General features: G+C 36.5%; 2 protein-coding genes and 1 long non-coding RNA gene across 5 annotated transcripts; all 3 read left to right on the forward strand.

Moving 5' to 3' along the window:
- Positions 1 to 19,276: 19,276 nt before the first annotated feature.
- LOC120126323 lies at positions 19,277 to 33,515 on the forward strand. Its single transcript, XM_039144542.1, is given in 20 exon segments — positions 19,277 to 20,299; positions 20,302 to 20,878; positions 23,099 to 23,184; positions 23,294 to 23,629; positions 23,722 to 23,805; positions 23,932 to 24,309; positions 28,585 to 28,645; positions 29,795 to 29,927; positions 30,053 to 30,189; positions 30,277 to 30,519; positions 30,600 to 30,847; positions 30,928 to 31,155; positions 31,250 to 31,471; positions 31,601 to 31,654; positions 31,740 to 31,805; positions 31,929 to 32,069; positions 32,162 to 32,215; positions 32,344 to 32,403; positions 32,508 to 32,906; positions 32,986 to 33,515. Coding segments are annotated over 20 exon segments (4,392 nt in total). The 5' UTR covers positions 19,277 to 19,582; the 3' UTR covers positions 33,154 to 33,515.
- A 4,828-nt stretch (positions 33,516 to 38,343) lies between these two features.
- Positions 38,344 to 40,825, forward strand: LOC120126333 (probable eukaryotic translation initiation factor 5-1). The gene is made up of 2 exons (XM_039144552.1): positions 38,344 to 38,429; positions 39,201 to 40,825. Exon 2 carries the CDS (start codon positions 39,481 to 39,483, stop codon positions 40,822 to 40,824), a length of 1,344 nt encoding a protein of 447 aa, XP_039000483.1. The 5' UTR covers positions 38,344 to 38,429; positions 39,201 to 39,480; the 3' UTR covers position 40,825.
- Positions 40,826 to 42,067: 1,242 nt separating this feature from the next.
- On the forward strand, positions 42,068 to 47,016 carry LOC120126303. Of its 3 annotated transcripts, none has more exons than XR_005516450.1 (3): positions 42,068 to 42,595; positions 42,700 to 42,825; positions 46,977 to 47,016. It is a non-coding gene; the product is annotated as an uncharacterized LOC120126303 (long non-coding RNA). The 3 variants fall into 3 exon arrangements; XR_005516451.1 differs by lacking the exon at positions 46,977 to 47,016 and adding an exon at positions 45,351 to 45,560; XR_005516449.1 differs by lacking the exon at positions 46,977 to 47,016 and having other exon boundaries at positions 42,700 to 42,833.
- Positions 47,017 to 61,536: the final 14,520 nt, after the last annotated feature.

Below are 61,536 nucleotides of genomic sequence, written 5' to 3' on the forward strand. Positions count from 1 at the left end.
TTTCCTCTCGAAGATCACCGTAGCCTTGACCACCAAGTCAAATTCCTTTTGGATTCAGCTTCTTAGACAGAAATATGAAATCACTTATATGCTCCTACAATCCATCCGACGCTCATCTTGTTTATCCCTCTGGCACTCACTCTCAAACATTTTGAATGAATCTTGATCAAATATGATGTGGTGTATTGATAATGGCTACAGAACATTACTCGTTATTTACAGATATTATAACTGACAGTGGTTCTTAGAATCTATCTTTAATCTCTATTTTGTTCAACTCAGATGTCCTCCCTCACATTGCCAGAATTTGCTGCCCTGCAATCGATGATGTTGCGGATTCTTGTAAATGGCGTTGGAATGATGTTTTCACTATTAACAAAGCTTATGGTGAATAATTGGGATCCATGTGCCCCCACTGAAAAATGATATGGTAGCTTTTCATTCCTTAGAGAATTCGAACCTTTATATGGTTGGCTTTTATAGAGAAACTCTTCAAGAATTCAGAACGCAATCGTCACTCTCTATCCAATTCAGAAATGTGTACCCTCTGTAAAGGAGCTAATGAGTCGGTGCTCCACACCTTTCGAGACTGTAGTTTGGCCCGTGATATATGGCAGCATGTTAAGAAGCTAGTTAGCAAGATTGGTTAGGAAGTTAGTTAAGTTAGTTAAGCTGTTAGAAGCAGTTTAGTTGTTAATCAAAGTGTATAAATGCATTAATAGCCTATACATAGAACACGCGCAATAAAGGAAGTATTACTCAATATTGCTCTCTTTCATCTTCTTTGCTCGAAGAAATGTTAACATGGTATCTGAGGTCATTACCAGTGGTTATTTTCGGTTAATTTCTTACCGGTGAGCTGGTTTAGTTGTTATCTTTCTGTTCTTTGTTTCTGCACAAGCATGGTCCAGCCGGAGACAACTATAATATGTGGAGCAGATCCATGCGCATTGCTTTACTGGCCAAGAACAAGATTAGATTCGTAAATGGGACTTGTTCTCGTGAAGGTCTTTCTCTATATATTTCAGCACAGTGGGAGCGTTGCAACACTATTGTTTTTTCATGGATCTTGAACACGGTCAGTCAAGAACTTTCTACGGGAATAGTTTTTGCTTCAAATTCATTACGTGTTTGGGAAGATCTTAAAGAACGTTTTGACAAGATTGATGGATCACGTGTTTATTTACTGTATCGAGAAATTGTTTCTCATTCTCAAGGTATGTCCTCTATTTCGGTGTATTACACACACTTACGGTTGCTCTGGGATGAATATGATGGTATTACCCCCTTCGCTATGTGCAACTGTGAAGTTTCTCGGCAGAATACGGAGTATGTCAATCAACAGCGACTTTTTCATTTTCTCATGGGATTGAATGATTCCTACTCTATGGTACGTAGTCAAATATTACTAAAAAAACCTTTACCTTCTGCAAATCAAGTATATTCCATGCTTGTTTAAGAGGAAGATCAGCATTAAAATGCAGGAAGACTAGCTAGTGTTTTAGAACCTACTGCGTTCTATTCTAGCACTCAGTCAAAAAAAAATTCAATGGAGTGTGCGACTATTTTCACATCAAAGGACACAAAAAGGAAAAGTGCTATAAGCTGGTTGGTTATCCAGTTGATCACAAGTTCACTAAGCGTAAGGGATCTACTGCTAACAATGTTATCTTGCACAATGAAGGAGAATTGACCTCCTCTATGGCTGAAAATTTTGTTTCTGCTAAGGTTCCTACTTTTACACATGAACAATATCAACAAATTCTTGAGTTGCTAGGGAAATATATGCATATGTAAGTTACAGAACATATGGCAGGTACTCGTTTTGTTCCCTTGCATCACGACTGGATTCTAGATACTAGTGCCACGAATCACATGACCTTTAACATTGAGAAGTTGAGTTCTTATGTGGCTTGTGACTCCTATTCGTTTGTTCAGCTGCCAAATGGTAAAACCGCCCATATAGCCCACAAAGGAACCTATGCCTTTTCTCCTAATCACATATTAACCAATATTTTACATGTACCAAACTTTCATTACAGTTTACTATCTGTATCCCAATTAACCAAAGAACTTAAGTGTTAATTAACATTTTTTTCAACAATTTTGCCTTATACAGGACCTTTGCAGTGGAGAGATGAAGGGTATTGGTAGATCTTATGATGGTCTTTACATTTTAAAGTCATCACTCAGTCCATGGGTTTGTCATTTTTTTCTGTAAAAATTCTTGTTTGTCTTCCACTTTGTTAAAATCAGATAATGGTGTATTATGGCATGCACGACTTAGCCATACTTATTTAAGTACCTTGAATAAAATGTCTCAATTACATAGTAGTTTTTCTAATATTGATCATGTTAAAAGTTGTGGTGTTTGTCCATTTGCTAAACAAACTCGTTTACCATTTCCTAAGAGTGATTCTTGTGAGTCAATCGCATTCTCTCTTATTCATATTGATCTTTGGGGAGCGTATCGTGTCTCAAAGCATAGTGGACATAGGTACTTTTTAACTGTTGTTGATGATCATATGCGTATGACATGGGTATTTTTACTTAGACTCAAAAGCGATGCATTTGTCACCCTTAAACAATTTTTTGATTATGTTGGCAATCATTTTTCTGCTAAAATCAAAATAGTGAGAAGTGATCATGGTTGGGAATTCTTTAGCAATGAAGGCAACACTTTCTTTTCTTCTTAAGGGATAGTCCATCAAAGTTCTTGTGTTCATACGGCCCAACAAAATGGGGTTGTTGAACGAAAACACCAACATCTACTTAATGTTACTCGTGCTATTAAATTTCAGTCTTTTGTTCCAACTAAGTTTTGGGGTGAGTGCATTCAAACTGTCTGCTACATAATTAACAGGTTGCCAACCAAGGTTCTTCAATGGAAAACACCATTTCAAATATTATATGTGAAGGTGTCTAATCTTTCACACCTTAGAGTATTCGGATGTCTTTACTATGCTACTATCCCTAACAATCATGAAAAATTCTCCTTTAGATCAATTCATTCAGTTTTTATGGGATATTCATTGGTTCAAAAGGGTTATGTTCTTTTTAACTTAAGTTCAAAGTTCTTTTTTGTTAATCGGGATGTGGTATTTCATGAGTTTATATTTCATTTTCAGTTTCCAGGTAAAATCTATCCTTTGTTTCCTATCTCAACCTTGCCTAGTGACCTTGACCGAGAATTTTTATATATTTCAGTTATGACACCAAATAACTCACGTAATGAGCATTTAATCATGCATGAACTTACAAGCGATCTCAGAACTAGAAATAATGACAATGTAGTTTTTGGTTCAGCATGTCCAGCCTCTGACAATTTATGTCATTCATCCTCTTGGTTATCAAGTCATCCAATTGTCTCTAGTTTTTCTCCTTTGCGACGTTCTACTCGAGTCACTAAACCACCTTCCTAGTTATCCAACTTTGTTTATCATTCTCAATCCTCTTCTACTTTACTACAAGTAGATACGCTTTCATCCTCCAATCATACCTCTTCTTCTCCTTTATCTTTACAATCACCACCTTGTGTTGCTTCTTCCTTATCTCTAGTTGAACCTAAAACCTACCATGAGGTAGCTTGTGATGAACGTTGGGTAGAAGCTATGCAACATGAGATTCATGCTCTAGAGGCAAATGGTACTTGGGTAGTGGTTGATCTACCACCAAATAAATGACCCATTGGTTACAAATGGGTATATCGAATCAAGTACAACTCTGATGATTCGGTTGAAAGGTTCAAAGCCCGATTAGTTGCTAAGGGTTATAGTCAATGTGAAGGTATTAACTTTCATGATACTTTTTTCACTTGTGGCAAAACAAGTTACTGTTCGTACTGTCATTGCCATGGTTACTATGTTTGGTTGGGAGCTGTATCAAATGGATGTCTTCAATGCTTTCCTACAAGGAGATCTTCATGAAAAAGTCTACATGATGCTGCCATATGGTTTTCTCAACCAGGGGGAGTTTAGAGTATGCATGTTGCTCAAGTCACTATATGGCTTGAAGCAGGCGTTCGTCAATGGAACTTAAAATTGACTGAGGCCCTTACTGCAAATGGTTATGTGCAGAGTCTTGATGATTACTCGTTGTTCACAAAACGAGAGGGTGAAAAATTGGTAATAATATTGATCTATGTGGATGATCCCTTGATTATAGGCAATGATAGTGGAATGATAGAAGAGTTAAAAACATCCTTCACAGGAATTTTAAGATGAAAGATTTAGGGTAGCTCAAATATTTCTTAGGCATTGAAGTTGTACGAAATGCATAATGAATTGTTCTAAGCCAATGGAAATATGCCTTGGAACTCATTGCAGATTCTAGTTTGGGGAATGCACATAGTGTTTCTACTCCTCTTGAGCAGAATCAAAAACTCACATCATCTGAGTATGATATGTACATTGAGCATCGGTCTGATGAGCTCTTAGAAGATACTGGAATATATCAAAGACTGATTGGAAGGCTCATTTTTTTAACACATACTCACCCGGACATAATGTATGATGTTCAACTTTTAAGTCAGTTCATGCAAACTCCAAAGAAAGTCCATTATGAAGCAGCTATGCGTGTTGTGAGGTATATACGAAAAATTTCAGGAGAAGGTATTCTGTTTTCAAACAAAAATAAACCTAACTTGGTAGCATTTTGTGATTATGACTGGGTTGATTGTCCAATGCCAAGGCGTTCTATTACTGGTTATTGTGTTAAGTTAGGAGATTCTCTCATTTTCTAGAAGTCTAAGAAGCATAATACCATCTCACGGTCATCGATTGAGGCTGAATACAGGTGTATGGCATCTACTGTAGCGGAATTAGTTTGGTTGAGAGGATTAACTAAGGAACTGGGAATTGAGCACCACGAGCCAACAACGTTGTATTGTGATAATCAGGTTGCACTCCACATTACAGCAAATCCAGCCTACCATGAGAGAACGAAGCATATAGAAATCGACTGTCGCTTTATGTGTGAACAGATATAAAAGGGAGTTGTTTGTACCAAGCATGTTTTAACTAAAAAACAACAGGCTGATATCTTTACAAAAGGCTTAGGAACAAACCAACATGAGCGTTTGAAGATCAAGTTGGGAATGAAAGACATGAATCATTCTCCAACTTGAGGGGGAGTGTTAACAAGCTAGTTAGCAAGATTGGTTAGGGAGTTAGTTAAGCTGTTAGAAGTAGTTTAGTTGTTAATCAAAGTGTATAAATGTATTAATAGCATGTACATAAAACACGCGTAATAAAGGAAGTATTACTCAATACTACTCTATTTCATATTCTTTGCTCGAAGAGATGTTAACACGCGCAATTCTCCCTGAATTCTTCAATCAAGATCACGTCGACTGGTTATTGAACAATATCCAGTCATCTGCTCACTGCCCAACAACTGATACAAGTTGGAATATCTCTTTCGTTTCTTTCTGCTGGCACATATAGAAACCCCGGAATCACCAAATCTTCTCCAACATTCACCATAGTTCCTTGGCTGTAGCTCATCATGGTAGTTTCTGGGCTAAAGATTATGCTTCTTGCAGGAACAAACGAGATGGATGATCTTCAAAGCCACAAATCCAAGCATCCATGCAATAAAAACCAACCGTTTATGTTCCAGACATTGAAGGCCCTCCTTTTGTAAAAACCAACCTTTTCTAGTTTATCTAATTTCCTATTTACAAAAAAAAAACCAAATCATATCAAATTTAGAATGTTGGATTTTATGCTCAAACTTGATTTAATAAAGTCTAATTTTAGGTCAAAATTAACGGATTTATTACAACTATTCAAACTTGGGATGACTACATAAAAAATCCTTAAACCTTAAATTTATAATGATTCAAATATGTGAAACAATCATAATTTGAATAGAAAAATTCATTTAAATAGAAAAATTAATAAATCGAACTAATTTAATATGTACTAATATGATGATTCAAGAAGAAAAATCTAAATATACTAATCCAAATAATTTATATAAATAGTTAAACTAATAATATTCAATTAAAAAATAAATTGTATATTTTTTACGTGAAGTGGGTTGCCAACCTATCATACTTTCCATGACAACTTGTTGCATTTTTTGTTCTATTCGAAGAATTAGAAGAAGCTTTAATTAAATAATAGGGTAAAGTATACCAATGGTCCCTAGGGGTCGCAATCGGGTGGGAAAAATTGAAAATCGTGGGGATCCGAACCGACGGGGATGGAGAATAAACGAAACCTTCACCCTTGGGAATGGGGATGAGGAAAGTTTTATCCTCGAAGCTCAAATGGAGATGAGGATGGGGATTGCTATATCCGAACCGTACCCGTGTGAATAACTGTGGGGATCCCCGAAAAATATTTGTAGGGATCCCTAATATTTTACAAAATTTTAAAAAATATATTTATAATTATTTACCTATATACCTTTAATATATATTTTTAATAAAAATTATATATGGTAAGATTGTGAAATTACGTATTGTCACTGTTATATATTAAAGGAACTAAAATTGAAGTTTAGATCTTTTCTCATTTAATATACATTGATTTGTTGAGATTGAAAATGGTTAAGATTGTACATATACATTGGGTGTTAGATGAATATTGACGTTTGAAATTTTCATATTATAAATAGAGATCAATTTGAGACAATCTGCAATATCTTACAAGTTTAGGTGTTGTATTGATTTCAAAATTGTTTGTTTATTTTTGGGGATAGGGATTAATTGACCCACTGGGATCTATAAGGGATGGGTATGGAGATAAAAAAATCTTTGAAACATATAATGGGGATTCCCCAAAATTGTACTCGTAAATTTTGGGGACGGAATGGGTAATGCAAAAATATCTCCGCCCTGACCCGTTGCCACCCCTAATGGTCCCTAATTATATGGTATTGCTTTACTAAGTCCCTCGACTATTAAAAGTTATAAAATGTTCACATAGCTATTTATTATGTTCCAAACTCGTCCTTTTTCGTTAAAAGATTGGTGGTTGTTTAAGTTGGAGTTAACATGTTCACTAAGATACCATAGTCGTTTGAGATTCTGTGATCATATTTTATCATATCAAAGTTAATGGGTTAAGGTTCAACTTAGAATATCATCTATTTGTTAACGAAAATGACGAGTTTGAAACATAATAAATTGTTGAGTGGCCATTTTGTAACTTTTTATAGTCAGTAGACTCAACAGAGTAATAATCTATAGTCAAAGAACTATTTTGTAATTTTTGACACTCGAGAGGAATTTTCAAATTTAAATATACTTAAGGGACAAAAATTATAATTTGACATAGTAGGTCTAATTATGATTTTCATGTTAACATTTATTTGGTTTAATAGCAAGATTGAGGTTCTGAGAATTTTAAAATCTTATTTTTGATATCTACAAATGTATAAATTATCTATATCTTTTCTCTTCAGATTTATTATGAATAATCCTTGTTTAAATTTATTGTGTCATCATGTATGGTCGTTGTTAAACTGTCGTTTTTTTTTTTAAATTATCTGTGGATTACTTATTAAAAATCCAGGTTAAATTCTAATTCTATTATGTTAAATTAGGGTTGAATCAAGTTAAATCATATTAAAATTGAAATCAGATCAAGATCAAATATAAATTCTTAAATTTTAGGTTAAAATTAAAAACAAACTATTAAATTTTTAGTCGAAATCTGGATTATAAAAGGTTATTAAATTTCTTTTCCTCTTTTATTCTTTATTTTGAATTAAGATTCGAATAAGTATCAAATGTAGATTATATATTCGATATCTATTCAAATAATTATATCTTCATATCCATGATAAGATAACTGAAAGAGAAATAGGTAAATAAAATACGAGTTAGGTAATTTGACTTAGATGGTTAATTTTAATTAACCAATTAAATGTTTTTCTTCATGAAGGAAAAATAAATTAATGAATAAGAAGGGGACTGGATATATGAAACTTTCTGGTGAAATAATATATTGGATATAGGCTAAATTGAATGCAGTCCTCTTGACCAAGGACGGAGTTATGTGTAATTTTGGTAGGGTTATAATATTTAAAAATATATATTTAATTTTTTTGAACTTTTGAGGTCCTTATACTATGTCTCGCAATAGTTCGGATCGTTGTTTTTGTGGTATTATTGTATTTATTTTTTAAAAATATTTTAACATTTTAAATTTAAATATATTTATTTTAAAAAATCAAATAAATTCTTAAAATTTTTCAAAAAATTAATTTGGCCCTTGAACTTGAACAAAAGATTAGGACGCGTGATTTTAAGTTAGGGGCGAACTTAAACTTATAAAATTTCAAGGGACAAACTTAAACTTATAAAATTTCAAGAGACGAACTTAAACTTATAAAATTTTAGAGGATACGAAAACATATTTTCCAACAAAAAAATATACATAAAAAATCTAAAATATATGATAATTTTAGATTTTTAGGGGGCGACCCCGCCTAGGTTCATGTCTGTTACCAACCATCGTAGATTGCCACGTCAGTACATAGATTGTCACGTCAACACCGTAAAATATCATGTGAGCATCATAATAATCAATAATGAAAACGGTTAGTCAAAGAACTACATTGAATTATTTTTCTAAGTTCAAGGACCACATTAATTTTTTTAAAATGTATAAGAGCTTCAAGTATCATTTTCCTAAAAAGCGACTCGTCGATTTAATTGGTTAATACATTTTATATTTATTTATCTATTTAAAAAATATTTATATTTATTAGCGGTAAATGGTGTCCGTAAATAACAAGATCATGAACACATGAAGGATGGTTGGAGACAAATGATAACGAAGTAGACATGAAGAAGGCAGAATAGGCAAGAGTAGGGGTGAGCAACACCAGGTACTCGCTTATTTTTTGGAACCGGAACCTGTTGCATCGGTTCCTAAAAAATGGGAACTGGAATCGAAACCTGTTCAATCAGTTCCTAAAATTGGGATCCGGAATCGAAACCTATAGGTACCAGTACCGGTATCAATTCCGGGTACCTGTTATTTTGACAGCTTTCTCATTCAACTTGTTAATTGTTACACATTAAGTGGGATGGTATGCCGCCTCCACGTTAAAATTAACCCTTTTATAACCTATTAATTTATTAAACTAAAATGATACTACTTATTTTGGCTCTATGTTTTTAACATTTTACGTTCAAAGTATTTTTTTTAGTATGAGCTCAGTTTATTTGGGGTCAATTTATTTGGACTCTAATATTTTAGACAATATAATGTTATGCGATTTCGGTTCCAGTTTCAAGGTACTCGGTATTGGAATCACTTTTAGTAGGGTACCCAACCGATTCTGGTTCCAAAATTTTGGGAACTGGAACCGGAAATGATGTCAACAAGGTCTTTATTTTGCTATCCGAAACCAGAACCGCTGGGACCGATTTCAGTTCCGGAACAAGGTTCCGTTCTTTTTCTCACCCCTAGGCAAGAGCATATGAGATAAGAAAACACCAACGGCACGCGTCCCTGGACCTATAGGGAAAGCCTTATTAACGTTGCTCGTGATGGACCCTAGAGCAAGCTTCAACCAACAGGTAGAGGTGCGAGCGACGAAAGAGACCCGGGTGTAGTCGTAGATATGAGATAAGACGATTGGAGGACAGAATCAGAAATCAAGTACCACCCTGTTAGCATATGATCATCATGGAACAATACGTTATGGCGAGGCCATAACTGATACATGAGCATAAAGAGATTAATGAAGCGTGCTACATCTAAGAAATCTATAACACACCTAAAATTGATCTAGTAATTTTTAACTTCCAATGATGAAAAATTACTTTTCGATATTCGAATCAAACTTCTGATGAAAAATTGGTAATTCTTCCATAACTTTTAAGGTTTTGATGCATCAAAGCTTAATTTCTTTTAAACTTTTAAGGTTATCAATATTATGTCAAGAGAAAAAAATTTCCATGCAGAAATGATTGATCGAAGCGGTATCAACAACGATCAACTAGATGTCCGTTTTTGACACATAACTAGCATTGAAATCTATTGCGCCCTTTACCACGCCCACTAAAAGCATGCGAAGATGTCCCAGATCGTTGAACAGCCGATGAGACTACTCGATCAAAAAAAATAACCCCTAACCAGAAACTAGAACAACATTAACACTAATACTCATATTATCAAAGTGTTCAAAGTTCTATTGAGTTTTGACATCAACCAGAACTGAAATGATTCCTTCAAGACTAAACGGTTCCTTGCCGACAATTATAACAACAATGAAAGGTCGATATTTTGGGGGTAAACCATTGAGGAGGATGGCTATTTTCTCAAAATTCGAAATTGGAATGTCACATGCTGCCAAAGCATCACATATTTCCTTCCTTTACCTGAGAAATATATGCTCCATCCCTAGCTCTCATTTCTTGATTTTATTCAACTTACAAAGCAAATTCATCAGCGTAGTAGTAGACTTACAAAAAAAGTGTTGAATGTGAACCATATTTCTATTGATGTTGCTGCACCAACCAGTTAAGGAAGGAGAGACACACATAGTGGATAGCAACCATGAGGTCAATGCACTGTCATGTGCGACGTAAATCTCATATTATTCGTTCTCCACAACACAATTACTACTAAGAGTCACTGTAGCAAGCGGTGGCGTGGCGTGATTGAACCCATAAGCAATTTCTTCAACCGATGATTACGCACCACTAAAAGAATTTATTGCTTCCAAAGTAAGAAATTGAACTCGTCAAGAATCACACTAACTTTCTTGTTTGTGAAAACTTTCACGTTCAATGAGGAAAATTCTGAACCAATGAAAACATCACATCGACCCGCCATTCATGAAAAATTAAAAGGGTGTAAAACTCTTTCTTCGATCAAATTTTGAATCAAATGACTCACAAACATACATAAGTAGAAAACATAAGCAAACATTGAAAGAAACACAATGACATTAATAATTCATGTTCATATTCACAATTTTAGTTGATCTTACTTACATTTCAATTTACATGTTGAACCGCTAATTCTAAATTCATGTTCAAATTCTAGCTTACCAAAATGAATTTGAAGCATAAAATATATATATATATAAAAGAATCCTTAAATTCTAAATTACTCCTTTCTTAACCCAACATAACCAAGTTAAAAAAAATCTCCAAACAAACCACCTAAATCACTCATTCAAACCTTCTTCCTCTCTCCATGGGTCTCATTTTCCTTTGAAAAACCATCAATATAAAAGTACGTGAACATGGATTTAATAGGGTATCATACCAAATAAAAAATTACAATTTCTTCTAAATATACGCCAATGGTTAACGCACCCAAAGAACTTCCTTCCAACATTATTATTCGTCTAAAATGTGCATAGAGTAGTTGACATTCCACAAAAACATGTTGGGATTATAGTTGGCATCTCTATTGCTAGCTTCGATTGTCGATAAAGAGAATAATGGAAAGAAAATTTTTATTTTTAGGGTTTCAGTCAAAATTGGGTGATGAAAATTTTGTATTAAGATGAAATGGGTTAAAAGGATTATTTTATTGAGCTAAAAATAATAATAACATGTCACACCAAATAAAACTAACGGGAGGTAATGTCAGAGACCTTACTGAAAACGAACTAAAAGTGTGGTAACTATATTATAAGTTTTAAAAGTTGAGTGACCGAAATGCAAACTTTCTAAAAGTATGCACTAATAAAAAGGGATCGAGTAATTGATTGAATCTTATCAATTCAATCCAATAGAGAATCAACACGTGGTGAACGGTGCAAGTGCACAGATATATATGTATGGTGAGACTACATGTTATGTAAACCCCACTTAAAAACAGCATTTTTCCTGAAAAATCACCGGTGACCGGTATATTTACCGATCTAACACCGGTCAGACTATATTTCCCGATCTAACACTCTTAGCAGTAAAGTGCACCCCCTGAACCGCGCTATATGTAGGGATGGCAAAAAAACTCGAACCCGACAGGAAAAATCGAAAACCGAATTAAACGGGTTGGATTCGGGGATGATAAACGGGGACAGGGATGGGGAAAACCCATTTATTTTAAATAGGGATGGGGACGGGTTTGGTAATCCCCGCCCCGATTACCCGATTACCCGCCCCGATACCCGACCCGATAAATATTAAAAATAATTAATTATATATATATATATATATATATATATATAATATTAATAAATTTAATTTAAATAAAAAATATATATTTAATTTAAATATATATATATATACCCGGCTCGATTCCCGGCCCAATACCGACCCAATACCCGACCCAATACCCGGCCCAATACCCGTTTAAATAACCGTTTATGCTAAACGGGGATACTCATTTCCCCGCGGTTTTCCCCGATTACCCGACGGGGATCCCCGTTTAAATCCCCGCGGTTTTTTAAACGGGGACGGGTACCGGTTTTTTAAACGGGGACGGGGACGGGGGGACTAATACCCGGCCCGAACCCGGCCCGTTGCCATCCCTAGCTATATGTTGATTTGGCGCCACGTGGGGTAAGGCGTGCCCCCTGCACTGCGCTATATGCTGACATGGGATATACGTGAGTATAGCGCGGATCAGGGGCCACGCCTTACCTGTGTATCTGCCACGCATCATAAATGCGCGCCCCCTGCCCCACGCTATATGTTTAATTACCCCCATACCCCGACGCTTCACTCCCTAATCCTCCCTATAAATACTCTCATCCTCAATCACTTTCATCACACCAAATTCTCTCAATTTCTCTCAACTTCTCTCAAATACTCTTATATTCTCTGTTTAATGTATATTTTATTATATTTTTAATATTTTGTATTTAACTTATTTAAGTATTTTAATTTATTTAATATTTTACTTATATAATTTTTTTTGCAGATATATAATGGAAGGTGATCTACTTCGCTTGGATGGAAATCATATATCTCGACACTTTGATGATACGGTAACATTTTAACGTTTTACTTTAATTTAAATTATTAGTAATAATTTGTTGATTTATTTAATGCATGATTATTAGATTAAGAATTAATTTTTGTAATTATTTATTTTTAGGAGAATGACCGTGTATTAGATCATTTTATTAGGAACCTTAAGTTAGTGATACCTAGCCGTGTCTTGCCATATTTAGTAGAGGCTGGATTTGGTTACATAGGTAGATATCAGGGTCACTGTAAGATAGAACCAGACCTTATCTCTGCCTTAGTATAGCGGTGGAGGCCGGAGACCCACACGTTCCATCTTCCGTACGGAGAGTGCACGATTACACTTGAGGATGTTGTTATGAACCTGGGGCTTCCAGTGGATGGGGATGTTATATCAGGGATCGTGTAGGGTTCCTGGACTACTTTGTGCAGGGAAAATCTAGGATATGTCCCAGAAAGTTTTAACGGTGGTCAGTAAATTGGTTAGATGCCAATTTTCGGGAGTTGAGCGAAGACGCGTCTGAGGATAAAGTTAAAATGTATGCACGGGCATGCATACTGCAGCTAATAGGAGGGTTGCTGATGCCGGAAAAATCGCGCAACCAAGTTTATTGCATGTGGTTGTGACATATGAGCGACTTTCATCTGGTCGGATCATTCAGTTGGGGCTCGACAGTTTTGGCTTTGCTGTACAGGGAGATGTGTCGAGCCATTGACCACAGGCGTAATGCTATCGGCGGATGTCTCATGCTGCTACAGTCTTGGGCATTGTATCGATTGCCCTTTTTATGTCCCGTTGTGAAGAACCCATTCGTATTTCCACTACTCCTGGGTAATTATAAAGCTGATTTCGTATATTAATAATTTTATAAAGCGTATAATAAATTTTTTTTCCTTGAATAGGTGGTCTACTGATAGGAAAAATCATCAAGAGCTACCTGATGATTTATAAAAAATTAGGGTGTTAATCGATCAGAAGGCTGGTACACAAGTATGAATTTTAATGTTTAAAAATTGATTTTAGATTATAGTTATATAATTAGATTATTCTTTTGATAAAAATTATATACATTTGTTTTAGTTTGAATGGGTGTCATATTCTACTGATGATGTGAGGGCGGTGATCCCACCTGAGTTGAGGGGCCCTTTAGATGTTTGGATGGCGATGGTCCCCTTGATCTGTTATGCGACCGTCGAGTGGCACTCCACTGATCGCGTGCTCTGGCAATTTGGTTGTTTTCAACCAATTCCAGAAGCACCTCGCAATATGAACGAGTTGCATAGCACAGATAGACGCGGCAAGACAGATACAAATTGGCTGGTGAGGCATCATGAGTGGGTCGTGTTGTGGGAGGATCGACATCGGCGCCTTCCTCGTAGAGAGTCCATGTTTGATGACCTCTTGATGGTTGCTGACGGTTTTTATGAGTGATTCAACAGTAACGGGAAACCATTTCTGCTTCCCGAGGATGCATGAAGGCAGACCTTTCTGCGACATCGACAGAGACGTTCACCGACACAATACCATCGTCCCCCGACTAGTGGACGGAGAGTAGGTGCTTCCGATTCATCTTCAGCTGCACCAATAGGACCTTCACAGCAGCCACCGTATCCAGCAACTTACGTATCGCAACCATGTATGATGTCGCTACCGCCTTTCCATTACCATATACCGCCGTCGCTGCCTTCACATGGTTTTATGACCCCGCCGCCGCCACGGTCACAGATGACCCCTCCTGGAGGCTATTATGGGTCTATGTTTGTAGATCCGACTTGGGGTTTATATACTAGATAATTGGCGGGTTCAGCCTCATCACCCATGACCGCAACACAGACATCTCATGTACAGTTTTCACACTCAGCGATGTCTGGGTTTTATGAGTTTTCCCAGTTTTCGCAGGCCAGTGGGATAGTCAGTCATACACCTCCAGGGTCCTTATTCTATGGAGGTGTTTCATCGTCATCAGCTCCTCATCAACCTAATGTACCTACTCAGGACGACGACGATGACGACAACGATGATGATGTTGATGACGATGACAGCGAGGAGTCACAACCAGTGATACGAAGAAATCCTCATCGAGGCCGACAGCCACCGCCCTGAGAAACACATTCGCGTCGCAGGCATCAATAGATTTTGTTTTTTATTATATTTGTATTTAGTTTATTGGACTTTTTAATTGTAATTTTTTATTATTTCTCATTTAATACTTACTTTATTTTGTTAAATTTGTTGAACTTTTTTTTAATGTATTTCAGTTAATTTTGTTTATTACCATTTAATATCAGTTATTGTAATTTGGTTATCATTTACCATTTAATACTTATTGTAAGTTTGTTGTATTTAAAATTATTTTGAAATACCAAATTGTTATTAGTTTGATAAAATTTAATGATTGTGTTCGATAACTTTCTTAAGTTTGTCACTTATTATCTCTTTTATTATAATCACATATAACGCAAACGTCTAATCTCGTATTATTGTATCATTTTTTAATCTTCATCAACGATTATCGAATGACATTAACTTGAAGTAAATGCAAATTAAAGTACAAGAATTATTATTTGATAAACAAATACATCATTTCCTCATCAATTGTTACTTGATGACAACAGAAGTGGACATGTTTTTCTAGTGTGTTATGGGTTTCTACAATGCCTACATCTTCTGTCTTGTCTAGATCTTTCTCGAATATCCATATCACAATGAATTCGATTGGATTTTGGACGACCACGCTCCCTCAATAAACTCGGATTTGGTACAATCGGAAGCCAATCTTGAACCTCATCAGGGTCTTTGTCATTACCTATGGGGGGAACTCAAATTCGTATACCTTAAAAACTTCAGATAGTAGGTATACAGGATCCAAAAAATGGTTATAGTCTTAACGTGTATACGAGCAAGTTGCTATCACATGAGAGCATGAATACTTCAGAGCTTGAAAAAACCCGCATTCGCATATTCTGTCCCTTAGATTTACTCTTAACGACACAGCTTCAATCCCTTGAAAAGGTCGCGACAACTTTGTGACACGAAACATTTCATGCCTTTTAAAGAAGCTTGTTACAGCTATTCCATTTTATGCAGAAATTTTTTTCTGTAAATCTGTAACTAATCTAGGGTGATAGACATGACCGCCTTGCATCCAAGTTTGAGCTTGTCCCCCGAGCTTCGCAAAAAGTGCCCCCAAACGAAAATATATAGTCTTTACCAAAGCCGCTACTGGTAAGTGACTTGCACCCTTTAAGGTTGAATTGATTGCCTCTGCCAAGTTGATCGTCATGTGTCCATATCGATATCCACCATCATATGCGTTCGTCCACATTTCTTTATCGATGAGGCTGATGTAATTGTATCATTCCTCGTTCTTCGCCCGCAAATCTTGAAGCATTGATTCAAACGTTCGAGGAAGTAGTTCGTAACCTGATCAAAAAATGTATAACTTACTAACTTGCTTTCTTTGCAAAATTAAAACGATCGAAAGAAAACAAACTATATCAGTTTCACTTACCCATGCGCACAATTAATTGACGCTCATCATTCTTCTTGTACCTTCCATGGTAGTTCGCAGCAATGTGTCGGAGACAATACCTATATTGGACAAAGGGTGGTTGCTACATTGGACCCAAAGACTCCATTGCTGCTTTGATCCCAGCTCCGCGATCTGAAATAACACATATGTTTTCCCTCGTGATAACATGTGCACGTAAATTTCTGAGGAAAAAAGCCCAAGAATATGTATCTTCTCCTTCGACAAGAGCAAAAGCAACTGGAAGAATATTGCGATTGCCATCTTGTACAACTGCCAATAATAAAACTTGCTTGTATTTTCCATACAAGAAATTCTCGTCGATCTGGACCACAGGCTTGCAGTATTTGACAGCATTAACGCACTATGGGTAACTCCAAAAAACCCGGTAGAATTGGCATCGATCGCGAAGAACTCGATCATTATGGTATGCATAGGAGGTTTTGAAGTCCACAATTATCCCAGGATTCAACGTCCACACCAGCCTAAACCAACCTGGAAGTTCGTTGTAAGATGCATCCCATTCGCTATGAAGTTTGACAATGGCATTTTGTTTTGCCAACCAAGCTTTTCTATAGGAGACAGTGTACCCATACTGCGATTGTATAGCTGAAATCAACACTGCAATAACTATATGAGAGTTTATTTTTACCATGGGCATGATGGCTTGGCATATCATTTCAGAGTCCAAGTTGGGATGATCTTGGTTGACCCCTCCAACACAACATGTGTGAAGATCGTTGTATACTGTTAGTTCCCATATATTGTTTTTCCTCTTCATTTTTTATACGCGAACCATCCAATTGCATCCGTTTTCGCATCGGGCACAGTAGCATACATATTTTTTGGTCGTGGATCTGTTGACTCTGAACTGAACAGAATTACGGATATTGTAATTTTTTATACCCATCACCGCTTCTTCTTTTCTTGAAAACTCCATGCCTAAAGATAACTCACCATTATTTATTGATGAGTAATATCCATTGTCACCGAGATGAGGCATATCCGCAAATTCTGACCCATACATTGCACCATAATCAGCTTCATACATGTGTGCAGGAGGATAAGTTTGTGTCACATTTCCTGGAACTTCATCATCATCGGAGTTGAATTGCGGTGATTCTAGGTGAATGAATAGTCCAGTCTCAGCACCATCCACACCAGGCTCACGAAGCGGTTCTTCTGGTAGAGATGATGGTTCCTCCATGCGCTCCACATTTAGGTCGAAGAACCTACTACTTGCACGCCTTCCCCTTGAACTAGAAGGCATATCGACATTGAGATCGAAAAAGCTCGCAGTCGAATGCCTCCCCCTAGAGCTTGAAGCCATCGTGTCAAATGGAAACTGCACAGATGGTTGCGTCGATAACATCTCCAAATTAAGGTCAAACGGATTTGCAGATGAATGTCTTCCCCTTGAACTGGATGCGATGTTGCCATACGGATTGTTCGTCGACCCACCTCGGTACATATCGTAAGGAGTTGAGGATGAATGTCTCCCCATTATAGCATTAAAATCATTACACATTACTGTCGTCGGGCTGTCAACTTGATCAACTTGTTCAGCCAGCCCATAGTGGGAGCTTAATGATTGACCCCGAACGGCACGCACTTGAATAAAATTTGCATACATCTCAATATCAGCGTCTGAATAATTACTTTGAGCTTCAACCATCATTTTAACATCATCATTGTTCAAAAGTTTGAACGCTATATAAGTTAATGGCAACAATGATGTTGGAAATCTGTACTGCAACGACGACATTCTTCTACTACTTCCAACATGAATCTTCCTCGAAATCTTCGTTATCAGCTCCTCAAGAGTTATGTTTCTCTTCAATGATATTTTAACACGCTCATTTGATACGAAAACAATGCATGTTTCATCTTCTCGAATTTCACCATCATAATAAACAATAGCTGAAAGTCGCGCCATTCTTTGAATTTAAAAGTGCGACAATATTATATTTGAAAAAAAAAAACAACTGAAACAATGTTGATTAAATAAATAATATATGAACAAAAATATAACAGAATAATTTTTTTACACATAAACGTAAATAATTTAAATAATATAATTTTATATTATTACATGTACCGTAAAACTATTTCGACGTATATTCTCACTTTTAATTTTACAAACACAGAAATTAATTGACAATAATTAGTATAATATTTTTTCAAATAATCATAATAAACAATAAGTATAATAAAAATATTTATCACAAAATTACCTTATAACGAAAAATCGCACGAACTTCTGAATCAAATATGAGACAATTGTCAGAATTATTGACTCGTTGACGGAATTGTTGTATTAATTTATAAGTTGAGAGGAGAGATGTGAGGAGATGTGAGGAACTTAACTGGGGGAGAAAGGTATTTATAGTCGAGAAAAGTTGCTATAATTATACAAGGCGCGGTACTTGCACCGCGCCTTATATAATTATATCAGTTAAAGGTATAACGCGGCCTCTGTCCCGCGCTATATATAATTATGTCAGATAATTAAAGGTAATGCGTGACCCCTGACCCGCACTATACCCTACGTGGCGTAAGACGCGCTCTAGGGGCCGCGTTATACTATGTGTATTCCATATCAGCATATAACGCGGTTTAGGAGGCGCGTCTTACCCTACATGACGCCAAATCAATATATAACACGGTGCAAGGACATGCTTTACTAAAACGGATATTAAATTAAAAAATATTAAATAATTAATATTAGATCGATAAATACACTTATCACTAATAATTTTTCGAGAAAAACGCTCATAAAAACAAAAACAAAAAAGTAAATAACTTCTAAAACGAACCGTCCTTTCTGCCTGCAAAAAACGCGAATCTTTCTCTCTCGTTTTTTTTTTCACTCATTATCTCTCTCTCTTTGAAAATCCCAAAAGCAAACACGCAACATCTAAATCGGATCCGAAACAACACTCCCTCCTAACCCTAGACACAGAGTTTATCCTCTTCGGTTTCCATTTCTATGGCCATTCCTTTTTCTTGTATTTCTCTCCCGAAAAGACTGGTTCCGGTGATTTGATTTTTAGGCTTAGGGTTTTGTGTTTTTTCGAGGGTTGATATAGGATTAGGGTTCAACTTTTATGGAATTTGAAGGGCTTGGCCGTCCGGATGCTTGTGGTTGTTGTCGGTGATGACCGGAGCCCTATACCACCAGCAGAAGAAGAAGATGATGGGTAGGGGTGCGGACAGAGGTTGCGGAACCAAGGAGAGGCCTTGCAGCCCGATTTCTAGGGTTTCTAGTCGGAGTCCGGTGACCCAGCCGGAGACTTCCGGGAAGCAATATGATATTGTTGTTGATTTCTTTTCTCAGGCACGGAAAGAACTTAGCCAACGTTCACCTTTTGATATCCCTGAAGGTGGTTCTGTTGCCGGGTTGAGTTTGCCGACGCTGCCTAGTGGACTGGCTAGTTTATTGAAGCAGATTGATAGTAGGAAGAGGCATAAAAAGTCGCATTCGGGAGCAGATAAGAAGTCATCAAAGCAGGGGGAAAAGGCGCGGGAAGCCAGCATTTGGGTTGAAACGGAAGAATATTTTAGGGACCTCACATTGTCGGATATCGATGCTTTATCTAATATTACCCCATTTAGATCTTTAACTGCTAGGAAGAAGTGTTTTATGATTCCTTATGTTGGAAATGAGCCAGCTGGGGATTTGAATTTGGATGCTGAAGTAGACGACAAGGTAAGCGTGAGTAGTGGAGGAGAGAATTCTAATGTTAGGAATGAAAACGGTAATATTTGTGAAGAAGGGATTGGGAAGGAGGTCTTCAGGGTTGAGGATGGACAATTAATGGAAATTGATAGCGGGGCAACGCAAGCTCAATTTTCACTGAAGGAAGCAGAGGTGTGTGTTTTGCTCCAGATTCAACTAGTAGTTTAGAGTGGCTTTTAGGTTCTAGGAGTAGGGTATTGTTAACTTCAGAGCGACCTTCAAAGAAGCGGAAGCTTGTTGTAGAGGATGCTGGGCTGGAGAAAATATTAATTGCATGTCCATGTGATGTGAATTCATCTTTATGTCATTTTTGTTGCACGGGTGATACCAGAAAAGAATCGAACAGAATAATCGTTTGTAGTTCTTGCAAGGTTTCTGTTCATCAAAAGTGCTACGGGGTGCAAGATGATGTAGATAGTTCTTGGCTCTGTTCCTGGTGTAAGCAGGTAAATCATGGCAGTGTTATGGTGAAACCTTGTGTTCTTTGTCCGAAGCAGGGTGGTGTGTTAAAGCCTATCCAAAAGAATGATGGAAATGACGCCTCTGTGGAATTTGCTCACTTATTTTGTTCACAATGGATGCCTGAGGTTTATATAGAAGACTTGACAAAGATGGAGCCAATTATTAATGTGGGAGGAATAAATGACACTAGAAAGAAATTAGTTTGTAATGTATGCAAGGTGAAGTTCGGTGCATGTGTTCGGTGCAGTCATGGTATGTTTGTTGCTACCTTATTTTTTTACCATTCTGCCTCTCTTTTTTTGGTTGGTGCTAGGAGGGTATCTTTTTATAAAATGCTTGGCTACTTTTTTTTCCCTTTAGATTTGCAACTGCAAAATGTGTTCTTCAAAGTGCTTCTTATAAAGAATAATGACTATTATTTTGTTGTGTTATAAGTAGTGTCTTCAAAAAATTCAAATAAAGTAAGGGCTTTTTTTAATCCATGGCGTCACCTCTATTTATGCATCTTATTATCAAAGAACCTTCTTTAACCTTTTATTTTTTGTTCACACAAATAATTTCCAGCACTGAGCTTGACCTTTTACAATAATTTCCGCTTGTTTTTTGGCATTTATTGGCTGGAATTTTTAAGTGTTTGTAACAAAGCAAGTTGGATTAATCAAATTAAAGAACCTACCTAAATCTTTTTGCCCTTTCTAGGAAGCATTAATCGTTTGCCACCTTCCATGCAATATGATGATATGAGGGATATCTCTTCTCTATGCATTGGTACTTCATCCCATTCCATATTTTGGTGCAGCAATTATTCACACTGTTTTAGAATAGTCTTCTTTTTCAATACCTGCATGAGGATTCTCTGGTGGAGAGAAGATATACTTATCTATAACTACTTGCCTTTTTTAAGGTATCATTTATGGTATCTTCAATGGCAGTTGTGGGGAATGGACAGTTATTTGAGAAACAATACCAAGTCTAAGAGTGAAGACAGATGTATCTGAAAGTGATATTCTGGGTACAAACAAGAAACATGGGCACTTAGGGTCTTTCGATATGAGTGATTTGTTAAAAAATGTGGTTTTTAAACTTCCTGCCTTTTAGCTTTTCATGTTTGTGGACACCTTTATAGAGAAGGAAACAAGGTAGTTTGAGAATTGAGATTCCTTCCTTGTCACAAACCTTTATAGAGTTCCTTATATGATAATATTACTATCATGGAGATTAACAAGTTTACCCAAGAGCATCTTTTTCTGTCAGAGGCTATTGCTTAGTTTAGAAAATGTGTTATGAAATTTGAATTTGTGCATTATGTAAAAATTTATTGAAGAAACTGAAGAAGACAGTTCGAATGCTTTATACGCTGACTACTTTTGGGGTCCTTTCTTTTGAATCAAGTGTGAGATCTCATTTAGGAATACTGTTATGTACAAATACTTACAAGAACATTAGGTTATTCTTCTTCCCTTTTGATATCGACTTGCTTGGACCTTGTGTAGACTTTGGATGAAGTTGTAAGGGTGGTTGCAGCTGATCCATGTTTAATTAGCAGTGGAAGGAAGTTTTCATGAAAATATTATCCATTTCATCTTGTTTCACATACTTGTTACTACACAGAATAATCTTTCTTCCCAATATTTTGCATTAGAGAGGGGCAATACGAGATAGAATTACTTTGAAGTGTTCTTCTTGCCTTCTGTTGAAAGTTATCTGGTCTTTTTATGTAGGCAGGGAAGTGTATCAGCATATCCATGCCCAATGTAGATGGTAAGGAAGAATAATGTTTTTTTTTTATCATAAGCAGCAGTGGTTTTTCACTCTTTTGCCTTCTGACAACTGCTTGGGTGCCTTGAAGATCCGATTACCAGTTACCTTCTTGGGTTTGCAAAACTGTTGTAAGGAATTTGGGAAAAGAACTTGAGTAGGTTAGGAGTATCAATAAGCACCCACATTCTGGTTAGAGTCCAATCATGACATTTTTCTGTTGGCCCGAAAATGATTCTTTTATTTAAGTTTTGAATGGACTTCAATGATTTCATGGATTTACCTTATCATTGAACTGGCATCAGTTTCTGGATAACTTTCTGAAGTCAAACTCTATTAACACTTTCGAGGTTCCAATAGTTTTATACTGTCACGTGTTGAGTTGTGGGAAATCTGTAGTTCAACAGATGGTATATTAACTTATGTCCAAATATCAATTTCTTTAATTTTTATTTTATTTTAATACTGTTTATATCCCATAGAACATGGAATCATTTATCAAAGAGCACAACTTTTATAAACGGGAAACACATAAATGAAAAATAATCTTAAATAAATTATCCCAAAGGTTATACCTTCCTTTCCTTGGTTTCCTTGCTTCAATGCTGAACTATCTGTTGTCTTGACATGTTTTTGTTCTCCATTTATCAATATTCTGGAAAGCGAATCTTCTATAATGCTTCCGGTTGTGATGGATGTTAGTGTTTTTTGCAGGAACTTGCAGAACCTCATTCCATCCTATATGTGCAAGAGAAGCCAGGCATAGAATGGAAGTTTGGGGAAGATATGGGTGTGATAATGCAAGTATCAATTCTTTTTCCTGACAGAATTTTGTTATTATTTAATAAGAGCTGCTTTCTTCATATTTTGAGGTTCTATTATCTTAAATGCTCCATATTCTTTCTACAGATCGAATTGCGGGCATTTTGCTCTAAGCATTCAGAAATCCATGATAACAGCCATTCCCCACCGCTTGGAGAACTTTGTGCTTCTGGCACCGACTCTTCTATCACCAACCAACTTCCTCTGCAATCTATGGACAAATCTCAAAATTCAAAAGTTAGCCTAAGCAATGGAGATAAAATTGCAGTTGATATAGAAGCTCCTGATACCAGATCAAGTGCCCAAGTTGCATCTGAATGTGGTGAGACACAGCAGCTGGGTGATTTGGGGTTGTTGGGGAAGAGTAATGATGACGTACATAACCCATTTAACTCCCTTAATTTTGCAATGATTTTGAAGAAGGTATCTGATCCTGTCATCCATGGGTTTATAATATTTTCTCAATGTTTTTAAATTTCTGGATTGTTCAGTCTTACAATCTATAAATTATGCAGCTAATTGACCGAGGGAAAGTCAATGTAAAAGATGTAGCATTGGAGATTGGACTCTCGTCTGATTATTTGAGGGCTTCATTAAATGTAATACCTGTAATCATGGTTTCTTTATCGCACAATTGTTTTCTGAAAGCAGTTTTAGTCCTCAGTTGGTGCTTTCATCTTCCTTTAATTTTCTTTGATTTTTATTTTTGGTTTTTCTTTCTTCAGAATGATAGCTTGGCACCTGACCTACGATGCAAAATAGTGAAATGGCTTAGTAATCATGCGTATATTGTCTCTTCCCAGAAAAATTTAAAAGTTAATATTAAGTCTTTGATTTCATCAAAGGATGAGAGTAAAGCAACACATATTTCTGATGATATAATGGTATCCAAGTCTGACATGGTAGATCTTGCTGCTGTTAAGCCTATGCCTCCTCGAAGAACCAAGAACAATGTAAAAAATTTGAGGGATAACAAAGTAATATGCTCTGATGAAATTATTGATGATATTGGGGTAGTGATGGATGAAGCTAGTTGCGACCTGCTTGCTAAGGAAGAAACAAATGATTCAAGTAAAGCATCCATTCTTGGTACCACTGGAAAGGTAATATCGCAAATCATTGATGTTCATTTCAAGGGGTTTTTTGGGGCAAGCTGTTTTTAGGTTTAATTGATCATTTTGTTGAATTTTGCCATTGAGTTTGTCTGTTTACTTGTATTTGCTTTTTATGGCTGGATGTATAAATTCCTCGAGTACTTCTCTGTGATTAGTATATTCACAATTTCCCTGATCTGGTAGTGTTGCTTTTTCGTTAGTTGCCTTACAGGTGATTTTTATGTTTAGTTTCCGTCTTTGGAGTGCATATTTTATACTGCTGGAGCTTTTCCAGTTCTATAGATATTTATAATATTTGACAATGATTATTTTTGAAGCGTCACTTCCTTTTGAGCATATTGCTTTATGGTTTCTGCTCCTGTCAGCCATCAATATAATTTGTATATTATAGCTATGCATTTATTTTCTTTGATGGCATAGGGGATTGATGTTTTCTGGAGTAGGTTTAGATGCACAAGGGATTCTGTTACGGGCTATATCTAGTTTAGGAAAGGACCTTAATTTGCGTATTTAATTAAGGTTAGGTTACGCATTAATTTCTTTGGGGTGAAGAATCTGACAAGAAGAGGGTTCATTGGGTGAATTGGAGTACGGTTTGTCAACCATTGGATGGAGGCTTAGGAGTATTGGACTTAAGTATGATTAATAGAGTTTTGCTAGGGAAATGGGTTTGGAAGTATGCAAATGACAAAGACTCAATGGAAAAAACTGATTTGTTGTATTCATAATGTCAGTATGGACTCTATGTCTATAGGCAAGGTTGTTTCTCTTCAAGATTCATGGGTGTGGAGAGGTATTCGGAGTAACTATGAGAAAAAGGACGAGATTGGGGATTGTTTGAGATCCAATTCGAAGATCCAAGTGGGGAATGGTAGGTCAATTGATTTTTGGAATGATATTTGGGTTAATGGATCTACTCTTAAGATTCAATTTCCTAGAATCTATGCTCTGTTGACTAACAAAAGGGGAAAATTGGTTGAATTTGGTGGATTTGTAGCTAATGGTTGGGTTTGGAACATTCAGCTAAGGAGAAATCTTTGTGACTGGGAATTGGATCAGTGGCTTTCCTTAATGCTTTTGATTGACAACATAACACCGAATGAATCAGTGGATGATTTTCTGGGGTGGTCGGGGAAAGGGGATGGTTTGTTCTCGGTAAAATCTTGTAGAATGACTATCTCAAGCAGAACTGGAGGACATTCTCAATGGAAGAAATGGGTGTGGTCCGGATTAACTCCTCCTCGAGTGGAAACATTTCTATGGCAGTTTACTCATCAGAAATTGGCGGTTAGAGTGGAATTGAAGAAAAGAGGGGTCAATCTTGAAGATGTTTTGTGCCCTTTTTGCCACAAATATGAGGAATCAATTCATCATCTGTTTTTTTCATGCTCGGTTGCAGAGGAGTTGTGGTATAGATTTTTAAGGTTTTGGGACATCTCTTCGGTCATGCCCCAAGATCCTCCTTCCTTTCTTTGCTCTTGGTCTTATCTAAGGGAGTGTTCTAATATTTGGAAGTTCATTCCAGGTGTTGTTCTATGGTCTATTTGGAAAGCTAGGAATGCAGTGGTTTTTGAAAACTGGACATTAGATAATTCATCCCTATTCTTCATTTCCAGGTTTAGGTTGGCTAAATGGTTTTTAGCGAAATTTCCTCATGTTAATATTCAAGTTGACCTACTAGTAGGGGATCCATCGCTTGCAGACAATTTACCTATAAAATCCTACAATAAGGAGAAGGTTCTTAACTGGTCTTCGCCTCCTTCGAATTTCTTTAAATTCAATGTTGATGGTGCGGTAAGAGGTGATGGGCTGCAGGGAGGTATTGGAGGAGTCTTGAAAGATTCGGAATGTTCTACTTTATATACCTTTTCTTTTGCGGTGGCCGGTGGGACCTGGTCCTCCTATGTTAGTTGAGCTAAAAGCTATTAAACAAGGGATTGATCTATTCATTTCTTCCGAATGGGCTCTGAAGGGAAGACTAATCCTTGAGACAGATTGTAAAACAGCAGTTGACTGGATTTTGATGCCAGTTTCTGCCCCTACTTTTTTCAATACTTTAGTTGGGGAAATTGAGGCCTTAGTTTCTGCTAGGGGTATTATTGTTAGATGGATTCCTAGGACATGCAATTGGGAGGCTAATAAGCTAGCTAAAGAGGGTATTGGTTGATGTTTGAGCTTTATGGTTGTTTTGGTTTGTATTTTACTTCGGACAGTTTATTTAGTAAGCTGTAATCTTATGTAAACATGGTTTTTAATATAATGTACTCTTTCCCACCTTCCGCTAGTTGCCTCTTTCACAAGAGCCAACTATGAGGGAGGTTTTTAATGAGACCTCCTATTCCTATAAAAAAAAAGAATAGGTTTTCTCTTTATGTAATGAGATTGATCCTTATTTAAATGGATGTATGGAATAAAAACCCTAAGCATAATTTACATAAAAAAACCTTAAAAGATTGTATCATAATCTCTCCGTAATTTTAAAAAGTGCACCTAGGCGAGCCTAAGGCGCTAAGCGCATGTAGGCACCGAACCAACCGCCTTTGGAGGCACAGGTGCAGTGGAAACCGGAAAGCTCTCCCAAGTGCGTGCTTCTGGGGCTTTTCTGAAGAGGCGCAAGGTGTTCGATTCAGCCGTCTTAGGGTGGAGAATTTTAATATAAAAAATAATAATGTGCGTTTAATTATTTTAATAAAATTTAAACAATCCTTTTAGTAAAAAAAGGATTCTCTGCCAGCGCAGCACCCCAACCTTCCCGACATTCTTTTGAAAAGAGTAAAAGACCCTAACCACGCCACCGTCGGAGCTTTCCAAGGCCAATGTAACACTCTGCCCGTCGCACCCGCCAGATCCACCTTTCTCTTCTCCATCTCTTCTTTTTTTTTCCTCGGTCAATCTCTTCAATGGTGTTTAGTGTTCTTGTGAACCCTACCCGTGCTTTTATTGGACTATTCACAGCCTCTAGCAATTCACATCCTCTAGCAATTCACATCCTAAGCTTTAACATGCATGTGAACCTTTGATTATACTAGTCAAAATATCTCACAGGTGTACAAAGTGCATAACACATCTTACACGTGTACAAAGTGCACAGCTTGCAATTGTCTTTTACTCCTCTTTTTGTTACATATTTTCCTATTCCTAATTTCCTATAATGTATAGTTTCACAGTGAAAACTGTAAAATTAAGGATAAACTCTTATGCAGTAAAATCAACTATACTATATTTTGAGTACAGAATGTGTTCTATGATTGATTTATAAGTTTTTTTTAGCATGAAAGTGCTTCTCGCCTACGAAAGGCTTGCGCCCTCGCCTTGCACCTTGTGCCTAGGATCCAGGGACCCTTTGCGCCTTGGTGCGTCGTGCGCTGTTTAAAATTAAGATCCTGTCTCCCTTTGGTAAGTGTTAGTTCACTTGTTTCTTGTCTTAATATCTCATGTCATAAAATCGTTCTTTTACCTAATGCATGGATTTTGAATTTATGGAGCTTTTAGATATTCCTTTCCTATACCAAATATGTTCTAGTTGTGTGGGCCATTGTGTGTTATAAACATTGTAGATGTAGTTTATCTAATGACTCTAGAAAGTTATTTTAAAGCTGGCATTTGGGCACAGTTATGATGCTACCTATGAATCTATTCCGCCCTTCACAGTTCTTTTTTGTTCACCAATATTGGTTTGAGTCAAGTTGTGTACAATTAGTTTTATTTGCCAATACTCGTCAGTGCAAGTTGTTCAGAGAGTTGATCGACCATGCCCCCTATTAATTTGTAAAAATTTGAAAGTGAAGTGTTTATTTTGTGATGCATTTAAAACCAATATTTTAAATTTTAATCCATGTTATTAATTAACATTAAGAAATTGCAAAGGATGGGAGAAGGCTTCATCTTGAGTGAAATTGATCATGATTAGATTTTCTTAGTCATGTGAGAACAATTTCAGCATTTGCGTTATAAGGTGTGCTCATATAACTATACCATGCTTGATCAGTGTTTAATGAACTAAGAGGTGCAAAACATGAATTTATAATGTGTAAGTAGTACCCTAGTGTTTTAATTTCTCCCTCTTTTCTGCTTTCACTCTGAAAATTTTGCGTGATCTATGGATAACTTTCAATGTCTGAACTCACAATATTTAAAGAACTGCTTTGGGAGTTTGCTTCTGCGCAGCATATTTTATTTGTTTACTTTAGGTATTGTGTTATAGGCTACATTATTTTTAAGTCTTTCTTCCATTTCTTAAGTGATGCTTCCTCTTCTATGTAGAATTCAGCCAACCCTGATGGTTATAAGGACCCTTTGAAGGGTCATTTTCACAAATCAGAAGGTATTCTTTGTTGAATTATTTTCTTTCTGTTGTATGCTTTTTGTTGGTCAAGCTATTTTCAGGGGAAAGGTTTACTATCATTTTTCCCCTTTTGCTTCTTTTGGTGCTGAAATGTGAATGAGTTCCAAGGTAGATAGTTTTGTTGAAATCAGTTTACAGTGGCCAAAAGTTCTTTTCTCTCTCATAAGGTTTTCTTGAACCAACTAACGTTTAGCTTTTTATGTAATATTCTACTTCTTTCCTGCATGTGTTACCAACGCTAGTCAGATCACAAGTGAGTTCTATTTTCTAGATTTATCCTTATTTGTTTGTAAAAACTAGTTCTTCATTGCACATTTTGCAGAGTTGTTCGAAGTCCCGATTGCTCTTGTTCAGTAGATTAAGTGTCAACTTTTGCTTTTGGATTTTATTATGGGTTTGACGCTTTGTTCAAGAGATATGGCTTCCCAGTTCCCCACCCATATTTTTTTTCCATAATATGTTAAAGCCAATTGTAGAATGTGAATAACCATTGTCGGTATTAGCATGCATTCTATGTGCTATGTAGAATCAAGTGACCTGCCAAGGCTAGTAACTCCTTGAACTATTTTTTCAGTAACAACTGTTGGGGGTAGGGTCTTCAATATTTTCGAAGTTTCTACATATATTTCATTTAAGAGATCACTTAGGTGCTTTAGGTAAATGAAGAGTCCAGGTAACACAGATAGGATGTAAGGATTTTTTTGCAGTTCTAAAGGTCAGTTGAAAGTTTCAGTCTGGCATCTTTATGGAAGGCTAAATCATGAAAAGTTACGTTATAAGATTTCATTTTATCCGTAAACATATTTTGTAAGACATTCAATTTCTCCCTGATTTCGTCTTAAGAATAGTCATTAAAATTTATTGGAAGTTTAATTTGACCTAAAGTGCCCCCCCAAAGGGGGAAAACCTCCCATGTTTTCCAGAAACTTGGGGCAGTTAAAATCAAGTATGTGGTTGAGATGTTTTTTCTACTGTATGAAATGTGAAAATGCTTACATCTCTGTTATCAGCAATGAAATTTCTATGATTTTGTTTCTTTTTGTAAATCTCATCAATCAATTTAATTGTTGTTCTTTATGATTCTGATGTGGATTATATTTATAACTTAAAATTGTACAAATCGGACAGGGATTTCAACTGATCTCTTAAATGACGGCCTTTATGGAAGGAGTCAATCAGAGAGGGCAATGACTCCTGAGAAGAAAGAAGATCAAGGAAATTCCATTTGTCCAATAATTAATCCAGTTATTGCCAATCTCATGTAAACTTTGTGATAAGCCTCTTTCTATTTGTTAAACCAGTATCCCTTTTGCTTATAGTTCACAGGAGATTTTCCTGTCTATTTTCATGAGATAATTTCTGATTCTTGATACTTTTGTATTGTAGAAGAACTGAAGAATTTTCTAATTTTTACATTCACCCCTATACGCGGAAGCAAATGCTGCAGATACACCATGGGATGCTTTGTAAGAATAAAGTTGGTGAGTTTAATGGCAGAAAGGACACATTAAAGGAGTTCGATGGCAAGTTTCATCTCATTATTTAGGCTGCAATTTCTTCTTTCTTTCTGCTTGTCGTTTTGGACAGGTCTAATAAGTTGCACTTTGCAGGTGCAAGTGAGAGAGATCTCTCTTGCTTGGTAGCATCTTCAAATGCTAGTGTTTGCTGCAGTCACCAAATTGATAATTTAAAGTGCAAGGAAAAGAGTTGTCAGTCTGATGATTTAGTGCTGTCAGTTAAGGCTGGTAAATTGGGAGCTATCGAATTTTCTCCTGAGGATGAGGTAGAAGGGGAAATTATCTATTATCAGCATAGATTACTGGGCAATGCAGTGGCAAGAAACCATGTTACTGGTATTTTACTCTAGGGTTCTTTCTGTGTATATGTGTGATGTGGCCTATAACCTACATTTTGTGTGATTTTCTGCTTGCAGATAATTTAGTTTCTAGGGTTGCTAAAAGTCTACCACGAGAAGTTGAAACTGCAAGGACAAAGATATGGGATATTGTGCTCGTTAATCAATATCTTTATGAACTAAGAGAAGCAAAGAAGCAGGGCCGTAAAGAGAGAAGATATCAGGAGGCACAGGCAGTGTTGGCTGCTGCTAATGCAGCTGTAGCTGCTTCCTCCAGGATTTCATCATCAAGAAAAGATGGCTTGGAAGATTCTAGTCATCAAGAGGTTATTCATATGAACCCTTGTTTCTATATATTTTCTCTTGCTTTTAAATAAGGATAAAATTTACTATATTCTCTTTGCAGAATGTGTTGAAGCCGAATGGTTCTTTCAGAAGATCTGGCATTAACTCTCAGACAAGAGAAAAAGATACTATATTTTCTAGGAATGCTGTCCCAAGGATTTCATCTGAAAAGTACTCTGATAGTGTTCAATCACTGACAGATTTTTCTAAAGGACATCCTAGGTCGTGTGACATATGCAGACGTTCTGAGACGATACTAAATCCTATTTTAGTCTGTTCTGGGTGCAAGGTTTTCTATCCTAAAACCATTGTTTTTTCTTTCATCAATGAGAAATTTTAAATGTTATCTTTTTGCAGTTTTGATTTATCCCTTCTGCTCACAGGTTGCAGTTCACTTGGATTGCTATCGCAATGTTAAAGAATCTACAGGTCGTTGGCACTGTGAGTTATGTGAAGAATTGTTTTCGTCTATACCCTCTGGAGCTCCATCCCTAAACTTTTGGGAGAAACCTTATCCTGCTGTTGAATGTGGCTTATGTGGTGGTACCACTGGTGCTTTTAGGAAATCTGTGGATGGCCAGTGGGTACATGCTTTCTGTGCTGAGGTGATTTTCTCTATCTTGTTTTGTTAATGTTTCATCTCTTTTGAATGAAATGAAATGAAGTGGTTTTTTTCTTAATATTCATCTCTTTCAATGAAATGAAATAACTGTTTTTTTCCTAATATTTTGTAGTGGGTTTTTGAATCAACATTCAGAAGGGGACAAGTTACTCCTGTCGAAGGAATGGTATGTATATGTGTAAAGCTTTAGATTTTCTACTTGGAGATAGTTTTATAGATATTATTTAAAAATATGTTGAATGGTATTTCAGGAGATAGCTTCAAGGGGGATTGACGTTTGTTGTATATGCGGTTGCAAGAATGGTGCCTGCATTAAGGTGGGGTATATAATTTATTTTCCGTTTTGTAAAAAGTGCTTATATTGCACTGAAATGTTTAACTAGAAATTGTTCCAATTAGCATACTTTGTAGCTAAGCAGCTGCAGTTTTACTCTTTGCAGTGTAGTTATGGTCACTGTCAGATCACTTTCCATCCCTCCTGTGCTAGAAGTGCTGGCTTCTGTATGAATGTGCAGCTTGGTGGTGGTAAATTGCATCACAAAGCTTATTGCGAACAGCACAGTGGAGAACAGAGAGCAGAGGTTTAGTAACTTTGATTTCTTAAAGAAGTTACTGAATTTTTTGTTATATGCAATTTTCCCTGTATTCTTTATCTTTTCAATAACTTCCGTAGGCTGAAACACAAAAACATGGAATCGAGGAGTTGAAAAACATGAAGCAAATTCGAGTAAGACTTCTTGCCAACTTTTGGGTTGCTTGGATATGCGCTATGTAATAATTTTGGTGTAATAATGTATAAAACTGTATGGATTGTGTGGTCATTGCATTTTTTTCCACCTGGATTCTCCTCTACAGGTTGAATTGGAGAGATTACGCCTTCTCTGTGAAAGAATCATCAAACGTGAAAAATTGAAGGTTGTTTTTCTAATTTAGTCTTTTTTTTTGCGGATGCAACGGCTGCTGTTAGTTTATCTATTTCATACAAGTAAATTTGAGACTGTGATTGTGTATGTTTGCAGCGAGAGTTGGTTCTTTTCTCACATGAAATACTTGCTTGTAAACGAGAGCACGCCACTCGTTCAGTGCTTATTCATAGTCCTTTTTTTCATCCGGATGTTAGCTCAGAATCTGCAACAACTTATCTCAAGGGCCATACAGATGATAACAAATCATGCAGCGAAGCAATGCGATCAGATGATGTAACTGTCGATAGTACTCTTTCAGTGAAGCGCCAAGCGAAGGTTCCTGTGCCCGTGGACAATTCTCAAAGGACTGATGGCAGCTCCACTTCCCAAAGCCTTTTTGTTCGCAAGCCAACAGAGAGGGTGCCATTTTCTGGGAAGCAAATCCCTCATAGATATTCTCTTGCATCTCGTAATGCTTTGGTAAATGCAGAATGGAACTTAAAATCCAGAAAGGTATAATTTTGTACACTTCTCCCTCTGATGATTTCGTTGACAGGAATTTGACTGATGCTTGCCTTGACGTGAATCTCAGCCTATCGAAACATTTGAGAAGGAGCTGGTAATGACATCGGATGAAGCATCTATGAAGAATTCACGGTTACCGAAAGGATATTGTTATGTTCCTGTCGACTGTCTTCCAAAGGAGAAACAGCTCCCACAGGATGCTAGTTCTGATGGACAATCGGAGCACAATGGTTAGGCTTTTTCAATACATGAGGTGTTTCACTTGCCTTATGAAAGGAGATAGCCATCTATGGCCTCATACTGTTTTCGGTGCGGAACCTCGGGTATATCTTTATGAAGGCAGTTGAGTGAGTGAGATGTTGATTGATCGATGCCATATGATGAGGCACATCATGCGACTCGGGATGGGGAAGTTTTGGCATATCATTTGTTGTATATCTCAGAGTAATTGTACAGTGGGTGAGAATTTCATTCCATCATGTTTTGCCAGTTACGAATTAGGTACCAAGGAATGAAGATTTGCTTACTGAAGAAAAAAGAAAAAGAAAAAATAATGGTCCCGTTTGTGCTGAGTCTGATGTATAGTGTAGTTGTAAATGTTTTTAACATCAACTTACAAAAGAAATGTTGCTCAACCAGAGATTTTGATGCATATAAAGTATTTAAAGTGAAATGTGGTAAAATACCAAACAGTACATCTTTCCAATAAATCGTGATGTATACACGTTCCATTAATCATCTAAAGTGATTGCAAAATAATCTCTGAATGCGTCCGAGCATGAACCTTTCTTGCGAACTCGACAGAAGATTAAAGAAGTTATCGTGTGCCATATATTGTCATAGGCTGTGATTGCGTGAACATGCAGCTTCCATTTTGTACCGTATTCTACATATTTCCGTTGGTTGTAAATGCTCATGGAAAGTCTACAAAGAGGAGGATCCATAAACAATTGAGGTTGTAAACGAGACGGATCACGAGTTATTCAAGATCGATTTATCAAAGTTCGTTAAATATTCGATTCGAGTTCCTAACGAGTCGAAGCGAGTTATTTGATTCTCAACTCGAATTGTTCATGAGCAGTTCGAAAATATAATATATTAAAATTTTTATTTAATAAAAACATTATTAATCATATTAACATTTGTGTTAATTTTTTTTTTTGAAAAAATTTAGTATAAGGTTTTCATATATTTAAGGTTTAGGTTCGATTTTGAGTTTGATTCTTCGAGTTAAATTTAAGATTTTTTTTTTCATTTTGAGCCTTTCAAGTTTTTATGAGTTTCAGTTCATAATTTCAAGTTCGAGTCGAGTTTAAAAAATTTTTAGGCTTGTGAATTTTCAAGTCGAGTCGTGTTCAGCAATACTTAAACTCAAATCGGCTTATTTACAGCCCTAGAAACAATATAACATCATGATTGAAAAGGTCAGGCCATGCAGGATAAAAGGATCCTTTTGCTACGGTAGAGTTTCATAGAACAATAAATCAACCAGACTAGGCTAACAGTCAATGTCCTTTATTATATGGACATATTAAACCAACAGTCGATGTCCTTTATTATATATTGTCTAGTAGTCATAGGTTAATCATATAAGTCCACTTGGGTAATTGTGTTGTTGCTGTAATTTCATTTGGGTAGTTGGGTAGTCACCAACAACGTTTAATTTTAAAACAGCGTGAATTGTTGGCCGATACATTTATGGTCATTCTACGTACTAAAAAAAGCACGACCTAAAGTATTGTAAACAATCAAGTACTCCCACGATAGGATTTTTATCATTAGAAACAAAGGTAAAAAAGATGAAAATTGAGTTTTAAGAACAAATCTCAACACAAATCAGCTATCACCATCAACTGACCTTGTACTACTTTTCCAACTGTTGTAATTGTGCTTAGCTGAAGTTGTGTGATGTCCTCTCCCAATCCTTAATCAACTTGTTTTGGAACTCTTTTTTCACTGGCAATGGTGGACCCATATTCTCAATGTTGAATGAACCAGGATTCTCCCTCTCATAACCATTATTGGGCCGACTTGTCCTATTTAGCAGCACGTGTTTTCTTCTGCAACTGGTGCCGGTTAGATTCTTCCCCGGCTCGAGAACAGCTTCTTGAGCTTGAAACTGTTACTCCTCTTCACTTGTCCCATGCAACCCCATCTTTGGAGACAAAGGATCATATTTAGGGAGGCTGATGGTGTGGAGCACAAGATGGGGAAGAAATTGGCTTGTGACTAAAATGGTAAGGATGGTGATCATATCCATTCCCCATCAATGAAAGAGAGTTGGGAGAGAAGGATGGGGTTCAAAGGGTCTGTGAAATAGGAGCAAAGTGTTGTACTTTTTCCAAAGTTGCACTCAATAAACCCTGATTTACTTCTTGTTTTAGTCTCCAAATTTGGTATTAAAAGGAGTGATGCGAATCTGAAGGTTGAATAAGCTTTCTAGATGTTTGAGTCACGCACACGCGTGAGATTGTGGACTGACCGACTAAGAAAAATTAAAGAGTAATTAAGGTCCCCCCACGCCTTGAATCCTCTTTTTTTTATTGGGATAAAAAAAATTTCATTCGTTAAATTTAATATCACTTTTCAATTTAGTCCCTAAACACTTTTTAGTCTGCACTGATCTTGGCCCATTTTTAGACCTTTTGATGACGTCACACCATCGAGCTAAAACGAGAGAGGTTGCCAAGTTTAGAGGTTAATGTGAATCAAAATAATGTTAGGGATTAAGTTGGAAAATCACCAAATTAAAGGACTAATGTGAACCAAAATAAAGTTTAGAACAAAATTAAAAGAATTCTAAGTGGAACGGAACTCCTTTTGTATTGGAATTTGTAAACACCAATTGAGTCATGTAAACGAATCCAACGAACACGAATGATATATATTCATGTTCGTTCGTTTAACTTTAAGCGAACAAATGAACGAACACGAACATAAACGAACAAAAAATTTCTTGTTTGTGTACGTTCGTTAAGGAATATAGATTGTTTGTGTTTGTTCATGTTTGTTCATTTAAATGAGAAACGAACACAAATGAACGAACATAAACGAACGGATGTAAACGAATACAAACGAACGAATGCAAACGAACACAAACGAACAAACGTAAACGAACACAATAAATGAACATAAACGAACGTAATCGAATATAAATGAAAATATTTTTTTCCTAACAATTTTAGGATTATATTTTATTTAATTGTTTTGGGATTTTTTTATTTTTATTTAAAATTAATTGAATTTTAAAATATCTATGGGTATCAAATTAAAATTTATTGAGTTTTAATATTTTAAATGAGTTTAGAGAAATTGGGCTAAACATAAATAAACACACATAAACGAACGAACATAAACAAATATAAATGAGCAAACATAAACGAACATAAATGAACGAACATATTACTAAATGTCCACGAACGTAAATGAACAAACGAGCCCTATGTTTGTGTTCATTCATTTAATTAAACGAACACAAAGTCTTTTTCATATTTGTTCGTTTAATAAATAAATGAACATAAGTGAACTTCCCGTCGAACGATTCACGAACGGTTCGTTGAATGTCTAATTTGTTTACAGCCTAAGCAATTCTCAGCGGAACAGAAATACTTTGCCCTACTGTCTTTCTGCCCCACCAATATTCTTTTTATACGTATTTTCTTATTTTCATAGTAACACTCTTATAATTTTCTGAAAAAATATTTTTCCTTTTTTTATTTCTATAAGACTTAAATATGAAATAAGTGTTTAAATTATAACGTTTTTCATGAAAATGTATCTAAACTATTTTTTGAATGATCTTGATGCTTAACGTCACAAATGTTATCACGCTAGGTGTCTGGATCCTCAACGAAATTAATTTCATCCGTTAGATGACATGTGTTACAATATGATAATTTTGAAATTTATTCTTTTAAAATTATTATTATATTTATAAAAAACTATAAATTTTTCTTAAATTACAAAAAAAATCCAAAATCACTAAAATCCTGAAATTTTAACCCTAATCCCTTTTCAACCACGACTACTACCGTTGATGTAGTCTTTGTCATCCTCCTAATCATGTGCATTCGTAGTTTTCATCGATTGGCTATCAAAATCGTGTGGGATTGCGATTTTCATCGTAGGGCTCACAGGGTATAAAACGTTGATTGATCATGATTTCATAAGAGTTTTCGTCGGCGGGGAGTTGAGGTCGAATGTAGGGATGGGCATTTAAACCCGACCCGATCGGGTCGGATTTTTTTTAAAAAAATTCGGGTTCGGGTTTAGGGTGAAAAAAATCCGACCCGACCCGACCCGGGAAAAAAATAATTTTACCCTATATATTAGGGATAATTACAATAATACCTATATATATATATATATATATATATATATATATTCAATTAAATCATTGTTTTTATTGAATAAAAATAATTTTTTTATTATTTCTGATCGGGTGAAAACTTGTTTTGGTCGGGTCGGGTGGACCAAAAACCCGACCCAATCCGACCCATGCTCATCCCTAGTCGAATGGAGCTTTGACGATGGAAAAGGGTAGTGACAGACGTGAGTTTAGGGGTTGAAATAATGTTTTCAAAGGGTTATTTCAAAAAATTTTGTATTTTTTAAATATAATTTTAAACAAAGTTTTTAAAATTATTATATTATGATACATGTCACTTAAAAGGAAAAAATTAACAGCCCAAACATCTAAAATAATAACTTTTATAACGTTAGTCAACAAGATCATTCAAAAAATAATTTAAGCATATATTCGTGAAAAGCGGTATAATTTATTCACTTATTACTCTAGCCTTAATTTAGTCACTTATTACTTGAGCCTTTCTATAATCCACACCTGCCATTGTATTTGAAGATATTGCATATAGTTTTTTTAGCTTTGCACTTGACATTCTTTAAAATTCAAAAATAAATTATTATTTCTATCAAACTGTTAATTATTCCACAGAATGAAACCTACATAAATAATACGTCAATTTAGTGTATATTTGTAGTATAAAAATTAAATTATTTATGTTAATTTTGTTAAATAATTTAAATAAAAAAATTAATTTAGTTTATATCCGCAGTAATTTTTGGAATTCTTATTATATCATGTTTGCATATTTAATTAATTTTTTTGTTAAATTTATTTAGCAAAGTTAACATAAATCAATTTTTAATACTAAAAAATTCAATGTCAAAACTTAAAAAACTGTGACGTTTTATACTACCAAGTCCAGATATTTACAAAATCAGTGGTTTAGACTCTAGAAGATAAAATTACTTGAAATTTTATACAACTTAGAAACTAAAAAGAAAAAGGACAAAAATGGGAAATAGAAAAGAGAGCTAAGGGCAATAATGTAATACAATAAATCGATTTGAGAATAATAATTAAATTCGAAGTTCATGAGTTTGCCCTAACGTTTCTGACTTGTCCACGTAATTGGGCGTGTATAAAGCAGCGTCTTTCTCTACCACCGAATCCCTACTCTATCTTCTCCAATTCCAATCTCATCTAAGGTATGATTCTCCCGTTCCCAATTTCTTTTCGTTTATTAATCTGTTCCTATTAATTGGTTAGTTTCTACCATTTATTTTAATCTTTCAACTACTTCTCCGATACCTACATTGATGTTTTCTTTTGTTCAGTCTTTGTGGATCTGTTTATTATTTTTTATCAGTTTATTTTTTTTTGGATTTCTTATACGACCGATGTTGTTTTGTTCTGGTCCTAGAGGATATATTTTGAATATTTGGTTTTTTTTATGATTGGTAATTGATGATTTCTTCAATGTTTAGATTATTGCAATGCGGATATTAAATCATATATTGTGTCTTTTCTGAGTTTAGTTTTCATTATTTAACTGTTAATATAATGATTAGCTTATTTAATACGGATTTTATAGTTCTTAGTAATTACTTACTTAATTTACCTTGTAACAATTTTGAATCATTATGTTATGTATTGTTAGGATGTTTGTGAATTGATATTTTAATTTTTCGATTTGATCCGTCTGATTTAATTTAGCAATTATTTTCACGTTTTAACTATCTGGTTGTTATGGAGGGTCTTACGAATAAAGAAATTTAATCTTTTGTTTTGTAATGTTTTCATATCTAGATTAATCTTGGAATCTTTAGGCTTTAAGAACTGATTTTTTTATTCTGATGTTTGTTGGCATTTGAAATTTGATGAATGTTGGTATATTTCATGTAGATTTGAAACAGTTTTCTTGATGTTGATGAATTTTCTGCTGGTTATTGATATACTAAATGTTCAACTTTTGCCAGGATCAATTTTGTTATTCTTTTAGGAAGTTGGCAGCTTAATCTGCTGTGTCTCCTGCTTGTCAAAGTGGAGATTGTTACGATTGCATCTTCTTTTATGTCTGAACGGGCCTCTCTCACTTTTTCAACTGTTGGATTGCTCGGAGAGTACTGTCCCGCTTTCAGAGAAAAGAATATAAGCCCCTCTTCTGAAGTTATATGCATGCATATTGAGGCCGATAGCGCACACAGTCTCGGTGTCCATTTTATGCAGCCTCTTCCAAGTGCAACAGTTTGATCCAAGATGGCTCTGCAAAATATTGGTGCTTCGAACAGTGATGATGCCTTTTATAGGTATAAGATGCCCAAAATGATAACTAAGATTGAAGGGAGAGGAAATGGCATCAAGACTAATGTGGTTAATATGGTTGAAATTGCAAAGGCTTTGGCTAGACCTGCCTCTTACACTACAAAGTATTTTGGCTGTGAACTGGGTGCCCAATCTAAGTTTGATGAGAAGACTGGAACTTCACATGTAAATGGGGCTCATGACACTGCCAAGCTTGCGGGGCTTCTTGAGAACTTTATTAAGAAGTTCGTTCAGTGCTATGGTTGTGGGAACCCCGAAACTGAGGTTATTATTACAAAGACACAGATGATTACCCTAAAATGTGCTGCATGTGGATTTATTTCTGATGTTGACATGCGAGATAAGCTTACGACTTTCATTCTTAAAAACCCACCAGAGGCAAAGAAGTCATCGAAAGACAAGAAAGCAATGAGGAGGGCTGAAAAGGAAAGACTGAAAGAGGGTGAGGCTGCTGATGAAGAGCTAAAGAAGATTAAAAAAGAGGCTAAAAAGAAGGGATCGTCTACTACTACTACTTCAAAGGTTGCTGCTCCCAAAGGTGCAGTAACGAAGAAGAAAGGCAAGCATTCTGATGAGGATTACTCCCCTGAACAAAGCCAGGCCGATGAGAATGAGGCAGCAAGTGACGATGATGATGATGTCCAGTGGCTAACAGATACTTCACTGGAGGCTGCTAAGCAACGCATTCAGGAGCAGTTGAGTGCTGTTACCGCAGACATGGTGATGCTATCTACCAGTGAAGAGAAGAAAAAGTCGGTAAAGAAGTCTCCAGAGCATGATGTTAAGGCACCTGAAAAGGTTGTTAGTGCCCATGAGAAGCTTGTTGATAAGATAAAGGAACATCTCAAGAAGGGGTCATCTCCTTCTCAGCTTAAATCCTTCCTAGGTTCGGTCTCTGGAACATCCCAAGAAATCACAGATGCCCTTTTTACTGCACTCTTTGATGATGTTGGAAAGGGGTTTGCAAAGGAAGTAACTAAAATGAAGAACTACCTTGCGGCGGCGGCGGCTGCAACCAAAGAAGAGGGATGGCAGACGATGCTTCTACATACTATCGAGTCATTTTGTGGCAAGGCAAGCCCCGATGCGGCGAAGGAGGTGGCTTTAGTTATCAAGGTGTTGTATGATGATGATATCTTGGAAGAAGAGTTCATCAGGGAGTGGTACCAGAAAGGAATAGCTGGTAGTAATAAGAGTTCTCAAATATGGAAGAATGTCAAGCCCTTTATTGAGTGGCTCCAGAATGCCGAGTCGGAGTCGGAGTCGGAGGAGGAGTGATTATGAAACTCTCTTGGTATGGTCACATTTATCGCTATTTTTTTTTCCAAGTATGTCTCTCATTTGGTCTTGCAAATAAGTTACAGTCCTCTCTGTTGTTTGAGTCTAGTTTTCTTGATCTTGATTAAGACTACATTTCCATCTGTTCTTATATTTGAATTGAGTTTTGCTGTTTTGTGCGTTTAATTTCTCGACCATCGTTCCCCCGTCTAAGGGGTATTTTACTACTCACCCTATTTTGGTTTGTGTTTTTGTTTCCGGTTAACTTAAAACTTCTAGTTTGTTATTTTTAATTTACTGAAATATTAAATTATTCTAAAAATTAAAATAGCAGCACGAAATTAGTAAAAAAAAATTAAATATTAAAAATTGGTTTAATAAAAAACCAAAATAGAATAGGGTACTAAATAGTAAATAGCTTACTCTATTTTTAATTACATGTAACTACACTCATTCAATTATCTTGCAACTTTCACATTCTCATAAAAGCTTGTCAATCGATAAAGATACTCTTTATTGTTCGTTATATTATTAAATTGATATTCTATCATACTCATTCTATGAGTGGAAAAAATAATTTTGTAAAATTTTACCTAACAACGATATAGAAGTACAAGAAAATCTCAAAGCTAAGGATTAAAATGCTTTACTTCATTAGCCTAATGTCCCATATTGCCCTTGAGCTCCCAAATAGTTTTACGCTTCACTTCCACAGCAAAGATAGTTTCAGTTACACAACTCATTAATTATGTGGTCAACTTATTCACAAACACCGGACACATAATTTTATATAAATGATGTGAATTTTTAGAAAATTATATTAAAATTCAAATGAGATAAAATTATAAAAAAAATATAAAATTAAATCGTTAATAAATATCTAATTGTATAATAATTTAAAATTTTTAAGATGTGATCGTAACACTCCCTCTATCTATTCTAACAATTACTCTCACAAATATTTTATAAGAAGAATTTATATATAAAAATATATTTCTTTTCCCGTAAGTTTTTTTTTAAATTAATGTAAGGTAAGTATAAGGTATGATCTATTCAAATATAACTCTCAACCTTTTGATATTAAACGCTCATATCCTTAACATCTATAATCATTAAATCCAGATTTTCAAAAAATAACAACAATTCATTTACCATATTAGTTACTCAGAAAACACAATATCAAACAAGTGTCTAAAACCAGAAATAGTGGAAGCCAGCTAAGCCACACCAACTGAGCAGTCAACAACCAAAAAGGCTAAAAGAAATGAATAAACCAAACCAAAAGCAGAAAGCAAAACGCAAAACGCAGGCCTTTCAACTTCTCTGAGCAAAAGCAGGAAACTTTGATGGATATCGGGCAGAGAAGCGGGGAGAAGACAGATTGAAACCTCTATACCAAAAAACAACTTCGAAAGAAACACATCTAAGGAGGAATGATGCACCTCCGGTCTTCATCGGCTTGAACTTCAACATGGCGCGGAGCTTCCTCAATCCAGAAGGTGTCCTGTAGAATCTCGACCATCGCCGGCCGCCAAAAGGTGCGCCGCCATATTTCCCCTCTGAGGAGTGAAGACAAAACGACATGTAACCAACGCTTCAGCACGTTTCTGTGCCTCCCAAATGAGAGCACTCACCTCCGAGAGATCGATATTTGGTGAAGCAAGCTTGGAGATTATTGATCTTGAGTCCCCTTCAACAATAACTTCACGAAAACCCAAATCCGCAGCAAAGGAAAGTGCATGGACGGTCGCGGTGGCTTCTGCAACAAACGGTGAGGTGACTCTTGGTTGAAATATGCTGCAAGAACCCATAATTTCTCCTCTATCATTTCTGATTATCACCCCTGAACGACCTGTTTTATTTGTTTGAGAGAAGCTCGCATCAAAATTGACTTTAATCATGTTCACGGGTGGAGGATGCCAGCCCACTGACGGAGCAATGGACGTGCCATGAAGGCGAACATTTGCTGCTGAGAATTCGTTACAGTGAGCACGAATGAAGGTAATGGCTTCCATCCCCTTGTCCTCTTTCCCTCATGATACTGCAAATTACGGTAATACCACAACGCCCAAATTGTAACTAATATTAAAGAGTGATTGCTGGAATGAACAGTCGAAAACACCCACTCAAGCTATCCATAACACTCGACCAAATTCAACTGCACATGCCACTTTATATTTAAACCCTTCCAGACTTCGGTTGCCAAACGGCAGTCACGAATTACGTGGGCTGTAGATTCAACCACATTATGACAAGTAGGACAAAACGGATCACTAACTAATCTTTTGGTGAACAGATTCTGCTTTGTAGGAACGTAGTTTAAGGCAAACCTCCATACTTGGATCTTAATTTTACGTTGACAAGCCCCCACCCATATCTTGCTAAAAATTCCATTACTCGACTGTTCACTACATTCTTCTTGAAGCAACAGACGGTGCCCGCCACGAACACTGTACTGTCCTATTTTTCTCCACTCTAAATTCTAGCATCTTCCTGGGAAATACAATAGAGGGAGACCCAAAATTTGTTCTGCCTCTTCTTGGACAAAATTCGCAGTAACAATATCTTCCTTCCAACTCCTTGAGCTTTCATCAATGAGATCCGAGACACTAATCAAAGTGTCCACTTGGGGTGAAGTTACCATGGTTGGTCTTCTTCCAGGGAGCCAATAATCATTCCAAATAGAGATGGAAGAGCCCATTCCCACCTTCCATCTTAAACCGGATTCCAACAAACCTCGAGCTCTCCATATACTTCTCCAGATAACGAAGGTCGATTAACAATCCGAGAGCTAAGGAAATTACCTTGCAGAAAGTACTTTGCTCGGAGGAATCTACTAACTAATGAAGTCGGATTAGTAAGAAGTCTCTTACCTTGCTTCGCCAACAAAGCCGCATTGAACTTTGCTAAATCTCTAAAGTCCAAACCCCTTGATTCTTTCAACATACATAGAGCTTTCCACTAACACCAGTGAATATCCATTTTCTATTCTGATTTCTGCCACCAAAATCTAGCCATTACATCAAGTTTCGAGCACAAACTTTTTGGTAGTAAAAACACATTCATCGCGAATAGCAGAATTCATTGAAGCACAGACTTAATAAAGACTTCCTTTCCTCCTTGAGACAGCATACGCACACACCAATTCTGAATCCGGGCTAAGAATTCACTCTTAAGATGAACGAAAACCCCTCTTTTATTCCTCCCTACTATCGCGGGTAACCCCAAATATTTCTTCAGGCCCGATGTGTTTTCGACTGCTAGGATACATCGGACATCTTTACGGTTTCTATTAGTAACATTGGAATTGAAGAACAATCCCGACTTGTCAAAATTTACCACTTGTCCTGAGCTTTCACCGTATAGACTAAGCAATTCTTTGAGATGATGAGTAACCGATGCAGATGCTTACCCGAAAATCAAGCTGTCATCCGCAAAGAGCAAGTGGGTAATCGTAGGAGCATAACGGTTTACCCAGACACCCTTCAAAGCCCCCACATTCATTGCATGGCGAAGGAGAGAAGATAGACCTTCACTGCAAATTAGGAACAAGTATGGGCTTAGAGGGTCGCCCTGGCGAAGACCTCTCTGGGGAATAAAACTCAAGCCTACACCACCATTCACAATAATGGAATATGAGACTGTACAAACAAATTTCTGAATCACTTCGATCCAATCTGGTGAGAAACCCATTCACATCATAATATCCCAGACGAAGTCCCACTCAACTCGATCATATGTCTTGCTCATATCTAGCTTTAGAGCAAAATAACCACATTGCCCTTCCCGCTTGCAAACAAACGACTGCAACATCTCGTAGGAAATTATTATATTATAAGTAATGAGTTTACCGGGAATGAAAACACTCTGGGATTCATCAATACACAAATGAAGCACATTTTGCAACCAATTCACAATCATCTTAGAAGCAATTTTAAAGAGTACGCTGCACAAGCTAACGGGCCTAAAATGAGTAAGTCTTGTGGGAGAATAAATTTTCGGGATCAAAGTGATATGAGTATGATTTACCTCCCTCATGTCATAGGTTCCATGAAGAAGACCTATGCAGTAATTAGTAACCTCCTGTCCCAGACATGCCATAATCTTTGATAAAAAATGGCACATAATCTATGTTCTCCCGAAGCTTTAAGAAGAGACATCTCTCAAAGTTATAGAGAACTCCTCTCTCGTGAACTCCTTAGCCAAATTACTGTGTTTGTTCTTTTTTATATTGTCTTTGTTTTTTTCTTGAGTTTTTTCACTTTTAAATAATAATCTCTGTCTTTGTGACACACTTTTCTCTGCTCATGTGGCACGTTTTTCTTTACTCTTGTGGCACGTTTCTGTTAACTTCCTAAAAAAGTTACTTTTAAGGCATTTTTCACTTAAGTTATTGTTTGTTTAAAAGCTCATCTTAGGTATTTTAGGATCATGTAGTTGCATATAGTGCATTTGTGGTAGTTGTGCTATTTTATTTCTTAATGGTGCTGTTTGAGGGAAAGATGCAGTTTGTTTGTGGTGTACAGGGAATAATAAGAAAAAAGGATTCTTTGGGAAGTAATGTCGCTGTATCACACGTTGTTAAAACATATTGAAATGCCTTGACATTTCCGGCGCAGAAAAAGAAAAAAATATTTATGCATAAGGACAGTTGGCACTGGACAGTTGTCTCTGCACGTGAAGGACTGTTGTAATTGCCTGCCAGAGCTGCCAAAGGACCACTGCCACTTGAAGGATAAGGTTCACACCCAACATGTGATTCTAGGAGTATGAGGGGTATTTTGCACCCAACAACCTCATCATTACCCCTAGATATTTTTTATTATATATGACACCTCATGGGAGAGAGAGGAGGAGACATACGGTAGAAAAATCATATTTGTATTTTTCCTTTTCCTTTCTTCTTCCTTGGGACATTCCTCCATTGATAAAGCTCCAAGGAGTGATGAGCTATGAGCCGAAAGAAGCTAGCGAGCTAGGTGGTTCACGGTGGCCGAGAGGAGACCTCCAGTGGCGCGTCGAAGGCTTTTTCTCAACTTCCCTTTTTCCTGCTATTTTATATTTATTTGTGGGTTGTTGGAACAAATATTTTCATGACTTTGTATTTAGATATTTTGAACCCCACCATGAATTAACTTATTTGGTGGTGGTTGATTTAATGGTTGTTTGAACTTTATTTTTAATGGTATATTTAAGTTTATTTTGGTTCTTTATTTGCTTTACTTATGAATGCTTCACCATCTAGGCTTGTAAGAGGCATGGAAATGTTCATTTCTTAGATGAAGGTTATGTATTCGAAAGAATCCTAAGCTAAAAATACTTGTAAGTATTCAAAAGAAACGCAAGATAAAATCCTCATAAGCAATGAGTTATAGTATTTTCAAAGGGCTTTGAACCGACCTAGGAGTATTATAATTTAATCCTTTAGATCTCGGAATAGACTAGGATAGGATTTCAACGACTAAAAAGTGTCTTTATCAATAGGGTACGTTGTCCAACATCGTTGAGTGAGAGCAGATGCCTTGGCATCCTATTCTGTTAGGTTCTTTAGAACACTTTAGGAAAGCCCTGTCGAGTAAGTAAAGACAAGTTAGCTTAAATATACTTGAGAAATAAGTTTAGCATCCGTAGATCAATCGCTACCATTCATTCTCTTGGAAGCTTGTCACATGAGGATTATTTTATTTTCATGTTATTTTTATTTTATTTACTGTTTTTACCATTTTTCATTGCCTTGACATTTCACCATACTCAACATTAAACATCCATCATTGCCATTGCATTTCCATTTGCTACACCATCAGACCATTACTACATATCCACCAGCATACACATTTACATTGTCGTGACATTTATATATATCAAGACTAACTATACTTAGATAGAATAGTGCATTGCTTTGGTTAGACTTTTGTAATTTCACCCAATCCATGTGGAGACGATACTCACTCATCATTATATTACTTGAGCAATTGTGTATACTTGCACATTATTTGCGTATATTTTATAGTACTCACAACACGCGAACAAGTTTTTGGCGCCGTTGCCGGGGAATTGGCAGCCTGAAGTTATTTAGTTTTGCCAGAGCATTTTATTTTGTTTTGCATTTTTATTTGTGTATAGTTTACTTGATATTTTTGTTTTATTTTCAGGTTTATCTAGTGTATGCCTAGAAGAAATTCTGAAGAGCCTTTGGAACCAATAGAACCTGAGATTGAAAGACTCTTTAGAAGAAGAAGACGTGCTCAAAGAAATATGTATCAGATTGAAAACCAAGGCATTGGTTAGGATAATGGAAATCATAATGCCGGGGCATTAGACAATGCTGATCCTGTTGTTAGGCCGCGCGTTATTCGCGATCACTTAAATCCGATGCTGGATGATCTGAATCCTGAGATTGTGGCACCTGAAATTCAAGCTGCACATTTCGAGCTGAAACCAGTCATGTTCAACATGTTGAATTCTATTAGGCAGTTTGAGGGTATGCCAACTGAAGATATCAGGCAGCACATTCGCAATTTTCTGAAAGTTTGTGATTCTTTTCGCCAAGAAAGAGTGCATGAGGATTTTATGAAATTAAAGCTTTTTCCGTATTCATTGCGTGACCGAGCAAGGCCTTGGTTAAGTGGTGTACCAGCCGGTTCTATGGAATCATGGGCCGATCTTTGCAAGAGTTTCTTATTGAGGTACAACCCACCAAACATGAATACGCAGCTAAGGAATGAAATATCTTCTTTTCGCCAGTGCGACGACGAATCCATATATGAGTGTTGGGATCGTTACAAGAGTTTGCTTCGGAAGTGTTCAAATCATGGTTTTCATGATTGGACTCAAGTAGTCATGTTCTATAATGGAGTCAATGCACCCACGAAGATGTTACTGGATGCCTTGGCAAATGGGATATTGCTGGATAAATCACCTACTGAGGCGTTTGCTATATTGGACATAATTGCTAATAATGATTATCAGTTTCCTTCCTCAAGGCTTGGGAGTGGAATGAGAACACCTGGAGCATTTGAGTTAGATACCAAGGATTCGGTGTCCGCTCAACTTTCAGCCATCACTAATATGTTGAAGAACTTACAACGTTCCACTGATGTGAAAGAAGTGAAAGCAACTAGCCTGACATGTCTGTTATGCCAAGACAATCATCACGAGAGCGAATGCCCAACCAACCATGAGTCCATCAACTTTGTAAGTAATTACAATCGAGGCAACAACAATCCCTATTCTAACACTTATAATGCTGGATGGCGTCAGCATCCCAATTTTTCATGGGGAAATCAAGGAGCCCACAATGTTAATCAACCTACTCGGCAGCAGAATCACAATGAGTCTCAAGGTTACCAAAATGCTATACCATGGCATAATTCCAACAAAGGAGCTTCATCTTCAGCAAGCATGAGTTCATTGGAAGCTACAATTCAAGAGTTCATATCCACTACAAAGACAATGCTGCAAGACCATTCTACTTCAATTAAGAATCAATGAGCTTTACTTCATTGTCAAGGCGCCTTCATAGTCAAGGCGTCTTACTTCAAAGTCATAGCTCGTCTCTGAGAGCTTTGGAAGGTCAAGTTGGTCAGATTGCTACGGCATTGCAAGAGCGTCAGCAAGGACGTTTGTCAAGTGATACTGAAGTCACTAAAGCACCTGGAAAAGAGCACTGCAACGTGTTAACTCTTAGGAGTGGAACACAAATCAATCGACAAGTCAAGAATAGTGGGCCACAACATGATGATTCTAATCCCACTATTGAAGTTGAATTACATGATGATAGAGTTACTGAGAAGGACAAGGAGGAGGATTCTGCTAAGATACTAGATTCTGATGCCAAGGCAAAAGCAAATTCTATTCCTGCAGCTAAGGAAGCTAGACCTCCCCCACCCTTCCCGCAAAGATTGAAGAAGCATAATGATGAAGTTCAGTTCAAGAAGTTCGTGGACATTCTTGATCAGCTCCATATCAACATACCTCTCTTGGAAGCTGTTGAACAGATGCTGATGTATGCCAAATTTCTGAAAGAAATCTGTACCAAGAAAAGGAAAGTAGAGACTGTTGCCACGACAACATAATTTTGTTCTTCATTGAGTAAGTTGCCGCCAAAGAGAAATGATCCGGGCAGCTTCATTATCTCTTGTTCAATTGGAGCTAATTTCGTTAGAAAGGCATTGTGTGATCTTGGTTCAAGTGTCAACTTAATGCCGAAATCAATATTCTTGAAGCTTGGCATAGGAGATGCAAGACCCACCTCAATTATTTTACAACTTGCCGACAGATCCCATGTGAAACCTGAAGGGAGAATCGATGATGTCATAGTAAGGGTGGATAAGTTTGTGTTTCCAGTCGACTTCTTAATTCTGGACTGCGAAGTTGATGCCAAGGCACCAATCATTCTAGGAAGACATTTCCTAGCCACTAGACGTATCTTGATAGACTGTGAAAAATGTGAACTCACCATGAGAGTGGCTGATCAGTGTGTGACTGTCAATGTTTTTTGAACGCTCAAATATGTTGATGACACTGAAGAATGCCAAGGCATTTCAGAATTGAACTCAGTGATTGAAGAAGAGACTGAATATCTTTGCCAGAACAATTTTATTCAGCTAGCAGAAAATGAATATTGGGTGGATGATGAAAGCGTAGTGGAGTCCGACAACTTTCCAATGTTGGAGGAACAATCTAGCTTACTACAAGCTAGATCAAGTATGAATTTTGAACCTCTAAATTTTGATGAATTTATTCCTCTTAAGCCTTCAGTAATGCATGCACACACTCTAGAGCTTAAGACTTTGCCAGAGCATCTTAAATATGTATACTTAGGTAGCAATGAGACTGTACCGGTGATTATTTCCGCTAACCTTACTGTTAATCAAGAGCAAAGTTTGTTCAGTGTGTTGATACAGCATAAAAAAGCAATTGGTTGGACTAAGGTCGATTTGAAAGGCATCAGTACCACGATCTGCATGCACAAGATTCTGCTTGAAGATTTCCATGACAATTCAATAGAACCACAAAGAAGACTCAACCTTGTTATGAAGCAAGTGGTGATGAAAGAAATTCTGAAATGGCTTGATGCTGGAGTGATTTACCCTATCTCAAATAGCTCATGGGTGAGCCCTGTCCAATGTGTTCCGAAGAAAGGAGGCACGACGGTGGTTACTAATGAGGATAATGAGCTATTACCCACTCGCACTGTGACCGGATGGAGGATATGCATGGACTATAGAAAACTCAACAAAGCTACAAAGAAAGACCATTTTCCTCTACCTTTCATCGACCAAATGTTGGATCGATTAGCCAGCAAAGCATTCTATTGCTTTTTGGATGGGTACTCGGGGTACAATCAAATTGCCATCGCACCAGAGGACCAGGAGAAGACTACATTTACTTGTCCCTATGGCACTTTTGCCTTTAGGAGGATGCCTTTTGGACTCTGTAATGCCCCGACAACATTTCAGCGCTGTATGCAAGTCATATTTTCAGATATGGTTGAGGATTTTATAGAGATTTTCATGGACGACTTTTCTGTTTGTGGGGACGATTTTGAACGATGCCTCGACAATTTGGCAAAAGTTCTCAAGAGATGCGAGGAGGCTGAGTTGGTCTTAAATTGGGAAAAATGTCACTTCATGGTGACTGAAGGCATTGTATTAGGCCACCAAAATTTCTCACAAGGGTATTGAGGTTGATAAGGCGAAGATTGAAGTGATTGAAAAGTTGCCACCACCAACTTTGGTCAAGGGCATAAGAAGTTTTCTTGGACATGCTAGATTCTATAGAAGGTTTATCAAAGACTTCTCTAGGATTTCTAAGCCCTTGTGCACATTGCTTCAACAAAACCAACCCTTTGTGTTTGACGAATTATGCCTCGGCGCATTTACTGAGCTGAAACGACAACTGATCTCGGCACCTATTGTAGTCCCTTTAGATTGGACATCACCATTTGAGCTGATGTGTGATGCAAACGATTATGCCGTAGGAGCTGTTTTGGGGCAACGCCGAGGTAAAATGTTTCATGTTATTTATTACTCTAGCCGCACTTTAAATGAAGCACAATTTAACTACACTACCACTGAGAAAGAATTACTTGTCGTGGTATTTTCTTTTGATAAATTTAGACCCTACCTAATAGGCACTAAAGTTATTGTTCACACTGATCATTCGACTATAAAATACTTGATGAACAAAAAGGATGCCAAGCCTAGACTTATTAGGTGAATCCTACTTTTGCAAGAATTTGACTTAGAGGTGGTAGATAGAAAAGGAACTAAGAATCAAGTTGCTGATCACTTATCTAGGCTAGAGAACAATTCTGAATGCCATGACATTGTAGATATCCAAGAGGAATTTCCTGATTAGAAAATTTTATATGCCACGAGAATCCCGTGGTACGCTGACCTTGTTAATTTTCTTGTTAGTGGAATTGTGCCTTTTGATTTGAATAGTCAGGCTAAAATGAAGTTCAAGCACGATGCAAGACACTATTTTTGGGACGAGCCATATTTATTCAAGCATTGTGCCGATCAGCTCATTAGACGATGTGTACCTGAAGAGGAGCAAAGTGATATTTTGTACCATTGTCATTCGGCCCCAAGTGAAGGCCATTTTGGTAGAGCAATGACTGCTGCTAAGGTCCTGCAATCAGGCTTTTACTGGCCAACTCTGTTTAAAGATGCCCAAGCATTTTACAAAGGATGTGATCGATGCCAACGGACTGGAAACATTTCCAAACGACATGAAATGCCGCTGCAAAATATTTTGGAGATAGAGTTGTTTGATGTGTGAGGCATCGATTTCATGGGACCATTCCCATCTTCTGAAGGAAAATTATATATATTGCTTGCTATGGATTATGTGTCAAAATGGGTGGAAGCAATAGCAACATCAAGGAATGACTCCAAGACCGTACTCAAGTGTTTGCACAAGTATATTTTCACTCGATTTGGAGTACCTCGTGCTATGATTAGTGATGAGGGAACCCACTTTGATAACAAGTTGATTGCCAAGGCATTGAAGAGATATGGAGTTCGACATAAGATTGCCACGGCATATCATCCGCAGATAAATGGCCAAGCAGAGATATCTAATCGAGAGATCAAGCAGATTTTAGAGAAAGTGGTGAACCCAAGGCGTAAGGATTGGTCGCCAAAGTTGGATGAAGCACTTTGGGCATACAGAATTGTATTCAAGACTCATTTGGAGATGTCACTCTTTAAGTTGGTGTATGGTAAAGCTTGTCATCTCCCAGTTGAGCTTGAACACAAAGCTTATTGGGCCATCAAGCGATTGAATTTCGATGCTCAACTAGCTGGGGAGCAGAGATTACTTGAACTTAACGAAATGAAAGAGTTTAGAGCACAAGCATATGAGAATGCTCGGATATACAAGGAGAAAACCAAGAAGTGGCATGACCAGAAATTGATGCCACGACATTTTCATGAGGGGCAACAAGTCTTGCTTTACAACTCCAGACTCAAACTCTTTCCTGGGAAACTCAAATCTCGATGGTCAGGACCATTTGAGGTGTATTATGTCTATCCCCATGGAGCTGTTGACATCAAGAGAATAGACAATGGGACGATCTTCAAGGTCAATGGCCAGCGTCTGAAAGCCTACAATGGAGTTCCACCACCACACAACAATGACGTGTTACGTCTGCACGATACTGAAGCGTGCCCAGAGGAGAACCAAAATTCAATGCCATGACATTGAATTTGTGTCTGTGCATAAATAAAAATTTAAAATTTAAGTTTTTCTTTATTTTTATTTCATTTAGTAATTAATTTTTGATATGATTTGTAGGGACCACAGTGCTGCAAACCGTGCAAGGAGCGGTTACCAAAGGGAGGAAATGACAATGCATTAATTGAAGAGATATTCTTTTGATTTGTTTCTTTTTATTTAATTTAATTTCTGATATTTCTTTTTCTCTTTCCACAGACTTGTCCTATCACCATCATTACCTTTTGGCAGTTTTTTTTTCTTCCCCATGCATGCATAAACCCCCACCCACTCACTCCTCTCTTAACCGTCCTATCACATATTTTCCCTCTTAAATTTTTAACTTTTTCTTTTCTCTTTCTTTATTAATTTTTCTTTTTCATTTTAACTTTTACTTTTTCTCTTTCCTTCATTCATCTTCTTCTTTTGTTATTCTCTCCATAGCCAAAATATATCCAAGTTTTTAAAGCTTTCAAAAGTTTCTTCCTTATCATTTTTCTTGCTTCATATACACACGAAAATGGTGCGTTCAAGACCGGCTCCAACCGACACTACCGCTTGACAACAGTTCGAAGATGACGAGGCCAAGGCTCGGTTCCAAAACTTCAAAAATCGAAAACTCTTTTTTGAGTTAGGATTTATTTTTACCGAGGAAACTGATGGTGATTTTGGACCCGATGTTATGGACATCGTGACACCGCTCAAGTGGAAGAAATTTACCTGTCATCCTGGTTCGGTGAATGCCTCGGTGGTTAAGGAGTTCTACGCGAATATTTTCAAGCCCAACCAACACTCCATCTTCGTTCGAGGTAAGCAGATCCGTTTTACACCTTCTGTTATTAATCGTTATTTTCATTTGCAGGATGTTGTGGATAACCATACCAAGTTCGAAGAGGAGACTGATAGCAACATATACGATGGGGTCTTGGAGGACCTTTGTTTTGAAAACACTGAGTGGAATGGGCATCAAACGAGTCGATACTCGGTCAACTGAGAACGTCTTCAGCCGCGCGCCAAGTTATGGAATCACTTCCTTAAGCATAAACTCATGCCGACTTCTGACAATACGACGGTATCACTTTCACGCTTATTGCTTTTACATTCTATAATGGAATCCCGTCCGATCCATGTGGGTCGTATTATTGTTCAGTAAGTTAACGACTGTTTGGGTAAAAAGGCAAGTGCTTTGGTGTTTCTTAACTTAATTACTGCTTTATATCGTAATAAAAAAGTTGAGGAAAATGCTTTTGATGAAATTTTACCTGGTTTATCGGGCATCACTAGAGCTAGACTCCCACTGCTATTAGGACTTGAAAATCCTAAATCTAAAGAATCTGTTCATGAGCAATCTACAGGTACTACACAATCAAATGCCGAGGCAAGGTTACTTGCTCTCGAGGAAGCTGTGATGCAGACTCAGACACACCTGCATGCTTTACACGGTGACATCCGTAACTTCTTTGGATACGTGAAGCATAGAGATGCTGAGGTGGAATCAATGTTTCAAGAAATTATTCCCCACGGTCAACGGAATTTCCCTGCCTTCCCAGACGAAATTATGCCGGCATTTAATGCCGAGGCATCTCCAGAGCCCGAACAAGATGCAGCCGATCCTCCCGCTAATGATCCGAGTCCTACTTCGCACCGTTCTGAAACTCCTGAGTATCCGGTCACTGTCCCTGTCGAAGAAACACTCAGCCCTGTCCCAGCACCCAATTCTTCTCCTGCACCACGTAGTGGTCGACGCACCAAGACCACGACTGGACGCATTGCGCGTCATTACTCCAGTTCTTTCGAGTCCAGCCCAGCACCAATACGCAAGCGCACCCGACGAGGAGCTGCTAGCACCTCCAAGGCGACACCACCACGTAAACATTGAGGTACCTCTCTTGCATCCATTTTCATTTAGTTGTATTTCATTGCATGGCATATAGTTTATATTTAGTATAGTTCTCTTTCAGCATTGAGGACAATGCTTCCCTTAAGTTTGGGGGAGGTATGGTTCTTGGTAGGTCATATGCATGATAGCATTAGCATAGGTTTATGTCATGGCATCAGAAAATGGTAGGACAGTTAGATGAAATGTTTTGAGGATACCCGATGATGATAATGTTAGGCTAGAATCTGAATGTAAATTACTGTTGAGAATGATAGAACTCACTCTAGGACTTGATTCTTTGTGAAAAAATTTTACACGATTTGTATGTTATCTATACTTAGAAAATTTAGAAAATTTCTATGAAAGAACACTAGTTAGTTTTGGCATTGAAATATAGTTTTGTTCTTAAAAGAAAAATAAAAAATAAACTTCCTTAAAAATGAAACTATGAATAAATGCTTAGGCATAGCTGTAGAGGGACACTCCTCTTTGTCGTGGCATTGCCTGGAACTTTCTTTAATAAATGGCAACCTTGTGCATATGAGTGAATGAAAGTAGTCACGGGATGACTCTACTTAACTAGTTCAGGGGTGGAATGTATGCTCCCTTTCATCTAGAGTGTGGGAGAGTAGGTGTGATGAGCTGACTCCCTTCGTAACAGCATAAAAAATCAAAGAAAAGGGAGTAAAAATGTGCTTAATGAATAAGTAAATGCCTTGGCAAAAACTAGGGGGCTTGATTAGAAATAGTCTAAGTTTGCTAAGTATAGATTGGATACAATCACACACACACACTACCACAAAGGATCTTGACCTAGGGAAAAGTACTTGAATTCTTGATAAGTCTAGCATGTTGAAGCTTATTTTTTTGAGGGTTGAAATTCAATTTTATCCTACTTTCTTACTGTCGAACATTGCCATGACATTTTACTTATGTAACTGCTATCCATTGCTTGAGGACAAGCAATAACTTAAGTTTGAGGGTGTGTTAACTTCCTAAAAATGTTACTTTTAAGGCCTTTTTCACTTAAGTTATTGTTTGTTTAAAGGCTCATCTTAGGCATTTTAGGATCATGTAGTTGCATATAGTGCATTTGTGGTGGTTGTACTATTTTATTTCTTAATGGTGTTGTTTGAGGGAAATGTGCAGTTTGTTTGTGGTGTGCAAGGAATAGCAAGAAAAAAAGGATTCTTTGGGAAGTAATGTCGCGGCATCACTCGGTTCTAAAGCAGATTGAAATGTCTTGGCATTTCCGGCGCAGAAAAAGAAAAAAATATTTCTGCATAAGGATAGTTGGCACTGGACAGCTATCTCTGCACGTGAAGGACTGTTGTAACCGCCTTCCAGAGCTGCCAAAGGATCACTGCCACTTGGAGGATAAGATTCACACCCAACATGTGATTCTAAGGGTATGAGGGGTATTTTGCACCCAACAACCTCATCATTACCCCTAGATATTTTTTATTATATATGACACCTCATGGGAGAGAGAAATGAGGAGATATACGATAGCAAAAATCAGATTTTTATTTTTCCTTTTCCTTTCTTCTTCCTTGGGACATTCCTCCATTGATAAAGCTCCAAGGAGTGGCGAGCTAGGAGTCGAAAGGAGCTAGCGAGCTAGGTGGTTCACGGTGGCCGAGAGCAGACCTCCGGTGGTGCGTCGAAGGCTTCTTCTCAACTTCCTTTTTTGCTGCTATTTTATATTTATTTGTGGGTTGTTGGAACAAATATTTTCATGATTTTGTGTTTGGATATTTTGAACCCCACCATGAACTAACTTATTTGGTGGTGGTTGATTTTATGGTTGTTTGAACTTTATTTTTAATGGTATATTTAAGTTTATTTTGGTTCTTTATTTGCTTTGCTTATGAATGCTTCACCATCTAGGCTTGTAAGAGGCATGGAAATGTCCATTTCTTAGATGAAGGTTAGGTATTCGGAAGAATCCTAAGCTAAAAATACTTGTAAGTATTCGGAAGAAACGCAAGATAAAATCCTCATAAGCAATGGGTTATAGTATTTTCAAGGGGCTTTGAAACGGCCTAGGAGTATTATAATCTAATCCCTTAGATCTCGGAAGAGACTAGGATATGATTTCAACGACTAAAAAAGGTGTCTTTATCAATAGGGTAGGCTGTCCAACATCGTTGAGTGAGAGCAGATGCCTTGGCATCCTATTCTGTTAGGTTCTTTAGAACACTTTAGGAAAGCCCTGTCGAGTAAGTAAATACCAATTAACTTAAATATACTTGAGAAATAAGTTTAGCATCCGTAGATCAATCCCTACCATTCATTCTCTTGGAAGCTTGTCACATGAAGATTATTTTCTTTTCATGTTTTTTTCATTTTATTTACTGTTTTTACCATTTTTCATTGCCTTGACATTTCACCATACTCAACATTAAACATCCATCATTGCCATTGCATTTCCATTTGCTACACCATCATACCATCACTACATATCCACCAGCATACACATTTACATTGTCGTGACATTTGTATATATCAAGACTAACTATACTTAGATAGAATAGTGCATTGTTTTGGTTAGACTTTTGTAATTTCACCCAATCCCTGTGGAGACGATACTCACTCATCATTATATTACTTGAGCGATTGTGTATACTTGCACATTATTTGCGTATATTTTATAGTACTCACAACACGTGAACAATTTCTTATGGTTTTCGGTAAGTTTTTCGCATACTTTTGCGGTCGTGTTGGTGCTTCCGCAAAGATCCTCACGACTTTTGTTTTCTGTATGGCTTGTCAGTAATCACGTATTGTCAGATCTCATCTTTTGTAAATGGTCGTTTGTCGATAAAATTAGAATTGTGTAGCGAAACAGTTTGCTAAATTGTTTGGTTCACTCACTGCTCCTTTATTACATCGTAAAACGTCTTGTTTGACAGACATAAGTAGTTTTATGAAGGTTATTGAATTGTTCTGATGTTTAGAAGGTTTCTGAATTGTTCTGATGTTGAGAAGGTTTCTGAATTGTTCTGATGTTTAGAAGGTTTCTGAATTGTTCTGATGTTTATAAGGTTTCATTCTCTTCGTATTTTTAGGTTTAGTATTTTAATTTTATGTATGAGTTTTTTGTGACTATTGTCCCTAAATTTCTCTTTAGATGTGTTGTAATTTTAATTCCTCCATTTTTATTACTGTAATTCAATTATCATGGTTAAAAAAATATTGAAGACAAATCTATGAGGTTTCGCTTGAAAAAAATTAATAGTCTATTTAACAAATCCGTACATAATCATCCATAATAAGTATTGTATTATTTGTTTTCTTTTTCTTAATGTGTGAATTCCACTTTAGTTATTAAATTGGCAACTTTATCATATTTTCATCATTGAGAATTCCTATTTATAAACGATTTTGGGCTTAATATCAACATCAAATAACATAAAAAAAATTAATGTTTAAAAGAATTATTATCAATTTTAAAAATCTTGAGTTCGAGTAAAACATCTACATAAACGTTTGAATATTATTGTAAATACAATATATTTCAAATAGATATTACCTTTATGATCAATGTATGTTTTTCATATGTAACATGAATTCTTACATTTAAACATATTGTATAACGTTTATTATATGATTTCTCTATTTATTAATTATATATATTGAAAGATCTACACCATGATATATGTTTTATTTATATACATTAGAGATTAATTAAATACAAATTATTGATCTCCCCTTTGCCTTAAATTTTTTCTTTGATATTGTTTAGCTAGACATCAATTTTGATGTTGGTTGTCGACCGCTGGTTCTCTTTTTTCTTTGTTTTTCTTTTGTTTTTTTTAATAAAATTAATTTTGCTTGAGTTGTATGCTTATTTTTGCCTTTATGCCATGATTGATCAAGATGACGCTTATTTGAAATTTTGTTGATATTCTCTGCTATGTACTTCAGATTTAATTTGAAATAGTGATTTTGTGTTTGTGGATAGGTTCTCATAGTGATTAGCGATGTCAAACGAGCGGGTCAGGTGCGGATATCTCATCCCCATATCCACCTAATATTTTTGATTCCACCACTCGTCCACCACCCATGATGGGTAAAAAATTTCAAATCCACAACTGCTCACCACCCATGATTGGTAAAAAATTTCAAATCCACACCCGCCCAATTGTACATTCTCAAATCCATCCCCACACCCACTATCCAACTGGAGACGTACTCGGCTAGACCCACCTGACAACTAGATGTGTGCAAAAAAATTTGATTCGACCGATTCGACCCGTTCATCCGATCCAAAAATTCGGATATCCGATCCGTTTTTTAATTTTTGGATAGTTCTGATAGGGTATCTGAATTTTTTTTTCCAGATTATCGAGTCAGATATGGATCGATAAAAAATCATGTTCGGATTATCCAAAAACCCGAAAAAAATTTGGGCTATATTCGAAGACCATAGGAGGTTTTCGCATAAGGCGTGGGCACGATTTATTCATCCTGAGCTATCGCAGAAGAAGTCTACATTTAAGGCGTGAGCACGCTTTATCAGTCCGTATAACCCTAAATTAGGGTTACGAATTTACAAAGAAAAAGGAGTTTAATGACAATTGAAAGACTCTATTGAATCATTCTTATCTTTAAAAAAAGAGTTTAAGGCAATAAGAATTACAAATGCTGGATAGACACCTAAACAAATCTATTCTTTGAGTTGTAAAAATATTATGGGCACAACTTTCTCTGAGTTATTTAATCAATGACTTTTTGTTTGTTGCTGCACCTTTTCCTAATTATAATAAAGTTCCACCTACCCAAAATTAAAACATGATTTCATCTCTTTCCCCACACCAACAACCAAAAAACTTATACAAATCGAAGCAAATGATCTAGGATGCGTAAAAAATAGTCTGGTGTTTGGATCTTTACCTTTGCATTATCCCAATCAAGAAAAAGAAGATCAAATCTAAGTTGTATTGGTTTTGGGTTTTTTTCAAGATGTTTTTTGTTTTTCATTGCATTATTATACAAATTATAATGCATTAATTATTCGTAATTTTCAAAATCAGCAGAATGTGTGAATGCACTTAAATTTAGAAGAATATCAAAATCGATAATTCAATATACGTACATATAACGTGTTTTTTAAAAATCAAAATCAATATATGAATGCTCTTAGATTCAGCAGAATATCAAAATCAAAATAACGGAGTATTGACTATTAGCCTTGTATCTTGAACAGAGCTAAGAGGATTATATCTGAAAACTAGAGTATTCACCTTACGGCAAATTAAAACGGCTACAAACAACTTCGATACAACAAACAAGATTGGGGAAGATGGTTTTGAATCTGTGTATAAGATGACATACAACTCTACTATCTGCAGAGGATACCACAGTAAAGAAGAAGAAGGCATACTTGAATGAGCTGGAGACCAGAGTTTGAAACTTAGAGAAGAAGAACTACCAAAATATCGACGCAGTAACCAACAAGCAAAGCACGAGAGTTTTGAAAGAAAAAAATTGATTCATAAACTTATCCCTAATATTTGGGTAAATTATAAGTTATATCTTATACAATATTAATATTTATAAATTAGTCTCTAAAATTATACCTAAATTTGTAATGGTCCAAAATTTAATGGATATTTAGTGGGCGGGCGGATGCGGGGCGAGTGGATGCGGGGCAGGTAAGGTCTCAAACCTATTACCTGCCCACTACCCACGACGGGTACCACTTTCTAAATCCATACCCGCCCACTACCCACTAAAGTTATACCATCCCCAGCCCAATTGAAGCGGGTACGGTGCGAAATCCACGAAATTGTACCCGTTTGCCATCCCTAATAGTGATTGGCTATGATTTGGAAATTTTGGTGGTCTTTCAATAACTTAATTTCCTTTTGTAGTTTGTTTGTCGATGCAATCAGATTTATTCGTATCTATTTTTTGTTCGAGTGTGTTGGTTGGGTTTTTAACCTTTTCCATGTATGGTTCTTATATGATCTAAAGTGGCTAGTTTCGATGTTACAGGAAAAGTTCAAATTATGTATTTAGTTTACGATGATAGTTGTAAACTCTTATTTTAATTTCGGATATTTTTACTTTTTAATAATACTAGCGGTTTCTATTAAAATAATAATAATAAAATACAAATTATTTGAACCTATATTTTAGGTGGACATTGAAATTTGTCAGCATATTTAGATTAGATTGATATTTGTCATTGTATTTTTATACTCATGGAAACTTTATGGGTAAATTACGTATTTAGTATCTAAACTATCAGTTTTGATGCGTTTAGTTTTTGTTTCATTTTAGTACCCGTTCAAAACTTAACATTGAGTTTTGAAAAAAATTAAAAGTTTAGTTACTAAAACATACCAAAATTGATAGTTTAGATACTAAACACGTTGAGTTTTTTATGGTGAGGGTACTAAAATGAAATAAAAAATAAATGTTAGGTATAATTTTGAAAAGTTTAAAATTTAGGTACTAAAACAGATCAAAACTGATAATTTAAATACTAAACGCATAGTTTATCCTAAAATTATTATTATAGTTTAACTTTATATTGAGTCTTGCCACTTTATTTTTAGCATTTACGGTGAAAGAATGTGTTATCATATCATGTGTTGTCTTCTATATGTAATTGATATAAATTATTTGATTATTATTAAAAAATAAATGTATTAATAGAAGTATTAAGAGGAATAATTTATTAATATTTTATATCATTCTAAATTTACATCGATGTATTTTTTTTTTCTTTGCATGAAAATAGATAACCCTATTATCTGCAAGCAGTAACTTCCCCATCGTAAGCCATTGCAACGGCCTCCGGTGGATGCTGGTAAAACCGAATTCCGAACTCTACTGGTCGAGCAATTTTTGCCATTGCATCCGCAACAGTATTGCATCGTCTCGGTACATGGTTGAAAACTATCCTCTAGTTCCTTTTGATTAAGTCCGCAATGTGTGGAATCAGAGACGAGCTACCCCACTCATTTTCTTCCTCCTTCAACACGTTAATTGCTTCCCTGCAATCTGTTTCAACAATGAAAGCTGGGAGTTGCAAATCGAAATATAATTTTTTAAATTTTTTTATTAATCTAGAACAATTATAAAGTAGTGTCTAC

This window comes from Hibiscus syriacus, unplaced genomic scaffold (assembly GCF_006381635.1).
Source record: "Hibiscus syriacus cultivar Baekdansim isolate YM2019G1 unplaced genomic scaffold, ASM638163v2 tig00110457_pilon, whole genome shotgun sequence".
Lineage (NCBI taxonomy): Eukaryota > Viridiplantae > Streptophyta > Magnoliopsida > Malvales > Malvaceae > Hibiscus > Hibiscus syriacus.

What these genes read in the sequence shown, in the direction of transcription:
- LOC120126333 (XM_039144552.1), top strand. Translation starts at nt 39,481, where the DNA reads ATGGCTCTGCAAAATATTGGTGCTTCGAACAGTGATGATGCCTTTTAT.